Source organism: Chrysemys picta, chromosome 2 (assembly GCF_011386835.1).
Source record: "Chrysemys picta bellii isolate R12L10 chromosome 2, ASM1138683v2, whole genome shotgun sequence".
NCBI lineage: Eukaryota > Metazoa > Chordata > Testudines > Emydidae > Chrysemys > Chrysemys picta.
In genome coordinates this window covers 97395639-97467727 of record NC_088792.1, presented here as the reverse complement: position 1 = coordinate 97467727, position 72089 = coordinate 97395639, and the positions used below count along the sequence as shown (strand labels likewise).

General features: G+C 40.3%; 1 protein-coding gene across 1 annotated transcript; it reads left to right on the top strand.

Annotated features, from left to right (window-relative positions):
• The first annotated feature begins 36116 nt into the window (after nt 1-36116).
• On the top strand, nt 36117-49117 carry INHBA (inhibin subunit beta A). The gene is made up of 2 exons (XM_005287337.4): nt 36117-36808; nt 48084-49117. The coding sequence occupies exons 1-2, from the start codon at nt 36421-36423 to the stop codon at nt 48968-48970; spliced, it is 1275 nt and encodes a 424-aa protein (XP_005287394.2). The 5' UTR covers nt 36117-36420; the 3' UTR covers nt 48971-49117.
• Nucleotides 49118-72089: the final 22972 nt, after the last annotated feature.

The following is a 72089-nucleotide window of genomic DNA, read 5'->3' as shown; positions in this document are numbered from 1 at the left end:
CTGATGATTTCATTTAGATGAGGGACCTAAGGAACACAATAAAAGACACAGACAAGTTTTACCGAAAGCAGGAGAAAGATACCCAATATTAAACTTAAAGAAGTAAACATTTGGTATAACAGAAGTAATCTATATTGGATGGGAAATTGGGCAAAGACAGATTAATCACTGATTCAAACAAATGGAAAGCAGCAGTTTTGAAGAAGAAAGTAGTTAAGGACCTTGAGGACAATGCCAATTGGGACAAATTACAACATGGTTTTATGAAAGGTAGATCGTGCCAAACCAACCTGATCTCCTTTTTTGAGAAAGTAACAGATTTTTTTAGATAAAGGAAATGCGATGGATCTAATATACCTCGATTTCAGTAAAGCATTTGATACGGTACCGCATGAGGAATTATTGGTCAAATTGGAAAAGATGGGGATCGATATGAAAATCCAGAGGTGGATAAAGAACTGGTTAAAGGGGAGACTGCAGCGGGTCATACTAAAAGGTGAACTGTCAGGTTGGAGGGAGGTTACTAGTGGAGTTCCTCAAGGTTCGGTTTTGGGTCCGATTTTATTTAATCTATTCATTACTGACCTCGGAACCAAATGTAGGAGTGGGCTGATAAAGTTTGCGGATGACACAAAGTTGGGAGGTATTGCCAATTCGGAGAAGGATCGGGATATCCTGCAGGGAGATTTGGATGACCTTGTAAACTGGAGTAATAGTAATAGGATGAAATTTAATAGTGAGAAGTGTAAGGTTATGCATTTAGGGATTAATAACAAGAATTTTAGTTATAAGCTAGGGACACATCAGATGGAAGTAATGGAAGAGGAGAAGGACCTCCGAGTCCTGGTTGATCGCAAGATGACCATGAGTCGGCAATGTGACGTGGCCGTGAAAAAAGCTAATGCGGTCTTGGGATGCATTAGGCGAGGTATTTGTAGTAGGGATAAGGAGGTACTGGTTCCGTTATACAGAGCACTGGTGAGACCTCATTTGGAGTACTGTGTGCAGTTCTGGTCTCCCATGTTTAAAACGGATGAAATCAAACTGGAACGGGTACAGAGAAGGGCCACTAGGATGATCCGAGGAATGGAAAATCTGTCATATGAAAGGAGACTCGAGGAGCTCGGTTTGTTTAGCTTAACCAAAAGAATATTGGGGGGATATGATTGCTCTCTTTAAATATATCAGAGGGATAAATACCAGGGAAGGAGAGGAATTATTTCAGCTCAGTACTAATGTGCACATGAGAACAAATGGATATAAACTGGCCGTCGGGAAGTTTAGGCTTGAAATTAGACGGAGGTTTCTAACCATCAGAGGGGTGAAGTTTTGGAACAGCCTTCCGAGGGAAACAGTGGGGGTAAAAGACCTCTCTGGCTTTAAGATGAAGCTTGATACGTTTATGGAGGGGATGGTTTGATGGGATAAAGTGATTTTAGTCAATAGGTCAATAACGTGCCATCGCTGGTAATTAGCAACAATGGTCAATGATGGGATATTAAAAGTTACTACAGAGAACTTTTTCCAGAGGGTCTGGCTGGAGAATCTTGCCCGCATGCTCGGGGTTCAGCTGATCACCATATTTGGGGTCGGGAAGGAATTTTCCTTCAGGGTAGATTGGCAGAGGCCATGGAGGTTTTTTGCCTTCCTCCGCAGCATGGGGCAGGGGTCGCTTGCTGGAGGATTCTCAGCGATTTGAAGTCTTTAAATTTTGATTTGGGGACTTCAACAGCTGAGTCAAGGGAGAGAATTCTTCCGGGAGTGGGTGGGTCAGCTTTTGTGGCCTGCATCATGCGGGAGGTCAGACTAGATGATCATAATGGTCCCTTCTGACCTTAGAATCTATGAGTCTATGAGTCTATGAGTTGGACTGTTCACTCCAGAACATAGCCTAGATCTACAGCTATATGGGGATTATGTGACAAAATTCATTCCAAATCGGTCTATGTCTAATAAGGGCTTGAAAAATCCTGAGCAGTCTGGCTGAATCCAGCAAAGCACTTAAGCATGTGCCCAGCTGAATAACCATGAGTTACTCAATTGACTTTAATGGATTATTCAACTACTTAAAGTTGGATCAGGCCAAATGTTGGATTAGATCAGAGTGCTCAGTACTTTGTACAGTCAAGTCCTGTGCCCTAATGAAAGTACTGGAAAGTGTAAGTGACATTGTGTAGCATAAGGAAGACACAAATAAACAAACATTTGAGCCACTACAAATGCTGATCACCATTTTCAACTATACCTCTACCTCGATATAACGCTGTCCTCGGGAGCCAAAAAATCTTACCGCATTATAGGTGAAACCGCGTTATATCGAACTTGCTTTGCTCCACCGGAATGTGCAGCCCCGCCCCCTCGGAAGCACTGCTTTACCACGTTATATCTGAATTCGTGTTATATCGGGCCGCGTTATATCGGGGTAGAGGTATATTATGATTTAATTAAGCCAGTTGCATTGTCTGTATATCTCTTTCAAAGGCCTATGTGCATGCTTAATGCAGGAAGGGCAGTCAGTTGCTTCTATACCGAGATCTCCCTACAAGACTGAAACCACTTTCCCAATCCCTAAGCAAGAGAGAGATATTATACCCATATTTAAAAGAAGAACTGTACTTGGTTGTTTGAAGTTTCACTAATTTATATGTACACTTTTAATTTATATAAATACATCACATATCTCTTGAAAGTTTGTTTAAAAATCCTTTTATCTATAGCATCACTTAGAACGGAATGTGTGATCTCAGTGTGGAATGTAATTTGGGTTAGGAACTAGTCATACTCTTAATAGGTAATAAACAGTCCAACACCAGCTGAAAGTGGAGCACTTTCCTATTTCTATCTCAAAATCAGAAAAAAACCAAACCCCACAGATATGCCCTCCCCCTAATTTTGCATAAACTGAAACCAGCAGTCACATCCCCAAAGGTGGCCATCTGAGGAAGGAATTAGCGAAAAGACAATGTATTGCTAGAAGGAAAAAGTCTGCTTGTTTCAGCAGAACTGAGTAAAAATGTTCAACAAAACCCAGTCCTCATCTATGTACTGAAAAATGTTAGCAAAGGGCAAGAAAGATTTTTTGTTTTGGCCTGTTGTACATACTTAGCTAACAGACACAATAGCTTCCAAAGAACTCAAGTGAAAGTGCTGATCGGGCTCATGAAATCCCAGAGAGACTATGGGAAAGGCTAGAGAGAATTTGACCTAGAAATCTATTTGATGTTACTTGATTCCTACTCTAAAATCCACGAGAAGGCCAAAACTAATAAACAAGTTGTAAAATGTTGATGGTTATCAATACTGAATCACAGTGTGTGCAAGGCATAGAATACCAGGGATTCAGATTACTGACAATAGCCCCCAGTTCACCAATATATTCACAGAGTAATGGGAGGACTGAGAAAACCATTCAGAAATAAAAAAATAACCCCGCTAAATATGCTAATAAGGATATGCATCTAGTCCTGCTGGATCTTAGAACTACACCAATAAACACCCTCTTTTGTAAAGCCAATAAAGAAATTGGTTTACCTGGCACTGATGCTAATGGGCAAATGATCAAGGTCTTTACTATCCGTACAACCTCAATTATTCAAACCTAAGCAAACAGCAGACTTACCAATACATCTGTGAGAAAGGCAAAACCCCCCTAAGAATGTTAGTATGAGAAACATATGGGACCATTGCCTGCATTGATAGCCACAACCATGTTGTTATAGCAAACCATCCATCTGTGAACTGACAAAAAGCAGCCTGAAGTCAGGAAGCATTTGCAGCCCAGGGTAGACTTGTGATTGTATATTGTGGAAATGGACACTTTGTGGTAACAAAGATATACGTGGAATATCTGTGACATCCCAGATACCAGTCAGTGCAGAACTAAGTGATGAAAACTGGGCTTTTAAATGAACACGGTGGAGCATCTGTGGTTAAGGCATTGAACTGGGGTTCATGGTGCATGTCACAGACTTCTTGTGTGACATTTGGCAGGCTATGTAATCTCTCTGGGTCTCAGTTCTCCATCTGTAAAATACAGTTAATAATACTTCCTTTCTCTCAGCCCCCTCCTCGTTTTTCTTGTCTATGTAGACTGTAAGCTCCTGAGGACAGAGACTGTCTCTTGCTATATGTGTGTACAGTGCCAAGCAAAACACAGCTTTGATGTCAGTTGAGGCCTATATGCACTGTTATAAAATATGAAGTAATAGCAACAACAGATAAGGGAATGAGAGACTCTACATCAATGCCAGCAGAGTCACTCCAGACACATGCATATTCCATTCATGAGTGTCATCCAGACCAAACCTTGTCTCACACACAGAGATGCACATCTGTGGAATAGAAGATGACCACTGGCAACGATCAAGAAACCCCTATTAGTCACTAGAGGTGACTAGAAATGGAGGAAACAGTTCAGATAAATAAGATCCTTTCTCAAATCTTCATCCAAAACTTAAGCTAAGACTTGAGGTCTAGAAAGTGGAATTAACTTTCTTCATTATTTTCCAGTGTTGATTGTAATTCTGGTACTGTCTGTGGAAAAGGTAAAATGCTAGGAGGAGTATAGTTTTGTCAGTTCTGATGTGAACTTCACCAGTATAATCTGATCTCTCTGCCAAAGTCTTTCTTTGATTAAATATCAATCTCAGGTGCAGCTGCTACCTATCGCTTATATCCATGCTGGTCAAACAGAAAACAATACCTGGTGTTAAAATATTACACCAGCAACTGGAACTTTTTGACATCTGTGATCTGTTTACTGGCTTGTGTGAAATGAGGGTAGTGATTGCAGTCCTCTTGCCACTGGACAGAAATCTACATAAAACAACACCATCACAAGTGGCACCACTATCACTACTCTTATCAGAGAGATCAGGATTTAATGGACAATGAACTATTCTCACCTTTGTTTCTCTCCAAAGCATGTTTGAGAAACATTGATGGGATGACATGGGGGAGCTCGTGCTGCCAATACATGTTCGTGAATAAATAGAGCACTTCACGGTCCAGCAATGTCAATCTGGCACCTTTCATGAGCACTCACACCAACATTGCTTTTTACAAAACTGGACATACATCCTTGTTTATTTTCCACAGCATACAAAATCTTGTGAGGTGCTGAAGGTCTTAGGAGGTGCTGAGCACCCTCAGTTTTCAATGAAGCTCATGACATGAGCTGAGGACATGGGTCCTTGCAAAAGCAGACCCTCAGCTAGTTTGTTTTACACCAGGGGTAGGCAACCTATGGCAAGCATGCCAAAGGCAGCACGTGAGCTGATTTTCAGTGGCACTCACACTGCCCGGGTCCTGGCCACCGGTCCGGGGGGCTCTGCATTTTAATTTAATTTTAAATGAAGCTTCTTAAACATTTTAAAAACCTTATTTACTTTACATACAACAATAGTTTAGTTATATAGTATAGACTTATAGAAAGAGACCTTCTAAAAACGTTACAATGTATTACTGGCACGCGAAACCTTAAATTAGAGTGAATAAATGAAGACTCGGCACACCACTTCTGAAAGGTTGCCGACCCCTGTTTTATACCATCAAGAATGCAACACAATGACCCTCGGGCATTAGAGTTCCTGCTGATGCTGAGAACATTTTGCTCTTTGTATCATTTCCCAAGGAAGTTCAAAAAAGGCACCCCAATTTTTTTAAGTTATTCCATTTATTTCCGCTTTGACACACACTTTTTTCCATGGACATATTAGCCTCCAGCTTTAGATTCCAATTCCAAAAGGATGAAGGTTTTTCAGACACCCCATTTAAAGTTAGTTACTTTTTGGCCAATATTAATTCTGTTTTCAGAGATTTCATTGAAAAGGGCAAAATCAACTTTAATTTATATTTACAGTCTTTTATTGGGTGGGAGGGCAACACCCACTGTGTAGCTAAACAACATCCTAGGTACTGCATGCAGCATTGCAGCAGACCTAGCATAGCCTGGACACTGCAGGAAGGTTCCATGTGGTCCTCTTAACAGCCTTTAGATACTACAGGTATTTATAAAGCAGCTACGATAGATAGATAGATTAGATAGATAGATAGATAGATAGATAGATAGATAGATAGATAGATGCAGCAAGTGTTCTAGAAGAAGCAGCTCAGGACACAACCATACACCAGTGTAATAGCTGAGAACACAATTAGATCTATTTTCTCCAGTTCCTGCAGATAGCTGCAACACAAAACTGAAATGGAGAAGTGTTCCACAGGGCAAAGGAATGGCAGCAGGAGAAGAGCTGCAATAGACAAGCAAGCACAGAGTCAGCACACAGCTCTGGGAAGCAAAAGACAACAGTAGTTCCAGCACAGTTGTGGCTGGCCTACAACCTCAATTTGTAAGCACTGCGTGACCCGTATGCCAGAAAGGTTGCCTTCTTCCCGCTCCCTGTCATTACACAAGGCCTCTCCAGGCTTACACAACCACTGACTCTCTTTTCATGGGGAGACTCTCCTAGGCTGGTGAAAGAGTCAGGAACCAGATTCCAGAGTCTAGCAGCCAGTGTCTGAGACTTTTGAACTCAGCACCATGACAGGCTGAATCTGCCTTCACACTGAGAAACACTATTTTTTTCATGGGACCCAACATCCTTCAACCTCCTCTGCATTAGGTCCATAGCATGGCAGCAACCGTTAGCCAAGAACAGTTGACTTTAGTTGAACTGCTGCCCACTCAGGTGCTTCCGTCATAGCCAGGTAAAAACCTAACCGTTCCCTTCTTCCTTCACGGTGCTCCCAGTCTCCGCTGGTCTCGAGAGCAAATGACTGTACTCCTGCTTTTCCTATCTTCATGAGTCTCATCCCCATCGCTGCATCCTGCTGAAGCCTCTCTGACAAGAATGTCTTCTATAAAGGTTCATAAAGACCTTTTAGAAGAGCCAATTATTTTCCCTTTGGAATGAAACACTTTGCACCAAACGTAAGACATTAAACGTTTTTTTAAACAAAATCACATCTTTTCCCTGAGACCTGTCTGCAAAAACATTACTCTGGTTACTTTCTCTTTGGAAGGTGCAAAGATTCTATAGTGATGGGCACAGCATCAAAACTTAGAGATATGCCATAGGTTATTTCCCCTCTGAATAAAAAACAAAGTTTAACACCACTCCCGAAGGATTCCTACTTCCCAAACGTAATCACCGGCACAGACTGAGATTGATTGTTTGGGGCCCTTTTGAAGCGGTTCAGACTCTTAGAACCAGAGGCTTGGAAAACATGAGAATCACAGCTCAAAATAATGCCTCATTAACAGGGGAGACAGATTCAATAGGTCCAACAGGCAAACCTAGGAGAAGGCCATCTCTTTGAAAGTTACGATAATAAAACCAGTGATGGAAAAAATAGTTCATAATCCGGCCCATCCCCCTGCCAATGAATGATATAACAAACAAAAGCAAAGACTTTCAGCTACAAGGAGGATAGGAACTCATCTTTAATAGCCCTGCTTTAGGGGTTGAAAACTCTGTCATTTCATGGGTAAGATAAGACATTTATCTTTCATACAACGAACAGTGTAACACACACCTTTATTGTTTTCCAACATCAAATTATCATTATTCTATTTTATCTAAAATTTATTTTCTTATGAAAAATTCTGATTAAATTGCATTAATTCATCTAAAATATAGAACAAACACAGAATTTGATTAAAAAAAAATATCCCCCAGTTTGTGCTTGTGTTAAACTCCAGTTTGAATGTTCACCAGTAGAGGGCGCTCAAAGTCTAAATAAATACATACAGTTCTATTAATCTTCATTTCTACTTAATTAGATCTCCTATTAAAAGTCTTCACTTCATGGGAATTAGCTTGCTCTCCATCACACACACACAGAGAAATGATGTAGACTGAGCAAGATTTCACAAATTACAGAATGAGGAAGCTTCAGTCTTTTAGGAAAGCTTCTTTTTGCCATTCCTCTTTTTCTGGACAGACCAAGTTTTTTGCTAAAGGGAAGTCTCTCCCTTCCCCAAGGCAGGACTTTAAGATTATAACTCAAGGAGGAGAGCAATTAGGATATTTTATACCCTCCCATTTCATTTGGGGCAACGGTTTCCCCTTTAAATCTACTTCTGTCCTGTCTATCCATGTACAGTAGCTACAGTGTCAGGTGCCTTCATGCAGACAGAATTTCCTCTGTCAGGCTGTATGTGAGGCTAGTGGCTGCTTAAGGGAGAGAAGCAATGTGTAGTCTTCCTATCCCATAAACACTCTGTGATGGCCCAGCACTCTTCAAGAGCAACATGTGAGAGCTGGAAGCAAGAAAAGCCTAGGACCTATGTTGTGAGCAGGTTGTCAATAATACCCCCCAATATCTTGCCTCTCATTCAGCACCAGCGACTTCAAAGTGCTTCATGAAGATGGGTAAGTGTCATTATCCCCATTTTACAGCTGTGAAAATAAGACACAGAGATTAATTGACTTGCCCAAGGTCACACAGCAAGATAATGGAGGAGCTGGGTGAAAATAGAGCTTGGGTCTCCTAACTCAGCCTAGTATCCTATCCCCTGGAATGCACTGCCTTTCCTTTATGCTATGCTGTCAAGCCCTACTACCTTTAACAACTTTGTAATGGGGAAAAAAGAGACAGAAATGGACGATTTCCCTTAATCACTACTTTACTGTGCATATCCAATAGTACAATGTAACTTACACACAGATGTGTCATTAGAAAAATGTCTCCTTTAAAATGTTCAAGAGTTTTCGTAAAAGCTAACAAGGCAAAGAACTGGCATTATCTGACACTGGGCCTGCACACTGCAGTGTATTTGCCAGCTTGGCAGAATCGCCTGAAAGAACCGGTGATGCTGCTGCCAAGCTCTGTCACAGAGCGTGCCCCACTGCAGATAGTGCTGCGGAACTTTTGCAGGGTCACAGAACCCCATGCACCAAGGCTCCACCACCATCCATTGCTTGCCTTGGTTTTGCAATTGCTCAAATAACATGGTGATGATGTTATTGATGATGAAAAGTAGGATGATCTAGCGGCCAGGGCACTATACTAGGACCCAGGAGATGCAGGTTTAATTCCTGGCTCAGCCGCAGCCTTCCAGTAAGACTGTGGGCAAATCACTTAATCCATGCCTCAGTTTCCCAACTGTAAAATGTGCATAATACTTTTGTACCACACAGCGGGGTTGTGAGGATAAAATCCAGTAATGATTGTGGAGCATTCAGAGCTTATGGAAATAACGGTCATATAAGTACTCAGATAGATAGGTATCTAGATAGCCAGACAGATACAAGCTTATTGTGACTCTATCAAGTTTAAACATTTTAAGATAAAAGCTGCTATTGCAAGCCTCTTAGGGTCAAGGAAATCCAAAATAAAAACAAACCACCAGCACTGAAATAATTGGGATTATTCACATTCGGAACAAGCAAAGGAAGTGAGAGAAATCATTTGCCAAGGTCATTTTTAAGACTTTAACCATCTAGACATCTGAGAATAAAAAGTTACATCAGGCAATTGAATATGTGAAGCCACGTACCAAGAAAAGCTGCAACAATTTAATTTCTTCCCCCACAACCATTCAAATGGAAAGAAACAAATACAGTGTTTTATCCTTGACTGAAAGCTTTGCAAGTCCGAACTCTGTAAATGAAAGGAAAATGGGCTTATGCGTAACTGGCCAAATTCTGCCCTTGTGACGCTCCATTGGCTTTAACTGGAGTTACCCCACAGATTAATTTGGCCCAGTACGTTTACCATTAAGAGAAAATTCAGTTAATCTTGATAGCACAACAGCTTTGAAGCACAGTGTTAAAATGTCAGAAGGCAACTGTCTCACTATTTAACCTCTTTTTCCTCAGCTCTCAGACACTGGCCTGATTTGTAGTTGCAGCTGATAAATTACAAGGTTGACTCTAGCTCCTAATCCACTGGCTAGAGATTTTCCTTCTTCTGAGTTTGGCAGGCAGAAAAATTTGTTTTAAAATGCACCCAAGTGGCATTTGCAGAGCCTTTAAATTGAAAGGAAACTCTGATTTGGCAAAAAATACAAGACCGGCCCTGTTGTCTCCTGACTTCCCTCCTTCACATTTCTAAATACACACACAATTGCATGTATCAGCACAAATAAACACAATCATTAACACACAATCACACAAACACATAAAGAAGAGATGAGCCTGAACCACAAAATTCTGATCCAAATACTACCCACCCCCCAAGTTTATATTTAGGGGTTTGTTTCAGCCCCATCTCTAATACAAAGAGAGTCATAATCACAGAAACACAGTGACAGGAATACACACATATTAACTTCCCTAAGAGGGAGCTTCCAAACCTACATTGACTTAATTGGATCCTGATCCCCATAACCAATGACTAAAAAAAGCATGAAACTCAGTGTTATGCACTATGTGGAAAATGAGCTCTTCGGTCTTGTTAATCTGGGATACAATTTGTGTGTGTGTGTCCAACTCAGACAAGCTGACACTCAATCTAATCAATTATTGCTGTACTTGCGCATGAGTTATTTGTTGTAAAGGAGGTCTGGGATCTTTCCTCTAGTGCATCTGTTGTTCTCCTGCTTCTGCGTTTCTGGGAGTCTCTTTAGCCTGAGGATTCCCATTGCCAGTACCCAAACAAGCAGGGCTGTTTCCATTCTTGTGAATCTGTGTGTGTTTGTGTGTGTGTATGTGTGTCTTGGTAAGATGCATGTTCAGAAATGTAACTGTGTATTTATGCAAAAGAGATGTCCCACATATGTGTCTTATAAGGATGTACAGTGTTGCACAATGTGTGAATTATTCTTATATATGCAGGTTTGAAATGGGCAACTGGGCACATGTAATTTAAATGTATTAATACCAAAGACAGAAGGGCTAATGCATCATAGTGGCTGTTGTTTAATGGATGAAAAAAGTTGGTGAACTCCAACACACCAGCATAGGAAGTAAGGAAGCTAAGCACTGCAGGTTAAGGCAAGGTGCTAAAGTACAGGAGTGAGAACCCTTGAACCAAGTGACAAACTGGTTTACTTGTTTCTCATGTTATTTCCTTTAACCTTGTATTTCACCTTTTCACTCTCTGTATCTAACTTCACTGAACTAATAATGCATCCCCCCCTTCCTTCAAAAGATTGGCAGCCATGGAGACTAAAGTCCCTTGTTTATCCGTAAAAAAGATACAATACAGTCATCGGCAGTACATATCACTACAACCCTAGATGTCAGAAACCATGCTGAGGAGGGTCATGCCTAGTGGTCAGAGCCAGGGGGTCAGAGCCAGAATGGGGCGTTCAGAGTGGGGTTGCAATGAGGCCAGAATGAGAGAAAGGCTGGAGCTGAACTAGGAACAGGGTTGGAGCAAGAGGAAGGCTGGAGCAGGCTAAGGCTTGAGAAGTCTGTTGCCACTATCAGGCAGGGAAGAGTTCTAAGCTCTTGAGTGATCTTGAGCAGCCTGACCTGCTGCTCTTTCTGAGAGGCTTAAATACCTACCCTGAGAGTCACCAGACCAGTTTGTGGCTTGTGGATTGGCTGAGCCCAGCACAGGAATAACCTTACAATAGATCTCTAACAGTTCTAGATCTTAGTCTCCTTTGCCATTCAATCTTTGGCTTCTCTGCTGAGAATGCCAACAAGGGTGCCAATTAGTCCTAACTGTGCAGGTCACTTTGCCTTTGTGCATCATTTCTCCAGCTGCAAGATGGACATACTACTTCTTACCTACCTCATGAAGGTGATTCACATTTGTATAGTGTTTTGAAGTGATAAGGTGCTTTATATGTGTTAAGTATTATTATGAATAACAGTACCAATCACATTGACAACCACAGTCAAGTGATGGATGTACAAAGCAGGAAGGGTCCCTGTGTCCATATATTCTAACTTGTTTTATCATCTGTGCAATCCCTTTGGAGTCCATGAGGTTGTATGATGGTAACCAAAGACAGAATCTGGTCTCTTGACTTGGCCTCCAGATAACCAGAGATTCAAGTTGGTACCTCTTGTCTCATAACAACTGGCTTAGATTAGGGCAGTTATACTAGGTAAGAAGAAGAGTTATTGCCTGAAACTAGTCATTACAAAATTTGGATTGTACACGTCTTAGCTATGATGTCAGCCAAGCAATGAATAATTTACTCAGTAAAAATTGTCAATACTCCATTACTTGGGTACATGCAGGAGAAAATGAAGAGGAAGATATAATGGAATAACTTTTGTACTTGTGTGGGAATGGACTAGATGACCCCAAAATCTCTATCAACCCTGAGACATGTAAGTCAATGGCATGCTATCCAAGTAAGTATTGATTCATATAGGTACTTATAAGACACCCCCCCCATCACTATAGTACATTTTAGACTGTAAATTTTAAGCTCTTGGAGACAGGGATTGTCATTCACTACATGTATGTATGCACAGAGAGTCTCCAGTACTCGTTCATATCTGGCTACTGCACCACATCAGAAAAGTAAAACGATCTGAAAATTGTAGGGGCTTTCATAATAGCTAGGGTTATTAGAACTGTGTGAAACCAGACTGATTTCACAATCCTCAAATTTAACTTTCCATGAAATTCAATGAAATGGCAACATTTTAGTTTAAAATATGCACAATTTTAAAATTTAAAATTCCACTTTCAATTTGGAATTGAACCATTTTGATTCAGAAATCGTCTCATTTTTTTTTTTACAGGAAAATGGTTGCATATCCAAATGACACATTTATAAATATGGCGAATTTGGACATCCATAACACTCTCTGAAGTCTGTGATTGCTTTGGATATGCAAAGGATGCAGGATCGGGTTCCTAAAGGTTATTCTTTCCAGCAAGAGCAACAGCCAGGCACTTTGATAGCTCTGTCAAGGAAGAGAAAAAAGGGAAGGGAATAGATGAAAACTGGTTTAGCTTTAGCAAGGCCCAAGGTATACCCCTTCCTGAACAGCTGCAGATGACTTTCATGTATCAGAACAAGTGTTTTTCAGTTGTGCTGGGGCTTGGAAAGATTAGTCTATGTAGGAGGTGAGCATCCTTTCTACATAGTACAGTCCCGCTGCACAGGGACAGCATGTTGCTGCACAGTGGGAATTTAGGAGTTTGGTGGCAGCTTGTCAGTCTGCTGCTGCATGGATCCACTGACCATTCGTCACCCACATAGGGAAGGTGCAAGCAGCACAGAGGCTACCTTCAGATGTGAGGCTGGAAAAGAAGCTGCAGAGCGACTGCTGCTGCTCTGCGGCCTGGGGAGAGGGAAGGATTTCTTCCCTCCCAGCCCTAGAAGAACTCTCCAGTACATGGAGCAGCTGCCTGTTCTGTGAGCAGAGCAGAGGATTTCAGTCTAAGAGCAAAAGTAACTGTTAATAGAAAACGTATGAGATGTCTCCACTGCAGCTTTCAGTGCCGCTGCCAGACAGAAATCCTAACAATTTTAAGTTGCCATATTCACTGAATACAAACTAAAACAACTGTGTATGAGTGAACATGAAGAGGAATCTATAGCCTCTTGTTCTTTCCTGTGATCCTGACAGGCTGATAAAAAAATGTGGTTGGAGTATATGGAAGGTATTCCATAAATACACTGAATGGAACTTTCAGCATCTCCAGGGAGCTCATTCATCAATTCTGACAGGGATATACACATGAAGGCCTTCACTGAATTAAAAAAATGCTATCCACTTATCTCAACGTTCGGTTATCTCTAATTTCAACGAGCACTCAGAGAAATGTTAAGCTCTCACTAGGCCTTAAAAAATAAAAAGGGTTCCTAAAAAAAATGAAGAAGATATTGTGCTTAAGTACAGGAGACATTCTGTGATTCCTGGTGGACATATTGCCTTGCATTAAAAATGTATTTACTCACTAGTATTTAAATCTTTCATTTTCACTGATTTAGAGAAAAATATTAAAATCTTGACTGAACAATTCAGCACTCCATAGACAAGTTTTTTAAATTCCATTGGCATGTACTATTGTCCATTTTGTGTGATTTTTAGGGGAGTTTTCATTATTAAATCTGAAGCCTTTTAGGGATGAGAAAGCTAAAAATAAATAGGAACAGTCTATATCGGGGTCGGCAACCTCTGGCATGTGGCTCACCAGGGTAAGCACCTTGGTGAGCCAGGCCAGTTTGTTAACCGGCCGCGTCCGCAGGTTCAGCCGATCGTGGCTCCCACTGGCCACGGTTCGTCGCTCCAGGCCAATGGGGGTGGCGGGAAGCCGCGGCCAGCACATCCCTCGGCCCGTGCCGCTTCCCGCCACCCCCATAGGCCGCGATGGGCCGAACCTGCGGACGCAACACGTAAACAAACTGGCCTGGCCCGCCGGGGTGCTTACCCTGGCGAGCTGCGTGCCAGAGGTTGCCGACCCCTGGTCTATATTATTCAGGTAGTGCTCAATCCTGCACATTACTGACTACATCCAAGAGCAACTCAACTCCTGCTACTCTTAATGGGAGTTGACGGTGCTTAGCATCTCTGAGAGGTGCTCTGCACTTTACAGGATGGATCCCTTCAATGACAAGCACAGAGCACATTCTAATACTGGCAAGCTTCCAAAAAAGCTCCAGCAATGATCTCAACCCTGACCTGGAGGGACTATCTCTCCAGGGGCCAGAGATAATTCAGTTTCCATGTTAGCTCAGGCCTGAATCTTTCCTGACCAGAGATGGTCAATTGGTGCAAATTATGAGGAGCTGTCTTAGGTCTCAAGATACAAATTACCATCTGACAAGAAGTGAGGGCTATAAACTGATTTTATTTAGAAGCCGAACAAAGGTAAAAGACTAGTGCTGTATCTACTAACCCACCAGTCCCACGAGATAGCTAGGTTCCATTTGGAGGTTATGGGGATGGTGATTTGACATATTGCCCTGTGTAATCAATACATAATCAGTGACTTTAAGCACACTGAATACTTACTGTACTGAACTTCTGTACTATGTTAATCAACTGCTCCTTGGTACCTGCAGCAAACAGGCACATTTTGAATTTCACATGAGTTTGGTCTATACAGCTTGAAAGGTGAAACTAAACAGACAGATGCTAGAAATTTGGGCACTAAATCAGACTAAGAATCCAGAATCATCCACATTATTAAGGCAGTCTCAAACTGATCCTTCCTAGGATGCCCAGTTGTGAATGCCAATCTTACATTTGTACAGTATTTTTAATCTAAGAGCTTTACCAGACTTCACTAACTGACTGTACAAACTATATGTATAGCAGCGGTTCCCATTCTTGGTTCGCAGCTTGTTCAGGGTAAGCCCCTGGTGGGCTGTGAGACGCTTTGTTTACTTGAGTGTTCGCAGGTACGGCTGCTCGCAGGGCCCAGTAGCTGCGGTTCGCTGGGACTTACCCTGAACGAGCTGCGAACCAAGTTTGGGAACCCTGAATGTATAGTAATCACTTCCTCCACTAGTTGAGTGCAGCTAGCTCTGAGGAGGAACATGGCAACTTTTTACCGGCACACAGCAGCTCTGCACAATGATTAAGCTGAAGATACCATATCCAACTGAAGCGACAGTGATTAAGATAGGCAGAATTGAACAACTATTTGGAATTAGTCCAATACATTGGAGATAATAGCAACATCTTTGTGGAACATGCCATAGGTATTGGATCCTTTAATGGTCAGTAACTTGGTCATCCAGAACAGTGGCTTTCAACTTTTCCAGACTTCTGTAACCCTTTCAGGAATCTGATTTGTCTTTCATACCCCCAAGTTTCACTTCACTAAAAAACTACAAAATCAGACAAAAATACAAAAGCGATACAGCACACTATTGCTGAAAAATTGCTTACATTTTTACCATATGATTCTCATTTTTACTATATGATTTTAAATCAATTGGAATATAAATATTGTACTTAAATTTCAGTGTATAGTATATAGAACGGTATAGACAAGTCATTGTCTGCATTAAATTTTAGTTTGTACTGACTTTGCTAGTGCTTCTTATGTAGCCTGTTGTAAAACTAAACAATATCTAGATGAGCTGATGTACCACCTGGAAGACCACTGCATGTGGTACGCATACCCCTGGTGGAGAACCACTGATCCAGAAGACAGTACCTCTACCAAAACATGTGCCCCCTAACACCTGGGGTATTGTTCCTGTACTGACTAGGGAAGAAAAATGTAACTTGTTGAATCACTAGTCCCTAAGTCTTCCAGCAACACTGGAGTATTTTCCCCAGAACCTTCCCATCTAAAACTGACCCATTTAGCTGGTGACATAGTACATGATGAACTATCGCAGCCGGATTGTCAGAATCCAAATACTTTGAATGTATATAATCAAGGATCCCAAACATTATAATAAATATATTTTTAAATGACTTATCTGCTCTTGCCTCTTACGGCCTCATCTCTGCCCCTCCATGCCCACAAAGGTGCCACTCCAAATGCCCATTTGTTTATATCTCATACAAACGCCTCTGCATTTAATTCCATGCTGCTTCCTATTCATAGAATGCCCTCTGTGAATATATTTGGAAGGCCACAAAACTCTCCCCCAAATCCCTCCTCAAGACCCATCTTTGCTCTGGTGCCTACAAAACTTCATCCAACTAATGGTGGCTAGGCAGAGAAGCAGCTGGGGGATAGCAAATTTTATTTATTTGTTTAAATAGGCAATAATAATATTTTTAAATTACTCTAAACCATCACACTGTGCCTATAGCTAGCCCATGTTAGCGTGTGATCTTATCACCATTACCCTTACCTTCCTTCCCATTTTCTTCTCGCAGTTGGTTAAACTCACTCAGTGCATCTTCTTTTAAATATGAATGTAAGATCCTTGGGGCAGGGGACATGTTGTCCTAGACGTTTGCACAGCACCTAGAACAATGGTGCCTGATGCAGGTCTTTGGGCTTTGCCACAATTTAAATAAATAATAACCTTATAACAGCCTGGGAAGCGGGTACTAGTACTTGTAATCCCATTTTATATATGGAAAAACTGAAGCACAGAAAGCTTATATCAGTGTTCAAGTATTATGCCACATGGTACAGTATTACAATAAAAGTATAAATGACTCTATTATAAGGCATATCCACAAAGGGGACAAATTATTTCTGGCATTTCCCAACTTTTGCGTACTCAACCGCTCTACTGCCTGTCAGCTAGATCACAACCTACAGCTATCAGGTATTTTCTTTAGCTCAAGTGGCAGAGGTCTGTGCAGTGAATCTAAAGTTTTCAACCCTGCTAATGACCCATGTGGGTGTCAAGATGATGCCACAGGATGGAATTCCTGTTTTTTTTTTCCAGTTTGCTTTTCTAAAAGCCAAGGAAATTAAACACAAACATCTATGTTAAAAGAACATCATAAAGGTTGCAAAGTCAAGCATTCAAATGTTAGAAAATACCAGAATTAAGCTTGCCTGTGCAACCCTAGTTCATAGAATCATACAATCATAGAATCTCAGGATTGGAAGGGACCTCAGGAGGTCATCTAGTCCAACCCCCTGCTCAAAGCAGGACCAATCCCCAACTAAATCATCCCAGCCAGGGCTTTGTCAAGCCTGACCTTTAAAATCTCTAAGGAAGGAGATTCCACCACCTCCCTAGATAACCCATTCATGTCCCTTGTATTTAAACAGTGTGATGGAATCTTATTACATAATCACATACTACTTTTTCCACAGGACTCCTGCCTCAGTCAGTGCACAAGATGGGCCTTCCCTGAGGATGAATCAGGATTTTGTAGTAAAAGAGGCTGTTGTCTGTAGGACCCATGGCCTAATTTGTTACAGAAGCTGGAAGGTGAGCAGTGAATAAGGCAGAGGATTGCAGAAGAGAAAGGGTGGTTTTATGGCTATGAAAGTTGAATGCTGACCCGGAGAACTGGATTTTATCCTTGCCTCTGCCACAGAGTTCTTGTTATTTAAAACAATTTTTTCCCACAGATGATCAATAATTTGTGTGTTCCTCATTTTCTGGGTGCCTGACTTGATACCCTGGGGTCTGATTTGCAGAATCTCACAACAACTGAAAAAAGAAGAACAGGAGGACTTGTGGCACCTTAGAGACTAACAAATTTATTAGAGCATAAGCTTTCGTGGACTACAGCCCACTTCTTCGGATGCATCCGAAGAAGTGGGCTGTAGTCCACGAAAGCTTATGCTCTAATAAATTTGTTAGTCTCTAAGGTGCCACAAGTCCTCCTGTTCTTCTTTTTGCGGATACAGACTAACACGGCTGCTACTCTGAAACAACAACTGAAGTCAATGGGAGCTATGCTTTGAACATATTAAGCTGGTAAAAGGACATAACTCTATGAACATTGAGTGTATCAATATTAGCTTCCACAGGAGAGCTATGAGGTTTAGGAAAGAACACAGGTAGCTGTATAAATTGGTTAACAGGAAAACTGAAACCACTTTTGGTAAAAATTTCAGATGCAGTTTGAAAGTAACTCGTTCCTTATTTAATATAGTGTATGGAGGGCTAGCCACTGAGACCTGTTTGATATATAAGCTGAGGTAACAGACATCAAAAACGCTCTCTTAATGGATATGTGGTATAATGAACATGACAGAGACACTCGTATTCAAGCCTCAGATCGGAAAAAGTCTCCTTAACTGGTGGGAATACATGAAGCAAACCCTTTAGAAATCTGAATAGAGTGGGCTGGGAAAAAACTGAATGACCATCAACAGGCAGAAGATATGCAGAGATAGCAGCTAAGTGCACTCTAATTATAAAACTGATTGTTAGACTGGAGTATTTTAAAGACAGAGATAGTCCAAGATATCAGGAATAGAAGACTCCATGAGTTGAAGATAACTTTGAATGGCCCACAATGCAAATGCTTTTACTTAACTCTGTATGTCATTCCTGTAGAAGTCTTTCTGTTCTGAATCAAAATACCCCATACTGCTGCAGAAGAGCTCTTGCCAACAGAACTCAGCCAGCTAGTCTCCATGACGTAGAAATGCTGAATCTTGATGTAATGCAAGACCTTGGTTCTGAGAAATGATCTCTGGAAGGTTTGGGAGTGAAAGAGAAGAGATGGAGAATGTCCTCTGTGACCTTCTGTGGTGAGTGGTCCAAAAAAACCCAGTTGTTATAACTAACTAACGGAGATATCCTAGCTCCTAGAACTGGAAGAGACCTTGAAAGGTCATGGAGTCCAGTCCCCTGCCTTCACTAGCAGGACCAAGTACTGATTTTGCCCTAGATCCCTAGGTTGAACTCACAACCCTGGGTTTATCAGGCCAATGCTCAAACCACTGAGCTATCCCTCCCCCAGCCTTGTTGAGAAGGCTTTGTCTCTTAGGCTGAGCCACTGCCATCAAAAGACAAAAACTCTTGGAGCAGTTGGCAGGCCGAAGGGTAGGACTCTGAACTAGCAATAAATGTAGTTGACCATAAAATGCAAATACTTCCTGTGAGCTGGGTGGATCGACACACACAAGCAAGTATCCTGAAAGACAAGAGTCACAAGCCAGTTGATGGGATCTAGAGAGGGGATTACAGAAGAAAGGGTGACCAGCCAATGCTTGAAGAGACAGATGAATTCAGTGAAACATCTGAAATCTAATATAGGATACCATCCTTCTCCTTTCTAATGAGCAAGTAGTGGGAATATACCACTTGCTGCAGAAATCCCAGGCATCATCACCACTGCATCCAGCTTAAGAAGAGTGTCCATCTGTAAAAGCAACAAGCTGTCATGAGAGTGGTCCCTGAAGAGGTACAGGTTAGTGGGTTGCGAAGCTGGCAAAGACTAAAATTGAATTGCATACCCTTTATGGATAACTTATAGAACCCATCTGCAAAAACTGAAAGGCAATTAGGAGAAAGGAAGGAGAAAAGGAATAAAGATCCTCGAAAATCCATGTAGGACTCTCAACCATGGCGTCTTTGCCAGATGAAGAATACACAGATACAGTAGAAGAAGAAGGGTCTCTTCTTTCCTGGAAGTGAGGTCTTTTCTTAGAGTCTGGAGTTCTCTGATGATAGGAATAAGATGAGGGAGAGCTCTGTCTCAAGAAAGCCTGACGCCTTCCTTACTTTCTCCACTGAGTCACACTATAGAGACCCAAAGACCGAAGGGTAACCCATTTGCCTTTTAAAGAATGAAGCACCTTGTCCATTTTCAAATTTAAAAGATTGTGGCCCTCAAAAGGCAAATCCTCCATTATGGTCTGGACCTCTTCTGGAATGCCTAGTGACTGAAGCTTAGATGCTCTGTGCATAGTGACTGCAGTGGCCATGGATCTTGATGCAATGTCAGAAGCATCCAAAGAGGCCTGAAACAAAGACTTCACCATCAGCTGACCTTGCGCAGGAATAGCTCTGAATTAATCTCTGGATCCCTGGGGTAGTTTGTTAACAAACTGAAGAATCTGATACCCCTGTAACAAACAATATTTAGTCAACAAAGCCTGGTAATTGGCTATGTGGATCTGCAGGCCTGCTGAGGAGCATACTTTCCTCCCCAAAATATCAAGCTTATTGGGCTCCTTATCCCTAGGAATGGATTTAACAGCACCAGGCTGCAAAGATTTTCCATGACCTGCTGCCACAACCAAACCCCCAGCACAGAGCAGCTGAAAAAAGATCCTTTTGGGGGGCCTCCAGTCTACTTTTCTTAGGAGAGGCTGAGATGGAGGCTGGAGGCTAGGATCTACCATAGTCCTTGGTCAGCTCAAGAATACCCTCATAAATAGGCATTGCTAGGTGGTCTTGGAAGACTGGATGTAATACAGCAAATAACTTGTGGCAACCCTCCTGGACTATTTCTAATGGACTCTTCTTAAAAGAATGACTGAAGGTCCTGAAATGCTTTGAAGTCATCTGTTGTGGAAGACACAGATAGTATAACAGTTTCATATAGCCAGGGCAGCAGGATGATCATCCTCCTCCTCCCTGAGATTCCTCCTCACTGTGAAAGTCCTGACTCGGCTCCTGAAGGATCTCATGTTGTGATGGCTGAATCACTTTAGATAGATCTACAAAAGACAACAACTTGTCCCTAGATCTGGGCCCTGTAGAATAAGGAACAGAATAAGAATGATAAGGATCTGATGGCAGTATGGCAGTCCATAATGTCACAGAGGTGGAATCCATGAAATTTGTGATCTTTCAGAAACATTTTCTATGATGAGAAAAACTTCTCCTAATGTCCCTTTCATGAACAGATCTTGGAGAATGAGAAGACACTGTAGGAAAAGGACTTCTAGAAGAAGATGTTGACAACAAAAATTCCTCTAGATCTCTGAGGAGTTGAGACAGGCTGAGGAAATCCAGACATAACGCTCTTAGAGGTGGAGACTGGTGAAGAAGAAAATGGGTGCCATGGTATTTTTATAATTGGTACTCTGGGTTCCATGATAGGGGGAGACTTGGACATCATAGACAATGGAAAAATATCCAAGAGTGGAAATTCTGGTTCCAGAGTAATCATCAGACCAGCAGGTTTTGTAAATGAAGCCAGAGTTGAGGAACTGTGCACCAAGGAAGATGGTACCGCTGAAGTCAGCACCGTCAATACTGGTATGGAAGTAGACACTCCAGCAAGTGGAAGATTTCTATCACAATATGGTACTAAAGATGTCAAGGTGGTACCGATGACATTGGTACCAACATGGAGGCAACTGATTGCCAAAGACTGATGGTGCTGTACCGAAGCCAAGGGACATGAGTCAGTGGGTACCGGAGATTCACAGTGCTGGTCAGGCTTAGAAAGAGCAGGCTGGGAAAAGTCAGAAGAGTTGCTCTTAGATCTGTTTTAGGAAGAGCAACAGACTGTTTTTAAGGTGGGACTTCAGAGTCAAATGCACTCCTCATGGATTTCTCCACCAAAAATAACTTGAGATGAGCATCACAGGCTTTGTGTGAGTGCTTAGAGAAAGAGCTAGAACTTGTCAGGGATATGAATTTCCCCTAGATAGAAGAGTCATTTCATTTGCCCATCATTAAAAGTCATAGCTGCCTCATAGACAGGGCAGGTTTTAAAACCTGGAGACCAGTCTCTGTCATCAGACCAGACTAGGTACTGAGGAGAGAGATAAAAAAACCTGTCTTTTTGGTTTTGGGGATGGTGGTTGTTCTTGATTTACACCGGGTGGCCAAATGAAACTTAATAATGAAACTACAACCAACCAACCAACACTAAATCTCTAAGCTGCAGTAGAAAGCTGAGGGGAAAGAGTAGAACACGTTGTGGCTCCATCGTCATGTCATGGGCAGAAAGAGAGAACAGAGTCATAGCGGGGCTGTTCTGCCCTTTATATTCTTGCAGTGCAGGATGGAGACAAGGATATTCAGGGCACAGGCGCAGCTTCCACGTACTGGTCAAAGAGTCCAAGCTTGTGTGCACAGGGCTTATTTGTCTACAGTGGGATCCATGTGGAGAAACACACGAAGAACCTTAATTCTGGCATTTCTTCACTTGTAAGTGCTTGACATTGCAACCTTGATAATGCATTTTTAATGTAGTTTGTGTGTGTGTAATATTATATATATATATGTGTGTGTGTGTGTGTGAGCATGTATGTGTACATCCCCACACATGTATGTATGTATATCTATACAGTGTCTACACAAATAAACATCTGATATGTACATAAAATACTGAAGTCATGCTAATCCTTGTGATGCTTTGTAATGGAATATTGTTTCATAATCCAGCCATGTGATCTTGCCTGCTGGTGAATTATATTTTATGAGTACAATTTCATTGTATGTATTATCATGTGAGTACATATAATACAGCAAGTATTCCTTCTGTGAACATATTGGGCTGATTTAAGAGTAAAGAACCTCAATCTATTTAGTCTATTACACAGAAGGTTAAGAGGTGACTCAATCATGGTCTCTAAGGCCTGGTCCACACTAACCCCCCACTTCGAACTAAAGTACGCAAATTCAGCTACATTAATAACATAGCTGAATTCGAAGTACCTTAGTTCGAACTTACCGTGGGTCCAGACGCGGCAGGCAGGCTCGCCCGTCGATGCCGCGTACTCCTCTCGCCGAGCTGGAGTACCAGCGTAGACGGCGAGCACTTCCGGGATCGATCCCAGAAGATCGATTGCTTACCGCCGGACCCGGAGGTAAGTGTAGACCTACCCTTAGGGTATCTACATGGGGGGAAGTTATGTGATACTAAAGGACTCTTTAACTAGCATACAAAGGTATAACAAGATCCAGTAGTTAGAAGTTGAAGCTAGATATGTTCAAACTGGAAATAAGGTGTACATTGCTAAGAATAAGGGCAATCAACCACTGGAATATTTTACCAAGGGATATGGTGGATTTTCCATCACTTAAAGCCTTTAAATCAAGACTGGATGTTCTTCAAAAAGATATCCTCTAATAGAAATAAAAGGGATGGGCTTGATGCAGGAATTAGTGAAATTCTACTGCTTGTGTTACATAAGAGATCAGTCTAGATTATCATAATGACTCCTTTCTGGTCTGAAAATCTATGGATCTATAACTACAGCCTATTGTGGTGTTTTATTCAACTGAGACCACCAAACTCATTTCACATACATGCAGACAACAGATGGAAACAACTTTTAGTCATTACCAGCGTAGGCTGTATTTGATGATTTAGGGCTTGAGTCTGTCCAAATCAGACTCTTTGATGAAAGGTTTCCTAAGACAGTATTTCATATCCAATCCCCAAGCCATTCCCTCTCCCTGAAGTGAAAAATAATATTCCTCCAATGGGGGAAACACCGTCAAGTACAATATATATGTGTGTGTGTGTGTGTGTGTGTGTGTGTGTCACGTCTACTCCTGGCCACTAATTCAGTCACAGACATTTTTGCTGTCTCCTTCCCATGACTCTTCATAATCAAGGTGCTGTCTCACTTCTGATGCCAGTCCGTCTGGAAGAGTCGCCCCCTCTTCCTATCTCAATATAGATGAATCATTTGCTCTTTTTGTATCTCATCTTAAAGCCTTCCCTTTCTTTCTATCTTATCCCTCCTAACTACTCCCTTCCTGCCTCCCTCACATTAAGGGGATCTCTTTTGGGTCCCAAACCACTGAAAAATTGAGTTATATGTGCAGGGGGTGACTATATCCAGTGATATAGGTTTGCAATACTAGAAAAATACTGGCTACCTAGTAAATCAATAACAAATATCTGTTTAAAAACGTAAGTTAAAAAAGAATTATTGAAATCTCTAGAAATTTGGCATCCTTTCTATTATAGATAGATAGATAGATAGATAGAGTTTAAGTGACCCAAAATAGAGACTTAGCAGAAAATACACTTAGGATACAATAATTAAGTAATTAGTATGTGTACAGTAGAATCCACCTATAGGGAAATCACATGTTGGATATAGCGATAATCCATTATGTATTATTGAAATATATTAAATATAGAAGCTGCAATTTTCATTACAGTGAAAATTACTGATGTTTTACGAAGAAAGTGTCTTTCTCCTATGAGGATGTCACTGCATTTCATTAGTGTTGATTAAAGGTCATCTTTCTGAAAATATCAGACTTCAGCAGGAGTTTGAAACAGGGGAAGGACTGTCCGACAGGGGAGAAAAGGATGATTGGTGAGACATGAAAGAGAGCTGGTAACTATTTTCGTATGACACATGAGACACGTTATAATAAAGTTGACTAAAGCTAAGCATGAGTTAGCCAGTCTTCTTGAATAATGATGTCACCCACTTTCTGCTTTCTCCAAACTTATGAGTAATAAAAGCGGGGGAGGGGAATTATTACAGTAACTTACTCTTAGTGGGCAAGAGTGACATCAGCAGCAGCTGAGCAAACTGACTGAACTTAGTTGTGTGTTGTTTTTTCTTCTTTAGCAATGACTAACAAGGGGCTAACAGCATCTGACGAAACAAAGGGCCCTTGAAGGATGCTTCCAGTGGAACGTTTGAATAGGAACCACCATTTTTATTCTGCTTAATTTTATAGTCGAATGATGTTTTGGTTGGCCCCCAGCATGCTCTTGTCTTTTTTCTATTCATAAAATAGGTCAAACATTACCCCACAACCAGTTCTGACACAAGATTGTTTGGGCCTCATTTTCTGTCTCATCTGCTGATATTATAATGACTTTTTTCTTCATTGCTAATTCCAGGCTGTCTTTACAAGAGGAACTAAATGCATCTTTAGAGCATGGATTATAACAACAACAACCCTAAAAAGTTAAACGTGGTGTGTAGAATGCAGAGCCTCCAGTTAATCTCTGGAAGAATGTTGTGTTTAATTACATTTTCCTTTTCCAAACTGATAGAGACTTATAGAAATCCTGCCTGCTATTTAACCTTTGCAAACTTGACCTCCCTAAATTAGATCTGGCCACCTGGAAATATTTACCAACTGAACTGAAATGCACTTGTGAAAGCACTGCCAGTGTAAATTGAATTCTTACCCCTGTCGAGTAACAGCACGTGCATTGTGCAGCCCTAAACGGAACTCTGAGGTGCCCGGACAGAAGGTCAGATACTTTGGACTCTTTCTATCAGGTTAAGTCTTGCACATGAGGCAGGGAACCTTTGTACTGGTAAAAGGGGCACTACCTCCAACTCCTCCCCTCTCCCATTCCCCTGTGAGGCAGTGATAGAATAACTAACTGGAAGCTGTGGAGATATGACAATACATAACTAAAGGTTCCCCAAGCCTGGCATTATTAAACAACAAGGAGTCTGGTGGCACCTTAAAGACTAACAGATTTATTTGGGCATAAGCTTTCGTGGGTAAAAACCTCACTTCTTCAGATGCAAGAAGTGAGGTTTTTACCCACGAAAGCTTATGCCCAAATAAATCTGTTAGTCTTTAAGGTGCCACTAGACTCCTTATTGTTTTTGTAGATACAGACTAACACCGCTACCCCCTGATACTTGATTATTAAACAATTATTCTTTCTGACTACAACAAACAAACATGGAGTTTACATTCTAATCATTTACATTTCCAAACATTATGAGGCTTCTCATTGTCACTCAGACATCAGATGTATCTTGTGGGGAAAATACATAGGGGCTACTAAAATGAACTAGTTGATAATCCCAATGGTAACATTTGGAAACTCCTCCACAAGTTGAGTGAGGAATACTACTGATAATTAAATACTTAATCATATATCAGCTGAGTGTGTCCTAAAGATGTTCTTGTCTGGAGATCAGTCCTGCTTTGAGCAGGGGGTTGGACTAGATGACCTCCTGAGGTCTCTTCCAACCCTAATCTTCTATGGTATTGCTGGCATTTCACCATTCATGACTAGGTGGCAACATAGTCTTCTGAGAATGGGGTGGGGGGCCTAGGGACTATTGCTGTGTTCTTATCTCCATTCTGCCAGAGATTTGCTTTGTGGTCTTGGACAAGTTACTTGACCTCTGTGTGTCTAAACTTCCCCCACAGATAAACGGGAATAATAATAATCACATACTTCACACAGGATCTTTGAAGATTAATTAGTTAATTTTTGTGCAGCACTTTAAATATTCAAAGCACTATATAAATGCCAAGTATTATTACCCGACACTAGTTATTTTATCTTTTATGCTTAACTTATCGGTGTTGCTGAATCCAATAAGGTAATATAAGCTCTTTGCTAGTCTTAGTGTATTCTCACCTAATCTTGGACCTCAAATGTCCTTGTGAACAATGTACTTTTCTTATAAGGGCCACATTTGGAGCAGATCTCTAAAAATGCCCCACAATATTTGTAAATGCATCGATTTGTGCCCACCAAACTCTGTATTTGCAAGTGTAAATAGCGTGTTGCATGGCAGATGAGGTAACTGCACATGTAAGTGCCCATTTAGTCATACAATAATTTTGTCTTCAAAAACTGGAATGGAAATCAGGTAATTGCATATGCAAATGGGAAGACAGATGAATAACAACCTATTTATATGTGCAAATGCAGGGGTTTTGATGCACAAGCACATGTGTTCAGAACTAGTTCAGATTTATATTTAGCGATCTGCTGATACTGTATCCCTAGATATCAACTCAGTAAAGAACTGATTGTCTGGAAGAAAGCAATGCATTTGGTCCCACTTTGGGGTGTTAACAAGATGGACTTTTTGCTGCCAACAAGATTTCTATCATGTGATATGTGCTGCCATTTTTTTGGCATCATTCTCATAGGTATGTCCAATAAATAATACTTCTGAGGAAAATATCTCCTGATTTGGTCCAGCAAGGTATCTATTAGGGAGCCAGTCACAGTTCCCTGATTCTTGGCCCCTGTGTAGGTTAGAACAGCCCAAGAGCTGCATTGACTTGTGCCAGTTGGCTTTGGCTCTACACCAGCTTGGAGCTCCTCAGTGTTGGTGGTATCCCCAGCAGAAAATTTTGTGGGTAGTTTCTGCTCCCTTTGCATTACCTGTATAGCACAAAGGTAGAGAATTAGGGTAGAGAATCTGTCCTTTATATTACTCATCCACCTATGAAGCACAGTCATCTCTAGAAGAGTATAGGGCGGCTATTCTGCACCAGTAACACTACAGAAGATAAATGGTATCATTAGGTCAGAAATGTTGATTGGCCTAAGTACTCTGTCTGAAATCAAAACTCATCCTGTAACTTTCTCACATCTTCCAAATTCAATTGTCATTTGGAAATTCTGACCTTGCGGTCCATTTCTGTTTCCAGAATGAGATATGCAATGTGCTTCCCATAAATATTTAAATCTTGAGCCCACACCCGCAGTTCAGACGGTTAGCTCTGCAGCTTCATAGGAAAGACAGCACTGCATGATGATTCAGCTCTCAAAGACTATGAAAAAAAGCAGTCTAAAACAAAAGAAAAGCATTTGCCTAATTTTTCAACTTAACTATATGTACTTTTTGTATTTGATGTACTTTTTTGTTAAAATTGTACTGGTGGAGGAAACATTTCCAATTGTCTGTGATCAAAGCTAACGAATCATAATACTAAACACTTATAAAGTGCTTTTCATCTTCAAAGTCCTACCCAGGAATGACTGGATGGCTCAGGGGATTAGCCATAAAATATTTGGCTATGGCACTTTCCACTGCTATAGCACCAGTTCAAATCCAACCCACATCAGTGGTCGTTAAATATCATTTCCAGGATGGCTATTTGGTGGCTTATGTGAAATGAGTCAGTCGTCTCAGTTCTGCTCTCAATGAACAGGTGTCCAAATCATGAAACCACAACTGGCAGCTTTTTTTTTTTTTTTTTTTTTTTTTTTTTTTTTTGAGTCCCAAGAACTGAACAGGCAGAGAGAATGAACTAACCTCTTCATCACACAAGAAAAAGGGTGTGCAAGCTCGTATTGCTTCTGCCTATGCTATACCTCTCCTGTGAATAAGCAGAGAATAATAGTATTCAAAGCTGCCAATTTGGCACTGAGCAGAGGAGCTAAATTCAGTTTAAGAAAAAACAAAATGTTAGAACTAACCAAGAAAAATCTGCTTGATAAGAAACCTCTCGGTACAGTACTTCGTTGATTTTATCGCATGCAAGAGATACTGTACTTCTAGATTCTTGGTTACTGTCCCTGTATGGGCAATTTCAAAGGAGCAATTAAAAGATGTGTGCATGCAAACACTGATGAGCCCAGCTTGCACACAAAAACTTTATTCTGAGCTACCTTATGTCACCCCTTTTAGCGGGCCACCCTCAGGAGTCATCATGAGGGCATGATACCAATAAGCAGACAATGAATAAAGAAAATAGCTGTTTCTAAGTTCATAGTTGGAGCGCAAAAGTTATTGAAGAGGAACCGATATACTAAGCAATTGGCTATGGTTTGCAGACCTGTTTCCCTAACCATTAAAAGGAACTTTAAAGGCCTGATTTTGAATGGGCCTCTAGTAGGCCTCCCATTTGGCAGGTGTAATTTTGCACATAGTTTCCACCACCGGGACCCCATGGAAGGGCCTGCTGGGCTGAATTCAGTTGAAGGTCTGTGAAAGTGACAGCGCTTATGAGCTCCATTCCTATCCCTCTGACATGTCAAGAGATTTAGTAGTGTCCAAAACGTAGGCAAAATTCACTCCAGCCATCAGTGGAGTTAAACCAGGGATGAATTTAGACCATGTTTAAAATCAGATGAAAACTGGGACCTAGTTTTTTTAAAAATATCAGATTGTTAATAATAGGCAGTAATGCTTTAGAAATAAAAGAAAGATTCAGGTCAGCTTCTTATCTGATGTAAATTGGCATATGAAGTCAATGGAGCTATCCTCACATCTACATCAGCTATGGATCTGGCCCTTCATTTGTGAGCAGACAAACACTCGTTGGACTTTCTAAAATCACGAAGCATTATTATACTGGAAGAGGCATCAGTTAAAGGTGAACCACAAAGCCCTTTACCTAACACCTGAGTTCTGGGTGCTCTTTTTATCCTGTAATGTCTGGCCTCATCCCTACAGGTTAAATCTGGGTCCAGTTGAAGTCTGGTCCCACACGAGTCATTGACTTCAACGGGACTGAGATTTGGTTCTAAAAGCTAAAACAGAACAAGTGGTGGAATTGACACTGCTATAGATACTATGATGCCATTAATTGCAGTTAGAGGAACTCAGAACATGGATCCCTGGATCTATCAGGCAAGAAAGGAAGGAACTGATTACCAAATATTTTGTTTTAAAATTTGCCCTTGGGCCAAATTTATCCCTGATGGTACTCCATTGATTTCATTGGAATTACACAAGGAATGATTCTGGCACCTCAGACCAATGCATGTTTCCTGGAATAGGCCTTGAGTCTTAAATGATATGTTAATTAATAACCTTTAAAACACCTTTAAATGTTAAATGCTGCTCAGTCTCTAGCCATAAACTTTTCATGGAACTTGCAACCAAATAGGATCTACAGGCTCAGACTCTCTCCAGGAAACTGGCAAAGTTTGCCAGTCTCCATGTTTAATTTAAGCCATTTGATGTGATCCTTAATCATGGTCTCTCAAAATATATTTGAAGCAAATATCACTCTCAACATTCTCCACATAACAGAGCTGTTTCTCAAAGAAAATAGCTAGCCTAGCACTGTACTGGAGATCTGCTGCTATAAGACCTAGATGGCATGTTAGCTAATGCAAACACCTCGATTACGCTACACAGTCGTGATTAAACTATACACTTCATAAATCACAAATAATTTCCTTTTGTAAATAGATTTTTTTCCCACCCCTTGAGATGTTTTAAACAGACACTGACTGTACACCACATTTGTGTCATTTCATTTCAATCTGATAACATTTTCTGTGTCACCTGCTTTATGCATTTGTATCTTCTGGCTTTTAGTTTAGAGAGGAAAACAGCAACGTACGTGCTCCATGAACGTAAACATAAAAATATTCTTTTTAAAGGCATAGCTCATTGTTCAATGAGCTGTAAGGAAAAAGATCAATTAATAGCATGAGTGGAAAGCGTAAGATATAGTTCAAGATACAAAATGAACATACTTGCTTTTCTTGTTCTACTGACTTCATACAAGGACAGACCCTGATCAAATAGCACATAGTTAACTTGGTCCCTGAGATGTATGTCAACAACCATTATGAAACAAAGGGGAGAACATGAAAGCTATTTTTTACTTCACCCTCTGAACTTGAGCCTTTATCCTGAGATGAACTTTATTTTTTGACCAGCTCACTAATTATGATTGAAAATACTGGCCCCTCTAAAGCAGCACATAAGCCTTAGAATTAGCAGCAGCAAAACTGGCCCTAATTGGTCAATTTACATAAAAGTGGAAACATAAAATGTCTAAATATAAGTTTCTGGCACATCTTTTTTCACAATTACAGTAAAATAAGGTACAACAGAGTGACATTCCAGCTGATTCGCATAGCAATCTGTGCCAATGTGTTTTCTAGTGACTGCTCTTCAAAGCAAGAGTGGAGACATGCAAATACTCTTGTGTGCAATTCAGGGTTCTAAAATAGCCACTAAATCATGCAACCTCCACTAGGTGAATAACAAAATGGCAGTGGGCCATTTTGCTAGTGGCTGGTAGGATTAAAATAGACAATTAGGAAAGGCGGGTTATTGGTATATTAACATTTCTCTCTCTCTCGCTCATTTTGATTCACCACGAAAATGGAACATGCCTGTAAGTCAACTTGTAGGTCCAGCCTCATTCAGATTGTATGTGGTTTCAACCGCTGACACCAGAGCCCGAGTAAGAAATCCCAACTGCACTAAATGAACAATCATTTTCTGGATTCTTGATCTGACAAAACAAAAGGAAAAGAAAAAAAATAAGAAAAAAAAAAAAATCAAGAGTCGCTCTGAGGAGCAGTTTCCCTTCCTGGGGGGAAGGGGTAAAAATAGAAGCAGCTCATTAATATGACTTGACACTGCTTAATGGCAGCCAGTGTGAAGGGTCAGATCAGCGGGTTTTTCCAGCAGTGCTCCTGGAACACTACCAGCAGGTGTTGCTGTAGGTACAGTAAAAGACAACAATGAAATGAACAGAGCAGGATGGAGTGGAGAAAAAAAACAGAGAAAGGAATAAGCATGCAAAAAAGTAGTGATCAAATAGAGCATTCATAAAGCTTTTGGTAAAGCTGTATACCAATTCCCTAAGGAAACGAAGAACATGCACTGAAACGAATAATGTGGCCCTTAATCTCTCTCTAGAAATCCTTGTCATATATCATATGGATGTTAGCATGATTTACTTGGTAGCAGTCTTGCTCATTGTATACCTCAGCAACATAGCATCTTACCTTGTGTGGCTGTTCACTATAGTGCAGTAGTTCGGAGGAAAGTCGCTGCATTGGTACAGGTAAACCGACTATGCTCCTGGCCAACTTTTTCTCTATCCATAAAGTCAATGCTGTGTGAGCTCTTACTGAGTGCATGATAGCTGCCTCGTTCACAGACATTCACTGCACTACTGATATCAGACTTGTTATTACAAAGAACTTTTGTTTGTTTGTTTTTTAGAGCTTTTAGAACCAAATCTCAGTCCCCTTGAAGTTTGTGTGGATACTTTAGGGTGTGAGAGGTGCTAGTTAAAACCAAATCAGTTCTAAGAAAACAGAATTCCATGCTCAAAAAGTTCTTTTCCCTGGCTTTATTTTAGTGTTCCAGAGTTTAAGATCTTGTCCTGAGAGTAAATATGTGTGTGCTCATCTGTAATGAAATTATATGCTCCTTCAAGTATCTCTCTCACTATCTCTAAAGAGGAAAATGCTCTCCCTAACAACTATGATTCTGAATGCCTACTGAAACCGGTTTCAAGAGACAAGAGCCTACACTCAGCAGCTTGTGGCACTCTGAACGGCTTATTTTAAGCATATTCCTGCAAACAACACAACCTATTTGGTCATATGGTTCCCATTAAGTCCTAATTTTGCTCATTTTACCAAACTTACCATGTGAACATGGCTCATTCTTCGACCATTCTCCATTCAGACGGGAGTCTATGCTGCATGAGCATTCCCTTGTACCAATGCAAGTTTAATATTTCTACTTGTTTTCCTGATCAACTTAGTCATATTCCAAAAAATGTTCATACCCATGTTACAAACGAAAATATATAAATACAATTAGAAAATATATTCTGAAGGATGGGGAGTCAATGGGTGTTTTGATGAGTAAGAACTGCAGAATCCGGCCCCAGGATCATAATCTGAATGACAAAAGAACCAGCAACAATGTGTGAGTACAAAAAAAGAAAGATTTTGGGCCCACTTTTGACCCTTGCACCGATTTTACTTTGGTGTTACTCAATCGACCTCAATGCAGTTACTCTTGATTTTCACTAATGTGAGATCAAATTCTGGCCATTTTTTTTACATGTGCCAAGTCAAACATTATTTACAAGACAGACAGTATGTGTTGTTAATTATAAAATTTTTTAGATGTCCTATTTTTTAAATATGTGATGCAATCTGCATGCAGAGAAACAAGAAGAATCGGATGTGAGCAACATGATCAAAACAAACAAACAAACAAACAAACAAAGTTATAAACAGCTTTAGAAGCCATCCCTAAATTAATAAAGAAGTAAAACTTAGCTAGTAAAGAATTATACCCACCACAAACTGATTCTGAATAAAATCATTCATTTTCCTGACTTTTCTTAAAACCAGAACTTGCAAGTAGAATCTTCAATGTTTTCTTACCATCAAAGCAGACTAAGACAATTATCTAATTAGTAATTAAATGGCTGACAGATCCTGTGATTGAACTAACAAACGCTTATCTGTATATATTTATCTAATAAAAAGTTGAAATTAGCCTCTTTGACTCAGCATGTTTACTTTCCGTCTGATCTTTTTAAGCTGTATACTTTAAATTGGAAGAGGGTTTAATACCAATACTTGAATCCATGACACTTGAATCCATGACACTCATACTAGACATCAGCTAATTACCAAGAAGTATGTCTCACACAGGAAAACAGTCAGTCAATTGATGATGTCACTTGGATAAACCAATCAAAAACAATATTCCAACCCACCTAATTTTGATTTAATAGTTCACAGTATTCCAATCCATTTAAATATGTGTGAGTGAGTATACACATGAGAACTACAGTATACAGCTTCACGTTGTTCCACAAAGAGGAATTTGAGCAGTTCTTGACACATAATACACAGTCTCCTAGAGAGAGTGAAGACAGAGAGGTAAAAACTTTAAAGTCTGAGTTTTTTTCTTTTCTTTTTTAAATTTAGACATTTTATCTGCATGTTGTCGTGGATATATTTAGTGAATGTATGCACAAAAAATTACAGCTGATTTAACTTTAGATACTAATATGAATTATATTGTCTGTAGTTATCGGAGTAATATGGACTTTAAAACTTAAACATATTTAAGTGTGCACAGTACAGAATATATGTATATATGTACACCCAGTCTACATATTTGATTCAAAACTTTGTTAATGTAGAGTTCTTTAAATCAATAAACACCAAGATATGTTCATACATATAACATATATATAATAGTACATATATATAACACGTGGCTAAACAACCACACTGGATGAGAAACTAATTATATATACCTATACCTCTATAGCAATGTACATCCATACTGTACTTATATGTCAGATATTACTGTGATGGGTGCTACATAAGAATTTATATGGATATGTTAATACCTCATATTTATATACATACTTATCTACTTTACCTGTCAGTACCTGTAACTCTAAATGTATATTGTCATCTCAAATTATATTTTCAGTCAATTAAACTTTTAGTCCTATTTCAGACTCACTTTCAAACTTACTGTAATTACAACAGACTTTGGGCTGTTCATGAGACCCTAGATATTTATATATAGCAGGGGTTATGTTACAAAGATGTGTTTATAAGAATGGCTGCAGGGTTTATAAAGGAAATGCTGACAGACCCTTAAGTATAACAGTATAGTAACTGAGGTCAGTAGTGCTCAGATTAGGGAGTACTGTAGATGCTTTTTAATAGAGAAAAACTCTTATAAAAGAGCCCCATTGAAAAAAGAATTGCACTATGTAACATTTGCAAAAGTCTTGTTGATTGCACAAATACTTCTGTATATTTAATTTATTTTCACTATATTATTCCCTGCCCTTCCTCTCAGATCTCGTGCCTGTAATTGCTTTATGGGAATTGCAGATCTCACAACGCTTACATTTATAACTTCTTCCCACTACAAATACTTTTGATGATAATATACGGAACTGTACTAGTTGTAAGATAAAAGATGAGCATATATAAAAACACAAATTGTGTGTGTATGCGCGTGAGAATAAAAGAAAGAACGCACCTAAGAAAAAAAGAAGAAAAGTGATCTTAAAGATCTCTCTAAAAGGCAGTTAGAAAGAATCTTGAAAGTTTGAGGTGATAAATCCAGTTTTCCAGTTTTTCATTATAACGTCAAAACATAAGGAAGTTTTCTCACTTAAGTGTTTCTTCTTAGCTTGCTAAGGTGAGTAGAGTAGAAGATTATAAAGCATGTCAGGACAACGTGAGGTGCTGTAACGGACAAAGATAATGATTTTTTAATATGGGCCCAGATCTACAGCTGATGTTAAATGGCGTATGATTACTAGCAAAGGATCTGGCTTTTACTAGTATTTTAGATTTACTCATCCTATGTAATCACCTCTTCTGATGTCATGATTATACTATGTGGTTTAAATGAATGAAACAAAAGAAAAGTGCTTTCTAAAAACAATGGGCCAAATCTAGAAGACTTTACTCAGACAAATTTTGTATTTGCATCAATGAGGGTTTTGCCTGATTAGGGATTGAGTAAAAACTGAATCAGGGCTTTAAGATTTGGTCAGGTTACATATAGCATGTTTCACCATCAAGCACTTTTCAGTCATTACTTGATTAACCCCAAATAGGGTGACCAGATGTCCCGATTTTATAGGGACAGTCCCGATAGTTGGGGCTTTTTCTTATATAGGCACCTATTACCCCCCACCCCTGTCCCGTTTTTTTACATTTGCAATCTGGTCACCCTAACCCCAAACTTAAATGTATCTGTTTGAGAAGTTCTGGGCGAACACTAGGGTAGAATGAGGCATATATTTGGATAGGAAGGCAGTATCTTCATATGACACAGATATGTGCTGTACTGTCTCCTGCTTGTGTCTTTCTATGCTTGGCTGCACTGTGCAGCTGGAAAAAGTGTAATGTACTGTATAGCTCCCCTCGACACCCCCATCCCCCCAACAAAAAAGTTTTATTTTGCTCCCTTCAGATTTCTTGCCAGTGTTGATAACTTTGACCATTAAAAAGTAAATGGAAAAGTAGCATCTTTTCTCTTTTTTCATTCAGGACAGAACAATGTTAAGCTCCAAACATTCAGATTCCTTGTCTTCATACTCCCCCCCCCCCACACACACACACACTATTTAACATCTAATATTGTACAGGAGCAAAAACAAGGTGCTTATCAACAGGGTGTACTCTTTTCTTTCATTCAGTTTTCTCCTGTTCCGTTAAGCTTGTAATGTTGTTGAAAAAATAGAAAAAGATGGGGAATTATAGCAAGGAAACTCAAACAGAAAAATTAAGAGAGAGAAAGAGTAAAGTCAAAAGAAGTGAAAGAGATTTAAAAAAAAAAGCAAAGGGGGGTGGGGGAGGGCAGAAAACATGAGTGGTGATATTTGAAGAGAGGTGTGGGTTAGGGAGCAATGAGCATAAGGAAGGCAGCTTGGCTGTTCCTCCCCCTTTCCTAATCATAGCCCTTACTCACAGACAAAACTCCCTCCCTCTCTCATTCACTCACTCACTTTAGGCCAATCCGTCCTCTTTCTCTCTGTGTGTGTCTCTCTCCTACTCTGAGACAGAGTCAGAACTCTTCTCCCTGACAGCCACAAACATCTACAGCACTTACTGCATTCAGAGGGGGAACCTGCAAACAAAACTTCACAGAAAACTTTCTATTCTTGTTCCAGAGAATTTGCTGAAGAGGCGAGGGGAAAAAACAAACATACAAACAAACAACAAAAAACCTGTGTGTGAAGAGAGAGGAAAAGCAGGGCCTTTTAAAAAGGGAATCACAACAACTTTTGCTGCCAGGATGCCTTTGCTTTTGAAGAGAGGATTTTTGTTGGTGCTTTGCTGGATTATAGCGAGGAGTTCTCCAACCCCAGGGAATGAGGGGCACAGTTCAGTTACTGACTGCCCATCGTGTGCCCTTGCCACTCTCTCAAAGGATGTGCCAAGCTCACAGCCTGAGATGGTGGAAGCAGTAAAGAAGCACATACTGAACATGTTGCACTTGAGGGACAGACCTAACATCACCCAGCCGGTGCCCAAGGCAGCACTTTTAAACGCCATAAAAAAACTCCACGTAGGAAAGGTGGGAGAGGATGGCTATGTGGAAATAGAGGATGACATTGGAAGAAGAGCAGAAATGAATGAACTTGTAGAGCAAACTTCAGAAATCATCACATTTGCAGAATCAGGTGAGTGCTAGAAAAAATTACTGTAAAATATATCTTTCTATGCCAGAACTGCAATTAACTTGTTTCTTCTCCCCAACAATAATATTTCCTGTAAGATTATAGGGTGAAAGGGGGAGAGGGGGCAAAGAGAAAAGGACTGTAAAAGAATGTGATTCTACCTGATTAAGTTTTGGATACAGCTTACTTGCTTACACTTGCTAAACTCACACAGCCAAACAGTAAGGAAGCTATCTAACCAATCTTGAGCAGAAAGTCAGGCTGCAAAGGAATCTTCCAAACTGCTTGTGAAACCAGAGCAGTTGCATTGAAGTACTGGATCCTGGGTCTGATGGTGAAAGGGAAAGAGCTGCAACCTCTCAGAAAGTTTCTGATGAAAGAAAGGGATCTAAATACTATTTTTTAAAATAAACCTTCCTTGTTTAAAAAAAATATTATACCACATGGAGAATATTTAACTTAAGACAAGCGAGAGGGCATTTTTGTTGTTTAATTAGCACAGCATCCTAGGCAATACATTGTTTCAGCGACTGTCAGATAAACTTCAATAGAACCAGGACAAATACTTGTAGATGATCCAATTTGTAATGCTAACTTTTGCATGCTGGAAAAAAAAAAAAAAAAAAAAAAAAAAAAAAGGAGGAAAGATTCTGTTCCTAAGTGCTCCCTGCCAAAGAATGCAACCTTGACAGTGTTCACTTTGAACTACTCTGCTCTCTTTAATTGGTAAGAATAAAATGTTCAGTGTATAGAATTTACTAACTAGTTGCTCAAAACCTCATCATGCGCCTATAGAAAGCCGCTGTAACGTTCTCTCCTAAATGAGTAGAACCAGAACTCAGTACAATAGAATATATGTATATGCATATACATAAGATCGTCTACAACTTGCTATAGCTGTATCACCAATCTGAAAAGGTATGAACTTGCTAATAGCAACTGTTTTTATGATGCTGTCTAGCCAAAGAATTTTTCTTGTTGCCAAGACAGTTTTAAAAGAATGTCACTGTTTTGTTTGGTACAGCATATGGTAGGCAAAGTATGCACAGGAACTCCAAGCATTTTTGTTTAAAAGTTTGCTGCGGCAGTATAAACAATTAAGACAACACTCAGAATTTCCAGTCCTGAAAACCTGTTGACTCAGATGTTCTGTTTGCAGGCAAGCCATGCACAGAAGTGTGCATGCTTTTAAGAGCAGACATTCCTGCCGGCTGTATGGCTTCCAACTGTACAAGAAGCCCTTGCCTTAGGCGTTCTTGTCAATGCAGCCGTTATCAGTTCTTTCCCTGGGAAGAGTCGTGCTTTTCTTCCCTTGTGTGCTCGCCATTTCAAACATTGGATAGAAGATCTCAGTGCAAGTGAGCACTTGAAGCAGCTGTGATTTTCTACCTGTTTAAGAAATGGACTTATGGAAGCAAAGAAATTGCTAGGCTAATGAACAGGCTCCGCACCTGGTTTTCAGCACCCCTCTCAAAGCAGAGTGGAACACATATGGAATGAATAGTGGTTTCTGTTCATCCTGTGAGTCCCAATTATTTGTAAACTCATTATTGTCTTTCCTGAGCCCTGATGCAAAGGAATTCTGAGTTTGATATATGCCTATTAAACACGACAGCCTTAAATTGCAACTCCTAATCCAATTGGCTCAGAGTCACATGACCAAAAATAATTGTGCCATTGCCCACAGACTGGCCAATAGTCCAGCTGCCAATCTCTCTGTTAATAACTACTGAACGCTCACACAACACCAATTTGATTTACGTCCATATAACGATCAATATTAATAACAAAATTAATTTAACAAGATTTGTGGTATCTAGTTCTTTAGCAGAATGCAGGGTGCAGAATTTTATTCTCTTGTCTTTTTGGTTGCATTGATGCACTCCACCTTCTTAGAGCCATGGCAGGTATGTTCTAAGAGATGTTTGGGGCCTTTTTTCCATATCAACTGGACATTTAGTTGGAAGGAGAGTAAGGGAATTTTTTTTTAAAGTGTTGAATTAAGTAGATATGTACAAGAGTCTAGGTTTATAATGGAAAAAAATGACTTCCAGTAGCGTCATTACTGCTAGTCAGTTCTTTAACCTGCTGAACAAATAATTTTCCTCTATAAATTCAAGATCTATTAATAATACTTTACAGTTAAATAACACTTTCCATCCATGGAGCTCACAGTGCTATACAAACACTAATGATTTAATTCAGCTTGACATCAGCTCGCTGACACATACTCACTTGTAAAGATGGAGGTTAAATCCTAAAGCAGTATTATTTGCCCTATTGTGCACATGTGGAAACTGAGGCAAAGAGAATTCAAGCAACTTCTCTTGGGTTATAAAAGAAGTGTGTGGAAGAGCCAGGAACAGAACACAGATCCATGGGCAATCCTCAATGCCTATAACAATTAATAAGAAAACAGTTGATAAAGAGTCTACAACATTGAGGTATGAGACTAAATATACTCTTCTTTCAGTTTGGATAATATTCTTGCTACTCTTACTAGAAACCTCCATCATCTAAAAAGGAAGCAGTAGAGAATCAATGAAAATGAATGGAAGCTTGACACGAGTTAAATCAGCTAAATGCTAGTGAAAATAGGAGTAAGAATTCAGATTTTTGTTTGTGTGGGTGTGACCACACATAATCCTATCATACTTCACCCTCTCAGGAATTGTGGTTATTCTATACTCACAGGCATAAAAAGAGATATTTCACTTTTCATTGTGAAATCGTCTCCAGCTATTGCACACAACTATACAATGAAAATGAAGTGTGCCCACATTACTCTGTGCGTCTATTCTGTTCTTCAAAATCTATATTCAGGCTGATGTTTTATAAAACACTGAGACTAAAATGAAAAATAGGAGAGGATATAGATAAATGGGTGGGAGTGAGGTGGGGGGAGGGACTAGAGTAAATGTATTGAACTCTTCTAAAGCACAGGTGTCCTCATATCCTTGAGATCAGCAGAAGTCTTGGCAGGTATTTTTCACTGCTACAATTCCAGGCACATCTTTGTAAAACTAATGACAAAGAGTATTGGGCAAAAGTTTACAAAAGAACCCTTCTGTACCCTGGCATTCTAACAAATAAAACATGAAAATGATTTTCTACTTACATATCCAGCTAAGATTACTAACTGAGATTAGTTCTACTGTGAGCATCTTTTTGCCAAAACGCTGTGGTTTACTTCAAGGTCTTAGCAGTTGTGTTAGAGAAAAGGGGGGAGGGGCAGACATATATGTTCTTGACAAGCATAGCCACAAGTTTCCATTGCTTAGATAGCCAATGCTTATAAAATCTGGTTGGCTACTAACCCCTTTATTTTTTTTTAAATAGATAGCTTATTAGCCAATCAACTACTAAGCCCTGGGATAGTGCCAAGTGCATATACTGATCCTGGCAACTAAATCAGCACTGAACAGGGTTGCTAACATCAGTCACTGGGTAAGAGAGGGGAGTTATAAGCATTGAAATCCTAAAGCTTGTCATTAGAGATATTGAGAATAAATGAGAATTGTGATAGCTATTCACATCAGCTTTATCTTTTTGCGTCATTTCCTTTCAAATTTAGACGTGAATTGACTTGACAGTAAAGACTCAGACATCTCTTTTCCTAGACAGATAGCCAGCCCTGGCATTAACAGCAAGGTGTTTGGTGGGGATGAGGGGGGAAAAAAGGAGGATGGGTCATTTATCCCTCTTAAATTGTTTAATCAATGGCTTTTTTAAAAGATGCTTATTTAAGTGCACATCCTTCTGTGCTCAGTAAAGCACTCAATGGCCACAAGAGGGCACACTCTTCCAAAGCCTTTTCAGTTCATGCAAGTTAACCTTCCTTCAAGCTGCTATTTTACCTAATTGGATCCTGAATCCCAAAGATCTTTGTGCTTATCTGTAGCCTCTGAGTGGAGATCTTGTTTCTTCCATCTAGTTTAAAAGGCAGAAATTAACTGGAGTGGAAGACTACCGGAAAAATAATGCAATGTAAGGAAACAGGCAAAGGAAGGGAAAAGATAAATCTGATCAATTGCTGGATGCTTACATTCTGGAAATCTAGAGATCAGAAATGATTTTTTTTTTTAAACAGACACTGAGAAATGTGACCGTGAATCATCAGCTGAGCTGATTTTATCACATTTTTTCTAATGCAGTCTCCTTGGCTTTTAGAAAACAAATCTCTTTCCCCTTGTTGTTGTTGTTTTTTTTCCACTTTAGCATACGTTATCAAAGATTCCAAGTCTAACAAATGAAAGCAAATTACTTCCAAGAGAGGAAACCCCCTCTTAATTAAATGCATTTTACTGAAACAAAATGAGAAGCTTCTCTAGGGGTTGGTTTGGTTGTGAACAGTTTAAGAAAGTGCAGGTGAATCAGAGAGGGAGAGAACTAGTCTAGAAAAGGTATCTGCGAGAACATCACTGTGCGTGCAAACATGTGTGCACTTGTGTCTGCAAATACAGCTGTGTACATGTGGGCACACATTTGCTTGTATATATGCATAAGTGTGCCTATGTATTTTTATGTACATGCATGTGCCAGGGCATGCAAGCCTGGACATGGGTATGCATGTAGTGTTTCTGTGTAAATGGGTTTGGGTGCCTGGATAAATGTATGTGCATGCACGTCCACATGCATGCCTATGTATAAATGGATGCATATCAGTGTCCATATGTATATAAACTGGCCTGTCTGCGTAAACGTGTGCATAGATCTGTGATCGGGTGTCCTTAAATGTGGACATGTGTATTTGTAAGTGTGAAGTCAATATTGTTTGTGGCAACAGAGCTTTAACAATTTCATTTAAGGTCAAATGCTAGTTCATTTGAAGTCAGTGGAAATTTTGCTATTCATCTCAATAAGTAAAGGATTTGGCCCTTGTTGCACAAAAGTGCAATATTTTTATGGAAGGAGTGACAGCTTAGAATTCAAATCTGCAGTATTATTAACATGACACAAATTGTTCTTTTGTCTTCTGCAATACAATGAACCATTTTAACTTAACATTGCAAAAACCTTACTGGTGAAAGCACCCCTACAACGCCCTTGAAAACACACACACACACACACACACACAAACTCATGAGGGAAGATTTTTAGCTCTAGTGAAGGAACTCTATGTTGTAAGTGCAGAATGTCTCCTTTTTGGATAATAAGTAACACGTTAATTTCTGATAGAATAAAATATGAGTCAATAGTTAGTAGAGCTGAATTTACTCAAATTTCAGAGGAGACGACCTTGCCTGTCCCTTTTCTGTTGGCCATTTCATGAACGTTTATGGGAATGGGTTTTTGTTCGCATGAACATTTGGGGAATGGCTGTTCTTCCTGCAAATACCTGTATTCACCTGTAGACAAGAGTATGTGAACATGAATACAAGGTTTTTGCTATTTGCATCAGAATCGCTCTTCCCTTGTTTAAAGAGTTACAGTTATCCAGTCCGGGAGCAGAAACACACTCCTGCGACTTAGGTGACCAATCACACGTGAAGAATAATGAATAATTGGAGAGAATCATTGTGAGTGATCCATAGACTGAAATACATCCACATAAATTGCCACTGAATAATCATGAATAATGAAAAAATTGTAATAATCAGTCTGCTTAGGGATAATTGCCAGACAGTTAACAGGGCTAAATTCACTGGATAAACTGTGAACAATTCCTCTAGCTCTAGTGGTCATTAGTAAACCTTTCAAGCAATTATCTCTCAACCACACTCTTCTCTTCATTCCCTCCGAAAGAACCTTTCTACTAACCTATTTCTTTTTCTCTGTCTCCTGGGGAACGAAAATGAGGAGTAAAGAGAAGGATGCTTTTGAATGTAATTACAGATTGGCACACTGTACAAATCTCTCCCCCCGCCCCACCAAATCTAATCATAGGCAGTAGTAAAGTTAGCAACTTTAAAAAAAAAAAAGCTTGCTTTGTAGGGAAAAATAGTTCACTTACAGTATAACATAAAAATGACTCAAAATGAAACAGCAATGAAGAATGGAAATTTAAAGTCACAGAGCTCTCTTACACAGTGAACATTTTTCCATGGCCAATTTAAATGTCATGTATTAAGAGTAAGCTCCACTGTAATGGTAGGAAGTATAATTGCTTCCATGGGTGGTAGTTGGGTCTGGGAGGAGGGGAAACAAAGACTTAATCATTTAATAACATTTGGTTAAGGAAAAACCTGCTTTAAATGTATTATCATTTTATTCAAAAAGATCTTCTAAGTTGTATAATTTAGGCCCTACCTGTGTAGGTGCACATAGCTCAAACTCACAGGGCCCTATCCTGATGCACAGTCTAAATCCAAAGTCAGTAGGCTGGAACTGCATACTAAGGGACTCAACTTGGCAGAAGTGAGGAAAGGAATCATGAGCCTCAGAGTGCACTTTAACACCAGCGATCCTGTGGCTTCTATTGAGAGACCTAAGAGGGAGTAGTAAATGCAGCCTCATGCAGAGATTGGCTCTGTGGAGCCACAAAGTGCCTGGGCCCACTGGCAAAGCCCCTGTTTATCTGTGACATGCCTGCTTTCCTTCTGCATTCTCCTGGGGGACACCAAGCACACAAAAGCCAATTCTGAAGAATGAAGAGGTTTCAAAGTCCCTCACCTCCCAGCTCTGGCATGGGTTTTCTAGTGATTTGCCACCTTCCCTGTCCCCTTGCCCCCATTCCACGCAGTCAAAAAAAATTAATTCTTCCATATTAGGTCATTATACACAGACATAAGCAGCCTTATGATTGCCCTTACAGTTTTTGCAGCTTGGTACATGGAGGATTTAAATGCATCCTTCCTTCCCATCACATGTTCAGGCTCCTGTCCTTAAAGGTATGCAATCAGGGCCGGCTCCAGCATTTCTGCCGCCCCAAGCAGAAAAAAAAAAAAAAAAAAGCCATGATCGCGACCGGCGGTGGCAATTGGGAAAAAAAAAAAAAAAAAAGCCGCGATCGGCAGCGGCAGTTCAGTGGCAGGTCCTTCGCTCCTAGAGGGAGTGAGGGACCTGCCGCCCCCAAATTGCCGCAGGTGCCGTCCCGCTCCCTTGGCCGCCCCAAGCACCTGCTTGTTAAGCTGGTGCCTGGAGCCGGCCCTGTGTGCAAGCAATATTGAAGGGCAAAAGATTATAGCTAACTCTCATTAAAATATCAAATAGTGTTGTTCTATTTTCCTCCCACTGAATAATTCCTTCCTTATAAAAGCTTTTACCACATAACAAATTATTTTTTATTTTTCACTTTTCTCCACAACTTTTGCCAACATATTTAACTTTGCTAGACGATTCCTGTTTGCTCTTTAGAATCAGGACCTTCTTTGTGGCAGAGACCGGCCACAGCTGGGAAGTAGAGATGTGGAATCAGATACAAACATCCCCTATGTTTTGTTAAGTAAGGGGTGAGAGGCACTCAGATCTGGGGTTCTGGAATAAGCACATGTCTCCCTTCTCTAGCACTTTCTCCTGTGATAACACAATCCAATATTTTGTCAGTATCACACAGAAGGGATGAAGTGGTCAGCAGTGTTGGATTGTGGGACTTTCCACATGAATCAGGCAGGAGGAGCAGGATGATTAGAAATGGAAAAAGTCCATTGAAAATCAGCCACAGCAGACAAGGAAATACAAAAAGAGGACAACGAAAGTATTGCTGTGAGCTTGTGATGAAATGATACCACCCAAAACATTTAGTGAGATCTCTTTTGCACCTTCAGTTATCAGACAGACTACAGCATGCTTTTTCATTAGACAATTATATATAAAGGCAGTGTACATTTCCAAAGCATTACGCATTACGCAAGGTTTAACTGAAGCTAAATCCCTGAGCAACGCTTGGGGAAAAAGGGACTGCAGAATCTCTAACATAAAACATTTGAGATGCGATTCCTCTTAGGATATTTATGTGGCTTTTTTTAAATAAAGACTCTAATATGGTGAACATTCATTCATATTGGGCCAATTCTTGAGGTCTAACTCAGCTTTTACTCAGGCAAAACTCTCACTGACTACAATGAGAGTTTACCTGAAAGAGGGACTTTGTACAAACCAAGTTAGGACTTCAGTATTTGTACTGTTAGTTCTTTCTCAGAAGCTGATTACAAAAGAGCATAGTTAGTTGATTTGGGATTTGGGGTGAATTTAAGAGAGTTTTGATTTTTCCTCACCACTATTTTAATTTTCCCTCCAGCTTTGTTCCATACTGGCCTCCTGAAAACAGACCTAAAAAAGGTGGTTTTTTTTTTTAACATTATAGAATTTTCTGCTAAATAATGTGGGCTTGAGGACTGCATAGAATTTTTTTTTTCATACAGAAGCATTAGGACAGTTTGATTTTTTTGCATCTCCCTCTTTCCTTGGAATTTAAATCCATAGTTCTTTATGAAAACATGTCGAATAATGTTGGTGATGCTGTTATGGCATTAGACTCATCTTATGTTACTTTGCAGCAGCCGTTCAGAAGTGAGGTAAGGCAAAAGCATTGAAAGTCTATTCAAATACTTCATGCTGTATTAGTCCAATTTTTTTATTACTTCATTAAGTAATTAATTCAACTTTCAGAAATATGGGGACTTATGAAAAACTAATTTTAAAAGATCCAGAGATTTTGTGTCTTTCTTGCAACATCTGTCCAAACTGAATAACTAAATTGTTACACATACTACTCATCAGCCTACATATAAGGTAACTGTGGCTATTTACAGATGGAAGTATGTCACTTTATAATTATTATCAGCTCCCGTTATAATGCTAAGAACAGAAATGTTAAATATTGCACCTGGACACCTAACAGTATTAAGTAACCCTTTAATAAGTACTCTCTTTATAAAGCCCCTTTCTCATTATACATTAGAACCAATAGCCTAGATTTGAATTCCCTTGAATTTAGACGTGTTTCATATCTAGATCCAGATCCAAATCCAAACCTGCAGCACAGTTACACTATTCTAAATGCTTTGCTCAGAAGTTCAGGCGCGTAACAAAGGGGGTACGTGTATCATACTTCTTGAGAAATAGACCATAATAAGCCACAAAAATTCAATTCCTGATCCAGAACTCTTGCATGTTTTGGGGTGCTCTGATTTAGGTTTTGGTTTGGCCCAATACAGAGACCTGGGCAAGCTATAAAGTTGGGGGTCCAGATCTGAACTTTTTCAAATTTCTGGCATATATGGAGTTTTGGTTAATGCCCATCTGTATCAAAAACCTTCTGCACTTATAAAGCAGACAGCTTTGCCATAGTTTGTTTACTGCCAGAATGGAAACATGAGCACCAGCCATGCAATAGCAAAAAGGGTTAACTCATTTCCTTTTAATTACTATCAAGTGATGGTCATTCTCAGAAAACCTCACATCTCAAAGCTTTTGTCAGCTTGGATTGGCACGCTAGAACTCTCTGGTCTCTTTTCCCAAAACTTCTTACTAATTTTAAGTGAGAAAAGATACACCTCTGAAAGCAATACATTTACCCCACAATCCTGTTTAATTCCATGAGAACCTATTTAACCCCCTTTGGAGACAGGTATCAGCAAAGTCGATGGGAAACAATCCATGTGTTTTTCTGTCCCAAGGACAGTTCAAGTCCACAATTTCATACTCTCACTGGGAAGTAAAATAAAAATAAAACAGTGTGCCCTCTGGCTACTCTCATTTAGAAATTACTGTCTCTTTGACCTGGGAATTCCACCTGGAGTAGCTGAATATATCTGTATCAGGACTTCACAGAAAAAAGAAAGCAACAGGTAGCTTAGAAGGCAGTGTGGACAGGGTTTTAGGAGCCAGGAAATCTTGAGTTCTCACACAGAGTTTCCTCTGTGGCCTTAGGTAAATCACTTAAACACTGTGTCTCAGATTCCCAATCTGTGAAATGGGGATATGTCTGAGGGGCGTTGTGATAACTAATTAATAATTGTTTGTGGAATTCTTTGATGAAGAAGAACCAGGATCAACAGCCTTGCTGATGCAATAGCACTTTTCAAGTGACCTTTTTGATGCTTTGGTCCTACCATTTCAGTCTTGATCATTGGTTGCCCTTGATACCCTGACTCGCATTAAAGAGTACCTCACTCAACACCTTGCTCCACAAGTGTGATGCAGTTTGAATAAGGATTTCAGAATCTGTCCCTATCCATTTTAAAGTTTTACATCTATAAATTCCAAACATCTGCTGCTTGCCCATCCTACCCCAGAAAGAAAACATGTAGCCCTTTACCCCCAGGGTGCTGGTCTTCTCTTTCTCTAAAAAAAAAAATCCAGCTTTCCTACAAATCATAATGCCGTAGTCTTAGACACAAACCATCTCTGTTTCTTTTTTTAAAAAAACCAGCCAATTCATTCTCTCTTAACTTCTTCATGCTTAGTGATCAAACCATAAAACAGCCCTCATCGTTCACTTTAACTTCTGCCAGGGATATGAGATCTGTATCAAAGAAACTCCCTCTCCCCAGCATAATCATCATCACTGGCATCCCAGCAAGTTTATATAGTTATGCCAGAGAACCTTCTTCAGAAGGTTCTTTAACTCATTTATTGGTGGATTTGCCATTACTATAATCACAATGGGCACACTATGTTAAATTAAGAACAGAATCTATAACTAGTAGTTCACAGGATTAAGTGTCTGGCTGCAAAACACTAAGCCATTCCTGAAATAGATCTGTGAATCTCTGAATGCTAAGAGTGATATTTAAGTATTGCTAGGTTTCTGAAACTATTGGCATATACTTCCTTGGTGTAAGAACTTAATGAAGAATGATGATGATTTATATGGGCCAGATCCTGCTTCCTTTGCCAAATCCCCCATTGACTTCTGTGGACATGGATCTAGCCCCCCCAGTTTTTATCGCTAGACACAGATTTGTATGCGTATTATATATTTTCATGGGCTTTTTTTTTAAACAGCGATTACTTTCCCTGTCAGTTAATAGCAATCACAAGAGAAAGCCGAGCAAAATTAACCCCTACACACCAAGTAATGCCCACTTGCCATTAAATGCACTGCATGAATTCACATGTATGATTAATGCTCCCATAACAAAATTTTATATGAGAAAAAAATAGGAAAACAAATACTTCAGTAAATAGAGAATTTCCACTGCAGGAAAAGGTAACATCAAAGAGATGTGGGAGACAGAGGGGGTTAGCAAGGCACAGTAGGGAACACTCAGAATATTAAATAGAAACATAACTTAGGGAATTTTATTCTTCTGGTGACAATACAGTCTTATCAAAGGAATGAAAAATACATACTAACCGATTCTTCCCATCTGTTTTTATTTATCAACTTCAGGCTCGGCTAAAAAAATGCTGCACTTTGAGATTTCCAAGGAAGGCAGTGACCTCTCGGTAGTGCAGCGTGCTGAAGTGTGGCTCTTCTTGAAAGTCTCCAAGGCCAACCGAAGCAGAACAAAAGTGACCATCCGACTGTACCAACAGCAGAGACAGCCCAAAGGCAACTCTGAAGGGGCAGAAGAAATGGAGGACGGAGTGCTGAAGGGTGATAAAAGTGAGACTCTCATCTCTGAAAAGGCGGTGGACACCCGTAAAAGTACCTGGCACATCTTTCCTGTCTCCAGTAGTGTGCAATACCTGTTGGACCAAGGCAAGAGCTCCCTTGATGTGCGGATTGCCTGTGACCAATGCCAGGAGACTGGAGCCAGCCTGGTGCTGCTGGGCAAGAAGAAGAAAAAAGAAGATGATGGGGAAGCGAAAGAGAAGGAAGTTGGAGAATCCACAGTAGAAGAGGAGAAAGAGCAGTCACACAGACCTTTCCTAGTGATGCTTGCCCGGCATTCAGATGACCGCCTGCACAGACGACGAAGACGGGGCCTGGAGTGTGACGGCAAGGTCAACATCTGCTGCAAGAAGCAGTTCTTCGTCAGCTTCAAGGACATTGGATGGAGTGACTGGATCATTGCTCCCACAGGTTACCATGCCAACTACTGTGAAGGTGAGTGCCCCAGCCACATAGCAGGCACATCTGGTTCATCATTATCCTTCCACTCCACGGTCATCAACCATTACCGCATGAGGGGCCACAGCCCCTTCTCCAACCTCAAGTCATGTTGTGTGCCCACCAAGCTACGACCAATGTCCATGCTATACTATGACGATGGACAGAACATCATCAAGAAGGACATTCAGAATATGATTGTGGAGGAGTGTGGCTGCTCATAGACACACACTCACACCAAGGGCCTGCTGTCTGTGTGGAAAATTGAAAAGAAGCTGCAGTAGAGGAAAGACCCGACTATGGTTTAATCTTTCCAAATGAAACAATTAAAAAAAAAAAAAAGACAACACATGGAGTTCAAAAAGACTAAAGACAGACAAAGGAAGAAAAAGAGCGCATAAACAAACAGGGCTTGAATGAGAAATTTTTTGAATAGCAGTGTGGGGAGGGGGATTCCCCTTCCTTTCAATATGTTCCATATTTTATTATATAGTATGTTAAACATTATTCGTTACAAGGAGAATTGTGTTTCCTCTCCTAGTTACCCATCAGTTCAAGCCCTGGTAGCAGCTTGCCTAACCTGCAGCAGTTTGGACTCTGAGTCCAAAATGGCATTGAAATTCTTAGAAAAGCCATGTGTATGAACACTACATTCACTGGCACTTTCCCCTCTCCCCTCCCCCCAATTTACCAAGGACATAATGAGAGTGTATGTACCATATGTGTGTGTGTGTGTATGTGTGTGTACATATATATATATATATATATATATATATATATATATATATATATATATATATGCCTGTGTGTGCACGTGTGTTACACGAGCACACACACAAATACACACATACATACGCGCACACACACACAAATATACACATACGTACACTTACTTATGTTGGTAAAGGGACAATATTGCGCAGGTGTTCACACCTTCATCTTCTGCACTACATTTGCAAAAAAAAAACCCACAAAAAAAAACAACAACAAAAAAGAAGAAAAAAATGAAAAAGAATGAAAGAAAGAATACAAAGTTACATTTCGTTAAGGTGCTTACAACATTAGAACTATGCAACCTGGTTGGTTTGAAACTGTTTACCTGAGAGAGAAAGGAAAAAAAAAAAAAAAAAACAGAAAGACTTTATTTAATGGAAGTAACTTTTTTTTTGTTTCAATGAGAGATACTTGAAAGGAACATGTTTGTCCAGTTACTGGAGCCGAACATTTCTATATTTTGTAAAAAAAAATTTTTTAATCGTTTACTATTTGCACTACAATGGTGTTTGACCTGTCTAATCTTTATTTAACAAGTATATTCGAGGGAGGTTGATTGGGAGTAGGAGGGGTTGAGAGCTGCACTTATTGTGGGCTATACAAGAACTGCTACAGCACACAAAATAGTTATTTATATTATAATAATTATTATTATTTTGTACCTTAAAAAGAATAGACACATACACCAAAGACATTTATGTGAGCCTCTAAACAGTCTGTTTGTGGTTGGTACCGGTCATAAGTAACAAGTCAGGGTTTAGATTAAGGGGACAATTAGGTTGATTACATTCAGGCTGAAATATTGCCCAAAACATAACATTGCGATCTGGATTTAGCAGTGGATTTCAAACCCCTAGAAAGTCCTGGGGTGCTTGGGTCCAAGATTCTATTTCAGGCCCATCTGTGATAGAATTGTTACTTCTTTCACATTCATGACACTAAGACTTTTTCCTGATGTACAGCAGCTGTACATTGTAGGAAAACAACTTCATACAAGGGGGATATATATATATACGTATATATACACATGGTATAAGCACTTCAGGCTTCACCCTAATGTTCTTAAAGCAATGAATTGTTGTGTGCAAAGCACAGTGTATTAAAAGATTATTTTTTATTGCGTGGAAAGGAACACATTTAAAACAGTCCCTCGTAACAAGAAATCTAAAGCTCCAGTGTACCACTTAGCAAGATCTGATGTCATATTGCATGCAGCTTTGGGCCCTCCCCACCATCACCCTGGTAGAACACAGAGCAAAATGAAAGCTATGGTATTATTTCTATTTTAAATACAGTCTTTAACTGGCTGTCTCAACCACCGCTCTCCAGTCTGGCGACTCTTGATGAGTTTGCGCACTATAAGACCTAATTTTCAGTGTCAACACCTAACCTGAAGGGTCCAACCCGTAGGGCATAGGTAGATAGGTTTTTAAAATTCTATCACTGTCATATTTAAAAGAATGCTGAAGTAAAAACATTTGTTGTTGGGTAGGGAAAAAGGTTAGAGGGAATGGGAGAAACCTTAAGGCCTTGTCTACACTGAGTTTGGAAACCATGAGGCCTGATGCTGCAATTTCTTACCCGTGTGAGTAAAGGTTTGCAGGACCAAGCCCCCATGTTAGCAACATCCTAGTGAGCTGTGCTTAAAAAAACACTTCTTGCTAGAAAAGCATGAATATGGTTCCCCATCTTGGCGATAGCACGGTTTGTAAAAAAACAGTTTTATAGCACAATTAAGCCCTGTCGACATTGGCCAGGGATACAGTGTGTTAGCACCTTTATGGCAAGAACCGTGTTTAAGCAGTGTAATCAGGGCCTTCATTTTTGTCAGCCAAAACTCCGTGTGTGTGTGTGTGTGTGTGTGTGTGTGTGTGTGTGCCCACGTTTGTATGAATCAATTGAGATTTAAAAAAAAAGGAAAAAAATTCCTCTGTTGAATAAATATCAACGTATGTGCTTATAGCTAAGTTTTCTATCTAATTTATTCCATAGTATTTAGATTGCATAGTACAGCTAATGGGTTATACATGTATGTACTTTTTATACAATGCATTTTTTACAGACTTGTTTGCAGTTTGCAAAAAAAAAAAAAAACTTTGTAAAAATTGTAACAATTAGGTAAACACTAAATTTGTCACTAAAGTATTCTATAAGATATCAAGGCTTTCTGATTTAAATTTTTCACAGGAGTTTTTTTTTTAAGGGGTTACTAATTGCCAATGCTAAAAATAATACATAAATAATTTCTCTTTGCAAATTAAACAAACCAAGTGCCTGATCTTGCATCCATTGAAGTGAGTGGCAAAATTACTATTGATTTCAATAGGAGGCAACTCGGATTCTGGAACACTGGAGGCCTGATCCAAAGTTTATTGAAGTTAGTGAAAAGCTTCCCATTGACTTCAATGGGCTTCAGTTCAGACTCTACAATTGTGTATGTAGACCTCCTGGAAACCTTGCTCATGTCAGTAGTCCCATTGACTTCTCAGACTGCGGCTTAGCTTCTGTTTATTGCAAACAGTGTAGGGGAGAGAAACTATTTGCATGAATGATGCCACATCCAACATCAACTAGCTCCCACTTACATGAGACTATAGAATGGTTTTTTGAACCAGTTTACAGCATGGTTAATCTCTATGTACACTGGTAAAGGGAGCCATGTTAGCAACTTCATGCTAGCAAGAGCTATTTTTAAGTTTGGTTAGATAGCAGCTGCTGGCATCAATTCCAATCCTTCTGCCATTAAAGACAATGTCAAAACTCCCATAGACTTCAATTGGAGTAGGATTGGGCTCATGATTTTCCTGGCCAGAGCAGACAGAGTCTAATTTAAAAAAAATGCTAATGTAGTATAGCTCAAAAAGCCAACTCCCTCCACAAGTTTATATGTGGTGAAAGGGGACTGGTTCTGGAAAACATGAAACTAGCATGGGAAAATTCTCAAGTGAGGAAAGAAAAGAGGATTTTAGATGTGGTGGGTGGGTTACATGATATACATATTGGAAAGAGTGGGAGGTTTTCAAGTCAATAAGTAACTATTCCCAAGCCCTGCTCAGTAGCTTGAATTCATATGTACACCCTGTTTCCAAATTTTAAAAGGTTCTCTCCCTTCAATCTCTAGACTCAGTCATGGGGTTTTGATTTGTGGTCAGAGTTATTTAAAGAAGAGGGAAATGAAAACCTATATGATAAAATCAGAAATTGGGATGTTAATCAAGACTGACTGATCAACCCTCTCTCCCCGTAATAATTTGATTTAATTAAATCTACATGTCCTCAAAATAGCATTATAAATTGCTACCACATTTGACAAGTTCTTTGAGGGGATGTGATCTTGAAAACAACCTCTCTTTTTAGGTAGCAGCATAGTAAAAGAAAAGCAAAAGGAAAAGCTTTTAAATGCTAATGTATTCCACTCCATATAAGCCACTCCTTGTGAAATTGAAAATTAAAAATATATTTCTTCAGTATCTCTCCAGCCCTCGTGCTGTAAAATTTGTCAGACCTTCCAAAATGCTGTCTCCTCCCATGTTAAAAAAAATCTACAAATGTCAGATATTAACAGTACATACAACTTGGAGAGCCTGTTTTAAGTACAACATTGAGATATGTATTAGTGAGGACGAATGTATTTATCTGTGATTGTATTCTGGGCCTTTAGTAAAAGGAAATGCTTGCAGATAGTTATGATTCCTTTTGGGATTTTTCTGCACTTACATTTCACAGCAGAATGCTGATCTAGGGCCCCAACTTGTGCCCATTGAAGGGAATAGGAGTTTTGCCATTGACTTCAATAGGAGCAGTCCCTTAACAATCACTGGAAACTAGTACTGAATCATAAATACCCCATTATTTGTGTTCAGATCATCAAGTTAATTTGGGGGTAACACTACAAACTCGAGGTGAGATTGGCAGCATCCTCTGAGTTGGAGAAGCTTAATCACCCATAGAAGTCTATATATTAAATTAAAAAAATGAAGGGCTACTCTTACTCATGCTGAAGAGTGCCTTACTCTGCAAATAGTCCTATTGAGCTCAATGGGGGTACACATATAGTAATTACTACTCGACATGAGTAGTGGCAGAATCTGTTCCTAAAATGTAGATAAAAAGGCATCTGTTAGCGTTATTAACACCTTTAAGTTAAACCTCACGTTAATCATAATCAATAATATGGGTCATTGTAAGAACCAGTTTCTGATCCATTTGCTAATACTTAATAGAGCCTTATTCCACAACTGGTGTCTTTGCCTTTAAAGGGACTATTTGTGGAGTAATGTGCTATGCAGTCTGAGTAAGAGAAATTGGATTTTGGTCTTACATGAACAATTACAATTCATATTTCCATGGGCAGAAACAAACAACTTCTGGGTTATATAGCTTTTTTTTTTTTTTTTTTTTGAGGTACAATGAATTTGTGTTAATTCTTAATGGGGTTTTGTATTTAAACACTTTGAAAACCATAAATTAATGATGGGTTGAAGATATATATGTATATGTATATATGTGTATTATATATATCTACTATATATATACACACACACACACATACACACACACACACACACACACACACACCAGTATAGATATACATATATATAAATTATGAAAGCCAAGATATTATGAAGCCTATTTTGTTTTTATCATTTTGTGTTTTGTTGTTGATGTTATTATTATTATTATTTTGCATATTACATGCAGTGCTTTAACCAATGTCTGTTTGGCTAATGTAATTAAAGTTGTTAATTTATATGAGTACATTTCAACTATGTCAATGGTTTCTTAATATTTATTGTGTAGAAGGACTGTTTTTTAAATTTACAATATGTTTAAAGAGGTAACAGTTTGTTATGTTCTCATTTGTTTATATTAGAAGTTATTTATTTTCATGGCATTCCATCTGATATTTTGATATTTGAAGGCATGCTACCTATACTTTGTACAGTTAGTGGGCAGTATTCATCAGCTCCCAGTAGATTCTTACGCCTTACATTAAATAAAAGACCTGTTCGGGGATTTTTATTTTAAATCTTTCTTATTGGTTTGCCAGGAATAACTCAGCGCACTAATTGTCAGATACTTTGCCTGCGTGACCAATTTATTCCTACTGTAATTGCCTGAGACAGAGGACCAAAGTTGTCCCTGGTGTAAGTCCAATGAATTCAGTGAAGTTACATCACAGATGAATTTGGCTTACAGAGAGAAAATGCCTGTGCTGCAGGAGAATGCAAGGAAAAGGCAGAACGAGAGAAGAGGAAGAGTCTTTGCATTGGGAAGGGATTTTCATGTGTTAAAATGTTTGGGTCCGGTACAATTTTATTTTACATTGTTCCTTTTGTTATCTTGCTCTTTCCCTACACAACAACAGCAACAACACAAGTGAAATAAATAAAGGGAGTTTCACTGAGCTTTGTGTACTCGTCCCTTAATATGGATTCCTAGTTGGGAAAGTGGGGAGATGGGAAAATAACAGAAAAAGGGAGACAGAAGAGTGATACAGGCAGATGTCTCCTCGTGTAAAACAGATCTTAAAGTTGGGAATTCTACCGTCACTATCTATTAATTCAAGTACATGATCCCCGGGGTGATGGGATATTTTCATTCATTCATTTTTTTAGCTAGTGGAAGATACCCACGTCTGAAAAAGAAAGCAAAGGACATCTGCTCATTTTGAGACTGGTCATTCTTCCATGACATATTTCTCTGCAACTACAAAAGGATTGAAGACATACAAAAACAAAGAGAATTAGGAGTTACCATAGCAAGATAAAACTACAAGGGCTACTAGTCTATATGAATTAAAGTATAAACTGATCAACAGTTTCATGATTTGCTCAAATAGGCATAAACAATCAACTAACCAGCTGGGCTAAAGAAGAAATTCCCCTGGTGGTATAGTAACTTCACTATTCAGTACTATAAACTCTGGGGTTTTATCTTATTTATTTAGCAGTCCTTATTGCCTATGAATACAGCTAGTCCAGGCTAGATGGACCATTGGAATGTTCCAATATAGCAAGCTGCAGGGAGCAGGAATATTGAGGTTCATCTTTATGATAGATTGCCTGCCTGGTGTTCAAGTGCACTCCATGGCGGCTTTCAGTTGGCCTTTCAATCATCAGAACTTTTTCTGCAGAGCCAGGAGAACTGACTTCCTTTCTTCTAGGTTATTAACTTGAATGCCACTTTTCAGCAAATCAACAGTAACTGCCAGAGAAAATCATTGGCACTAACAATGCCACAGGACTTCAATAAGGGACTGAATACTTTTATTAATAGGTATGTATAATTTGCAGCTGTGCCAGCAAAAGAAATCTAAATGGTACCAGCAGTTGCACTAGCAAAACAAGGCTACGAGGGCTATCAGTCTTTATGCTCCAAGGTGCAAAGTGACTAAGGCTAGGTCTACACTACCCGCCTGAATCGGCGGGTAGAAATCGACCTCTCGGGGATCGATTTATCGCGTCCCGTCAGGACGCGACAATCGATCCCCGAATCGACGCTCTTACTCCACCAGCAGAGGTGGGAGTAAGCACCGTCGACAGGAAGCCGCAGAGGTCGATTTTGCCGCCGTCCTCACAGCGGGGTAAGTCGGCTGCGATACGTCGAATTCAGCTACGCTATTCACGTAGCTGAATTTGCGTATCTTAAATCGACTCCCCCCTGTAGTGTAGATGTAGCCTAACAGTGATAAAAGTGAAATATAACTCGCATTGTTCACTCAAGGGGGTCAGGAAGAAATGTACCCCCACACCTTTCCCCTAGTATTGAATAACTGAGCTGGTGTATTATGGCATGTTCTCCTCTCTCTGAGGCATCAGGCCATTACCCCTGGTGGAAGCATATAATAGATAGGAGCACGGTGTCATCCAGAATTCTTACATTACTATTGAGGGTCATGTACATCACTTTATCTTTTACACTGGTATTAAGTATGGTTGCTATTGTTTTAACTGTTGCTGAAATGCTTCATCTAATGAACAATGGAGACCAGGGAGGTGCATTCCACACTGATGGAGCAATCCCTGGCAAAATTAAGTATGCTCAGTACACTATCATAAGAACAAATTGGCAAATATTGATGAGAGATTAAACAATTAATAAATAGACATGACTAGATTAACGGAGTGGTGCTGAAGAATGGTTCCACAGATCCTGGCAGCCAATAGAAAGGGGCGGCACGTCCGGGTCTGCGGCGGCAATTCGGCGGCCGGTCCTTTAGTGCCTCTCTTCCTCTTCGGCAGCACTTCGGCGGCAAATCAATTGCTCCGCTTCAGTCTTCGGCGGCAATTCGGTGGCGAGTCCTTCACTCCCTCTCTTACTCTTTGGCGGCAGCTCAATCGGGTTTTTCTTTCTTTTTTTTTTCGCCGTTTGGGGCGGCAAAACAGCTGGAGCCGGCCCTGAGGTTTAGTTGTCTTGTGGGAGTTGTTTCATGTACCATATAGTCGGTAATAATATGAGAAGATTTAATGTTGCTAAAACTAAACCAGCTCTTTATCATGAGAACTATTTACAGAGTTTCTGCTACTGCAGTTATCACTCAAGCCATGTGCACACAGACTAACTTGCTGGTGCCTCCTACAAACTCTTTCCTCCTACAACCTGTACTCCACCCTCCAAGTTCCACACAGATCGCTACAGGAGTGACCTAAATCAGTGGCTCATGTGCTGCCTGCATCTCTTCTTGGTCCCACACGTGGCATTGAAAGATTCCATGGGCCTCATCACGATCCTGCTCTTTCTGCTGGAGATTCAAGGTAGAGCAAATGGAGCATGGAATACTATAGCATTATAGCTGTACTTTAGCTCTGTATACAAAACAGAATAAGGAGTGACAAAGAAGGTAGCATGCAAGACGCCAGCAGCTAGACTCTGTGGAGAGAGAGAGGAATCTAAATTAACTGTAAGGTTCCACTCATCCTTCCCACATCCAGAGAAAAAGAGAATGAACACCCCTCATCTCCCTCTCAGTAATCAAGGTGCCAAGAAGGGCACCTTGGCTTACAGCATCTATAATGGGGAATTGAAAAAGAGGAGATGCCTCCAAGCCTCCCCCCAGAAATTGAGGGGCTCAACAGTTACTTTATCATTGAATACAGCTATCACAATTTATTGATGCAATGTCAAAAATTCAAATCAAACATGGCAACTCAATGCCAGGGAGCTATGGCACAATTTTTTGGTGTGTCTTAGCCATTTTGCGTCCATTTGATGAGGAAGTTGTTCTATCTCTTACAAGACAAATATCTGTCACCTGCTGTGCTTTCACAAGACAAGAGACCAAAACACGTTCTCAAACGCTGTAACAGCTTTATTCAGAACAATATTGAGAGGAACTTTGGCCTCAGGAACCAACACAGCTCCCTAAGAAAGGCTCATGCGCAGGTTGCTTCTCCACAACATACAGAAAAGCAAAAATGTCTTTCCTTTACTTCATTAAGCTACAGATTATGGCCCAGTCCTGTTGCAATTGGTGTATTCCAGATTTACACTGGTTATCTGAAAGCAGAATTTGGTCCCATATTTCAATAAGATAACTGAATACAAAGAAACCCCAATCTGCTGAGAATCTAACAGAAGACAACATACATAGGAGTATAAACCAAGCAAGTGGCTATTCAAAGTTGAGTGCCATTTGCCTAAGCCTTTGAAAAGCATGAAGATCACCAAGAGTTAAGTTATTTGTGGAAAGAGCTTCCATTTTATCTCCATTGTAAAATACACTCTCCAATCTCCCTTCTACTGTTTGCCTCTAACCTTTACTCCTGGGGGAATTCTGCACTAAAAAGTTAAAAGTTCTGCAAAATTCTGCATATTTTATTTGTCAAAATAATGCAATATAATCAAACCAGTTTCAATTATTTTGGTAATTTATTTAAACTACAATATAGAAAAAAGTCACTATAACTATTCAGCATTTCCTAAACACATGAGAGTTAAGTTACAAATACTTGGTAACCAATACCCTGCATTCCAGTTATAATCCTGGCTGGATACTTTGGAAAGTGCTTGGTTCTGATTGCCCTGACATTTTATTGACAGTTTGATAAACATTTTATTTGCCCTCTAAGTCTTTTTTCTTTAAATGGGTAAGTAAAATAGATCCCGAGCTGTAATCTAACCCCATTGTGCCTCTCTGGCACAGGAATAAAAAAAGCCAGAAAGCACACAGATCTTCCTAGCTGAGGATTCCTTTACTGTCATTTACAATAAGGCTCCTTTAGACCACTCTGGGAATGTAAAAGAGCCTTACAACTTTTACAATGTGTTTTATGCTCCTGGGGAATTGACCATGAATGGGAACAATTAACTAACAATAGGAACCTATTAACTAACAAACAACTACGCAGGCTGGCTGCTACATTTCTGCTCTGCCTCAGGGGACAGAGCCTGCCTCACGCCTTCCTCCAAACAACCTGAAGCCCTACCCCTTCACGCTGGGTGCTCTGCAATAGAGAGCGAGAGAGTCTTTCTTGCTCCTTTGCACACACTCCCACCCAGCCCTGCCCCTTCGTGGTGATTAACGTCTCCCCAGACATGCACACCCAGCCCCTCCACCCCTGTGGTGATTTACATCTCTGCCAGCTGTTCCAGGCACGTGAACAGAAGCAGCCAGGCTACCGGGGAAGAGGCATGTGTCCCCTACAAATGTTTTTGCTTCCTCATTTTTCTGCAGGGAAGCAAAGAAATCTGCAGGCGATATGAATTCTGCGCGTGTGTAGTGGCACAGATTTCTCCTAGGAGTAAAACTTATTGAGGACTGTCTATTCCCTCTCCAATTGGTGGTCTAGAGGCTCTGGCCATCTGGTTGGGGTTGAGCCACATAGTCTATAGGCCTGGACCTCTGAGTGGGACAGAGCAAGGCACAGTCTTTAGCTCAGAGCCTCCTGTCTAGGGCAGACAGCAACCCTAAGCTCTTGCCCTCTAGATGGGATAGAGCAGCAAGCAATCCTTAGCTTCATCCTTTGGGCTGGAACACACAGCAATCACAGTCTAGGGGCCCACAGCCTCCTGGCTGGGGCAGGTCACAAATAAGGCACAGGACTTCCGGCCTAGGGTGAGTAGGTTGGGGGAATGGGTCCACCCGAGGGGTTGGGGAACCTGGGTCCCCCCTACTCCACCAGGTCCCCACCCAGTACCCTAATAGTGGCCGGTGGTCCTGCCATTGGGTCAGCGGGGATCCTACCAAAACACGCTGGCTCGCTTCCTGGCAACACAACTGGACTAATATCTGGTTCCCCTGGCTACTTCCTGCCTCTGAGGTTATGATACTATAAATAAAATAAAATAAGTTAATGGAGATATCCTATCTCCTAGAACTGGAAGGGACCTTGAAAGGTCATTGAGTCCAGCTCCCTGCCTTCACTAGCAGAACCAAGTACTGATTTCTGCCCCAGATCCCTAAATGGCCTGCTCAGGGATTGAGCCCACAACCCTGGGTTTAACAGGCCAATGCTCAAACCACTGAGCTATCCCTCCCCCCTATGGTGCAGCAAAATCAGCCAGCTTTGTTACCCATCTAATTATATCCAAATATTATTCATTTTATTGACATTTTTATAAATTCCTTTTCTTTTGAATCACAAAATGACACAATCCCCCCAGGCCAGTCAGCTTCAGTCTCTGATGATGATCTTTTGAGTATCTCTCACTCAAAGGCTAGTCAGTGTTTCCTCCAGCAAGTTCAAATTCAAATCCTGCTAGTTGTTCTAGTCAAACAGGCTGTAGGCATCCGTTGGAAGCCAGCTCTGTGAGTAAGTCAACTTGTGAATGACCAGATCTGGCCTGCTGCATTCATACAACAGCAGCAGAGATTATGCTGTTTAGTTTATTATTCCTGGCCTACACTGTCTAAGAAGTAAGAAGGGGGGAACAAAAACAACCCAAAACAAAACAAAGATGAGTGATGTGGGAAGATGTAGATAAAAGAAAAAAATTAAGAACGGCCTTTAAGGCATTCTTGTATAAACATAAGTGTTAGTGTTATACAAGGGTGTTTTTTTTTTTTTTTTTTCCATAGGGAAAAGGAGGGAGTGTAGACTGAAAAGGAGACATGGGTGTAACTTCAAAGATATGAACACACCAGTGGGCAATAAATATTTATAAAACAAGACATGGGCAACAGACCATTAGCCTGCCACACAGTCCTTCCACAAAATGATATATGAAAGACTAAGCCACGATAAAGAAATGCAGACTAAAGTCACAGTGGGCCTAAATTTAGATTCATGTAGGTTTCCAAACACAGCATTTTCAAGTATATTAAATGAGAAGGAGGGGAGAGGGGAAAGATGAAGGATTTTTCAAACTAAACACAACTGTTTCACATCTTCATTTTTTCTTTGTTTCTTTCCTTTTTTAAAAAAATTTCCCTCAACTTCCAGCCTTTGTTCCTTTGTCTCCTAACACATTATTATTCTCAATATGACAAAAGCTGTACTTTTTATGCCACATTTTTGATACATTTCTAAAGGAAAATCAAAGACAGACCTTTGACTGCAAGGAGATGTGCAAGTTTGCTTCATACTATAATATACTCCATCCCCCATTTCCACTTAATGCCTTCACAGACAGACTGCCACCTAGGCATATCCCTGATTGACAGGGTAGTTGGGCAGAGTACCGCTTCCCCAAACCAGGTACTTCTGCTTTAAATTCATAGACATTCTATTGACAGCAATGGAGAATGAAGACCTGCCTGGTACATTTAGCAGCACAGAAGAAATGAAGTAGTCAGATTTGCATGTTAAAGACCTTGAGGGACTGGGACTTGGACATCCTTCATGGTAATTTAGACTGCTAATCATTAATATGCAGAACTAGCATCTCACATAGGCCTCAGATGGCAGTGAAAAGTGAAGGTACATCCCTAAGGAGCGATTTGTTCTCAACAGAACTATTTCTTCTGTGTATTCACAGTTATATCTGATAACAAAAATGTTTTTTTTTAACCGTTTTTTACTTCCATTAGCCCTGCCACCCTTGAGTGAGAACCATAAATGAGTTGTATTCTGTTTCATCTTCGGCACAGTCCCTAGAAAGGTTTACTGAGCTCCAATCAGTTACACCTATGCAAATTCACTGAAGACAATGGGGTTGACAGGTATCCACGAAAGCATCATTTGAAGAAATTGGTGGTCAATGGAATTACAATTTCGGAAGTCCTAAACTAGCCTGCAGTATATGATGACGATGTGCCAGAAAAAAGAACCTAGCTTCACCCTCAAACCCTAGTGCGTTTGCAGAGCTAGTATTTAGAAAAGACTGCTTTTTACTTATAAAATGATCACTTTTGATGCAGAAACTATTTACAGACTATGCCATTTTTAGTGTCACTTTTTTCAGAGTAAAGCCATACCTTAATGCACAGTTGAACATTATGGCATTCTTAAGCTAAACAGAAAAGGAAGATTTTAAAGGCTAGGCTTAAGAGAAATGAATCTGAGGCCTAGATTCTGATCTCAGTTACACAGGAGTAAATCCAGAGTAATTTCATTAGATTTATTCCTGATTTTCACAAGTATCAGTGAGATCAGAATGTAGCCAGGAGAGAAAAGGGGGGAGAGTTTCTATAAAAGAGTAAGCAAAAGCACAGCAACCTTACATTATGAAGAACTGCAGGAGGAAGACACAGGGCAGCCAGATAGGGGCCCCTCTGTGGTACTCAAGGACCAGAAAATTGTCCAAGGTGGGCAGTTGAGGATTCCCTCTGAACACTGGGGCTTTAGACACACACACACACACACACACACATATATGGGAGTGTGTTTTTCTAGGAGGGGGAGGGACTCAAGTATGCTGCGCTCTGGCAATCTCCAGCTAGTGTAAGGTACCTAGGGACTTCTGTACAAGCCTGCCTAATTTAGAACAGCGAGGATCCTCAAGGTTATGCTGAGGGACAAACCAGTCCTCAGAAAGTTGTGGGATTTGTGGAGTGCTGAAAGCTACCCTTCTCGGATGTGCCAAGTAGAGCTTGGCAACAGTAGAGTTATATTCAGCAAGCAAAAAGGTAGGTAAGTATGGGGCCAGAGAGGTAATGGAGAGCAAGTCCCTGAGGAGTTTTGAAAACCAGCAAACCAATTTTGAATTGGAATTGGAGCTGGACAGGAAGCCCAGGCACTTCTATCTATCTATTTATCTAGATTTAAAATCATAAAGATTACTATCCAAGGCTGTAGGAAGCCCAACAGAATTACGTATACAGTAAATACAATTAAATTAAATCTCAGCAGCATTCAGATCAGTTCCACAGGAACTCAGCCAGCATACCCTCAGCCCTCTCCAGAGCCCCTATCAAACAGATGTATTTGGGGCAATTTTGGACCAGTGGAGGAAGAAGTTCCAGAGTCTTGAAGCTCTCACAGAGAATACCCTACCAGCAAGAAGCACCACTCAATAAGCAAGGCACTGTGTCCTGCACCAGCTTCAGTGAGGTGACAAAAGTATGGATAATAGTGGCAAGGTCCTTTTCCAAAAGGAAAGGTTGCAGCCTACTAGCCAGAAGCAGATGATAAAAAACTGACTGGATAATTGCTGTAATATGGTTGTCAACAGCAGCTGGGGATTTAAAACCACGTCTAAGTTGTGAACTTTAGTAACTAATGGCAGATGTACTCCTTCAATCAAAGGCACTCATATTACCTCTGTTTTCCCCTCTGGATGCTTCCTCCAAACCACCATCATCACCTCACTCTTGCATGGGTTGAGTTTCAGTCAGCTCGCTCTCATCCATGCTCCAATCTTGACTAGACAGTGTCTGAGGCACTGATGTGCAGCATCCGAATCAGACAAGATAGAGACATACAGTTGGGTGTTGTCAGCATACAGAAAACACTGGACTCCATGCCTCCTTACTCATCCTCCTAATGGCTTCATATACATATAGAGCAGGAGGAGTCACAGAAAGGCCCCTGCAGCACTTCACATTTAAGAGCTCTTCGGGAAGAGAAGCAGTTGTCCACAACTACCCATTGAAATCTCTCAGAGAGAAAAAAATGAAGCCATTGAAGAGCAATCCTGTACACTCTCACAGGTGAGTCAGAAGCATCTTGTGATCAGCTAGGTATAAGGTAGTGGAGAGATCGAATAATCCTACCATGGACACCTGGACTTCATCCATTGCCAGGAGGAGATCATTGGCCAATGCAGTCCCTGTGCCATAGCTAAGTCTGTGCCCCAATTGACAAGGGTGAAGAAAATCAAAGGCATCTAGATACTGTGAGAGCTGTCTCACCACAACCTTCTCCACAGTCTTACCCAAAAAAGGGAAGATATCATCCTGGCAAACAAATAGCAAGGTTGTCAGTGTCTAGCAATGACCTCCTTCAAAGCAATAAGTAGCCTGCCTTCTCTAAGAGAGACCTTGACAAATAAGGGATGTAGTACTTCCCCACGGGACTTCACCAACCAGAAAGGACATGGATTCTTAAATCACAGGTAGTCAACATAAGATAGTGAATGGATCAATACGTCCCCTCTTCTGGAAGCAGTCTTGGTCATTACATTATCTTATGCAATTACTGAATAGAGATGAAGGGACAGAAAGTCTGTACTATTGAACAGAAAACTGATTGCATCTCTTCACAATACAAAGAGTACCTTCCATTTGGCCCAGTCTTTTGGTTTACGAAACCTTTCCTGTAACTTGGCATAACAGGAAAAACATGGGGACTGGAACACACAGCCATCTAGTTTGATCTATACACTTTTCACAGCCATTCAAAATAAAAAGCAATAACAAAAAAGAAATGTTTCCTGCTTCAATCTGCATGAAGAACCGCTAATCTGATACCACACAGTCCTTTCTAATGAGCCTAAGTGTCATTTCTGTAGTGGGCAAGTATAATTATTTTTGTTGCAGGAATTACTGGGAGAAATTCTGTTGGCCTGTGTTATGCAGGAGGTCAGACTAAGATAATCAGAACAGTTACTTCCGGCCTAAAATCTATGAATATATATTCCTACATCAAAAAGACCACATCACAGTAACCAAGATGAAGAAGAGAGAAATGAAAGTTCCTTTAGTTTTTCAATATATATATAATCAGTGCACACCTCACCCCCAAATATATTCAAAATTACAACACAGTATGTTCTTCATTCGTCAGCGTTTTCTCTCAACAGTCTTTGGTTTTGGCAGCACAACTAACATTTTGCTTTAATTCAGATGCAACACACTGTCAGGTTTAAAAGGTCTCTGGAATGATGACAGCTATACTGTGAGCTCATTGTATTTTACACATTGTTTGGGTATCTTTCCTTTTGTTCTAACCTCAGGCAATAGAGAATATTCTGCTGATACATTAGTAGTATATGGGAAATGCAGTTGCAAACAATTACAGTACAATACATTTAGAATTCTCATACATAGGATTTTAGCTATATACTGTGGTTCTACTTGTAGCCACATGGCATCAGCTCTTACAATCTAGGAAGGGCGGGTCAGTTCTTGGATGAGAGATCTCCAAGTAACCCATAAACATTTCAGGGAGTGGTATTGACTACTTTTGCTTCTGAGTCAACATTGAACTGATGCCCTAGTATGGTGGAAAGTGGCACTATGCTGCTGGAGGTACTGACTTTGGCATGATGCATAAAAATTAAGTCTCAGCCATCTGTGGTCATTTAAAAGCTCTTGGCTCTTTTTGTCCAAGTAGGGGTGTAAACACTTGTGGTAATTAAAAATCACATAGCACTTGCCTACATTTGCAACACGCTGCCTATCTAAAGTGTCGATTGCATGGAGTATTCTTACTTTCTGACAAATTATTGTGTAATGTCATTCTGTGCTATTAAATAGTTGCTGCATTTTACTCTAAGGACTGCTGCACTTCAGTATCCTGCGTATGATTTGTATTTCAGTTTCTAAAGCCTTTTCAGATGACCGACACTATGTAAATATAAGATCTTATTATACTGGTAAGTATTTATGTCGCTGGACATGATGTATATAGTTAGGACGTGAACTGAACACTCTTTTCAAGAGAAGATAATTGTGATTGGACACAGTGAAAACAAATGTAGCAATACTATTTTGCCATCATCTCAAGGAATGTGATTAGCTAAAACCTAAAGGGTTTTTGGGGATCCTGACTCTTATGTAGGATTTCTGGTACAAGTATATACAAACTGATGAAATGTTTTACATACAGTAATACAATACCCTAATTACAGTATGTAATCCATCCATACATCTATGAAAAAGTAGGAATGGTAGGAACAGTGTTTTGGGGCATTTGAATTCCACTTAAGCATGGTGGGACAAATCCTGAGGTCCTTAATCTTTATTCAAGTAACCTCACATTGAGGTGAAATAAAGACCCCAGCATTTGTCCCAGTGTGTTAGATATTCCCCACATTCTTGTACAGTATTTATTTACTATGGTGCTAGGCATAGAGAGACCCAGGATAGACAGACAGAGGAACTGGATGGCTCAGGGGATTACGTGAGACTCAGACAGGTGTTTTCAGGGGTGATGTAAGCGATAGTAACTTTCAAGTTGGTATCAAGTATCAGAGGGGTAGCCGTGTTAGTCTGGATCTGTAAAAAGCAACAGAGAGTCCTGTGGCACCTTTAAGACTAACAGATGTATTGGAGCATAAGCTTTCGTGGGTGAATGCCCATTTCATCGGATGCATGTAATGGAAATTTCCAGGGGCAGGTATAAATATGCTGGCAAGAATCAGTCTGTAGATAACGAGGTTAGTTCAATCAGGGAGGATGAGGCCCTCTTCTAGCAGTTGAAGTGTGAACACCAAGGGAGGAGAAACTGCTTCTGTAGTTGGATAGCCATTCACAGTCTTTGTTTAATCCTGATCTGATGGTGTCAAATTTGCAAATGAACTGAACCTCAGCAGTTTCTCTTTGGAGTCTGGTCCTGAAGTTTTTTTGCAGTAAGATGGCTACCTTTACATCTGCTATTGTGTGGCCAGGGATGTTGAAGTGTTCTCCTACAGGTTTTTGTATATTGCCATTCCTGATATCTGACTTGTGTCCATTTATCCTTTTACGTAGTGACTGTCCAGTTTGGCCAATGTACATAGCAGAGGGGCATTGCTGGCACATGATGGCATATATAACATTGGTGGACGTGCAGGTGAATGAACCGGTGATGTTGTAGCTGATCTGGTTAGGTCCTGTGATGGTGCTGTTGGTGTAGATATGTGGGCAGAGTTGGCATCGAGGTTTGTTGCATGGATTGGTTCCTGAGTTAGAGTTGTTAAGGTGCGGTGTGTGGTTGCTGGTGAGAATATGCTTAAGGTTGGCAGGTTGTCTGTGGGCGAGGACTGGCCTGCCTCCCAAGGTCTGTGAAAGAGAGCGATCATTGTCCCAGATGGGTTGTAGATCACTGATGATGCATTGGAGAAGTTTAAGATGAGGACTGTAGGTGATGGCCAGTGGAGTTCTGTTGGTTTCTTTCTTGGGCTTATCTTGTAGCAGGAGGCTTCTGGGTACACCTCTGGCTCTGTTGATTTGTTTCCTTATTTCCTTGTGCGGGTATCGTAGTTTTGAGAATGCTTGGTGAAGATCTTTTAGGTGTTGGTCTCTGTCTGAGGGGTTGGAGCAGATGCGGTTGTACCTCAGTGCTTGGCTGTAGATGATGGATCGTGTGGTGTGTCCGGGGTGGAAGCCGGAGGCATGAAGGTAGGCATAGCGGTCGGTGGGTTTTCGGTATAGGGTGGTGTTAACGTGGCCATCACTTATTTGTACTGTGGTGTTTAGGAAGTGGACCTCCCGTGTAGATCCCACTGAGGAATATACTAAGAAACTGCACCATCTACTCAGGACACTCCCTACACCTACACAGGAACAATTCAACATACCATTGGAGCCTCAACCGGGATTATTCTATCTACTACCCAAGATCCACAAACCTGGAAATCCTGGACGCCCCATCATCTCTGGAATTGGCACTCTCACTGAAGGACTATCCGGATATGTAGACTCTCTGCTCAGATCCTATGCTACCAGCACTCCCAGCTATCTCCGTGACACCACTGATTTCCTGAGAAAACTACAATGCATTGGTGATCTCCCAGAAAACACCATCCTAGCCACCATGGATGTGGAGGCTCTCTACACAAACATCCCACACACAGATGGAATACAAGCTGTCAGGAACAGTATCCCTGATGATGACACAACACAACTTGTTGCTGAGCTCTGTGACTTTATCCTCACGCACAGCTATTTCAAATTTGGTGCCAATATATACCTCTAGACCAGTGGCACCACCATGAGCACCCGCATGGCCCCACAATATGCCAACATTTTTATGGCTGACCTGGAACAACGCTTCCTCAGCTCTCGTCCACTAATGCCCCTCCTCTACCTATGCTACATTGACGACATCTTCATTATCTGGACCCATGGGAAGGAGACTCTGGAAGAATTCCACCACGATTTCAACAGCTTCCATCCCACCATCAACCTCAGCCTGGACCAATCTACACGGGAGGTCCACTTCCTAGACACCACAGTCTACAGACTGATTCTTGCCAGCATATTTATACCTGCCCCTGGAAATTTCCATTACATGCATCCGACGAAGTGGGCATTCACCCACGAAAGCTTATGCTCCAATACATCTGTTAGTCTTAAAGTGCCACAGGACTCTCTGTTGCTTTCAAGTTGGTAAGCCAGCGTAAGCTATGGTAAAATGATATAAAGCCAACAAGAAGGAAAGAAAGAGTTGTGGCACGAAAACAACAGGAAAGTAAGTGGAAGATTAAGTCATTGTTCTCCTCTACCCTGTGACTGTGTGCACAAATTAGGTAATTGCATGCATAAATGGTTTATTACACCTCTCTCTAGCCATTTATTTGTACATGCAAGTACTGTACCTGACTGTTCATGCAATCGTAATAATCTATGGCCAGTCACAGGTGTGTCTTTGCATGTGGCCCAGAACTTCTACCTTCTGTAACTGGCTCTATGTCTCCTCAGCTGTCATTTGGGTTTCTTTGTACAGCAGAAATTTAGGCAGGCTACAGCAGTTATCATTTAAAATTTTCTAATATGACCTTTGAAAATAGATAAAGTTAAGCATGGTATTATTTATTCTTAGTAAATATTACAAGGAATATTGTGATAAACTTTTAAAGGCAACTGCTGTATGCAAAATTAATACAATCCAATCTTGATGAGAATGTGGCATGAGATGCATTTGTGCGCATATGTCTATCAGACGGCAGTTCCTTGAACATAGTTATTCAAATCAAAAAGTAAAATAGATGCTTTGGTTCCTCTCTAGCTATACCCCCCCATACTATTATTTCATCAATGTCCATCAACTGAGGCTCACTGAGTCTAATAAGTATATGGAAGGGAGACTCGGGGCTTGTCTAGATTAACGCCCAGTGAGTGGCAAAATGGGATGTAAATATACAGCTCACTAGCCTGCTACATTCTGTCTGTTTGGACCCTGTTACCATTCACCAAAAGATCCATAATGTGCTTTGATCTATTCTGCTTTGAAACAGGATTATGCCAATGTGCACTAGGGAACTTTTTGTGCCCGCTAGCAGCGTCCATGTCGGCAGTTAATGTGTTGCATATGAGCACACTGTAGATTTTACATCCTAGTTTACTGTGCACTAACTGTTTGTCTAGAAAAGCTTTAATACCTGGCACATTTCCCCCTATCTCAGTACTATACCTATACCTAAAGTTCATGATTCTAGGGAGTCAGTGTGCTTTTATACAGATGAGTTGAAACCTGAGGTCCTGACCACTTATGACGAAAGATCCCGTGACACTTTTCACAAGAGTAGGGCTATTAACCTCCTTGACCTGACCAAATTCCATTACCCATTAGGCACCATGGGGTGGAGTATTGGTTTAGTACTGACTCAGCGGAAAGAACATCAAAAACGTCACATTTAGTCGATGCCTGAGTATGTGTGTATATATTTGTGTGTGTGTTTATAGTGTATGTACACAGTATATGTTGAACAGAAACCAAGGAATGATCTGACCACGGAGGCGCTAAACCTACTTCTGTGTCCCAGATTGATGTTTTATATCATTTATTTGCAAGAATGCCAAAGATGTTACTAGACCATGTTGATTTGCAGAAGATATATTGTAAACCAAAGCTCATAGACTTCCCCAGCGCTCACAGTTTCAACATCCAAGGAGGAGTTACAGCACCCTAATGTTAGTGCAATTCAGTGGAGTTACATCAGCATTAAATGGGGTGATGAAGTAGAGAATCTGGCCCATTGTATTTAGCTCATCTTTTCTATGCTGTGGTTGCTATTCAGCCTCTGAGTAGCGGAAGGTTAACATTAACTTTCCTGCTTGGTGCATTTTTCTCTTTCTGCAGGCCTCCTCCCTGAATTAGGGTTTTGCTTTGTTTTTTATATAGTTTGATGGGAAGGATCTTTGCATTCATATTAGGAGATTAATTTAATACCCTTCTGATATTCCAGTGAAAGCAGCTGTGGCATTTAGGAAATTCTGAACACCCACAACTATCACCGCCAATTACTCCCTTTGTTAGTCCAACCTTGCGGTGGAGACCCAGGGAGAATTTCACTGTCAGTTTGAGCATTTCACAGCTTCCCGTGTTTCATGAATATATATATGGTATACTTCACATTTCACTTGTTTGCTGCCCCCACCCTGTTAAATGTAGCTGCTTTGGTAATACAGTGTAAATCACTTTTTATGGCCACTGCAACATTTTTCTAACAGCTGTCGTGGTGTAATAAGCTATATCATACACTAAGAAGAAAGAGGGAGGGGTGGAGCATGACATACACAGTCCAACAGATTTATTATGCTGCTTGGTTGATAGGCCTATTCATCTTTCGACACTGGGCATACAATAAGTCGTTCTAACCCAAACTAACAGCACTAGGAAAATGCTAAGAATGTCGATAATATGCATATCAGGAAACACTGATACTGTGTATTCAGTGGGGACAACCTACTCCTTTGATAACGGAGCTGATGTATTTTAGGCATCCATTACCTTCAGAATATTTTTTTTAAAGGCATTTAAATTTAGGTTGCAAGCATAGTGCAAATCTGTATTGAATACTGGATTGTATCTGTTTTAAGTTTGTGGGGGGTGTTTATAGATCTCAAACATGCTTAGAAGTCTAATCCTAAAATTTCAAAAGGGGCTATACTTCGAGTGCCTCAATTTCTAGATGCAGATCTTGAATAATCTTGGAGAGCTCTATTTTTTCATAAAATGCTGAGCCCCCGTGTCTTAAAAATTAAGCCTCTTTAAGATATCTTAAGTTGGGCACCCAAATCACTAGTCATTTTTGAAAATGTAGCTCTTCTGCTACATTAATGACGTACAGGGACAGATTAGACAGTCATTTTTAACAAACTGAGTGATCAGCTGGGACAGGTTGCCGCTTGCAGGGAGCCGCCCAAGGTGAGCGGTGCCTGGATCCGGCACCCCACACCCCCTTCCGTGCCCCAAGCCCCCTCAAGCAACAAGATTCCCTTCCAGAGCCCATACTCTGCACCCCCTCCCATTCCCCAAACCCCTGCCGCCCCCACGCCAACCGGACTATAAACCGGACTTCCTATGAAGATCAGAAATGCTGGTTTATAGAGCTTTCCCGTTGGTGAAGTGATGGATAAAACAGCTTTTACTGTATATAAATTAGAATGTGAGGGGGAAGCTTTATCCAAACAAATTTGAATAAATTCACAAGTGAAACCAGCCTGAAAAATCAAATGAACAAGTAATTTTTTACATGTGTAATTGTCTCAGCGTTTTGTCATTCCTATTCCACGTTTAAAACAATAAGACACAAATGTGGATAAAATCATGTTACCCTTCCCACTCAAAATGAGCTATTTTTTCCAAGCTTTTATGCCTAAAAAATGTGGTGTCTAGGAATTAATGATTTAAACTATGTATAATAAGCATTTTAGTGTTCTGGTTAAAGAAAATAAACAACAGTATTAGCTAATCTTTGTTGAAATAAACAGATGCATAAAATGGGCTATCGTAAAGCAATGCAGAATGGAACAAAGACCATTAGTATTCAGCATACTACATAAGGTTCAGCAGTGGTTAACCATTTCAGACCAGAATGGGTGCACAGGATGGAGGGGTATACAAGTAGCTTGCCTTCCCTGATGTCCCCTGCACAGAGATCAGGTATAATTACAGCTCTTCAGAGCACAAGGGCTGCTCTGAGGTAGAGCTACCTTGAGTACTCGCTTATGGGTAAGAGGTGGGAAGGGGAGAACTGTAGCCCCGCCTCTTCCTTACTACAGCCAGCAGAACTGACCAGATGTAGAGAATAGTGCTCACTGCATCCTGCTAAGAGATGTACCTCAGGGCTGTGATTTAATGGCCCAAATTAAACCCAAATGTTACACAAGTATCAAGATTATTTGCAGAGATTGATAATAAAGATGGAGGAACCCGGAACCCATGGTTTAGACTAGGGTTTAGGGTTTTGGACTGGAGAGTACAAACCATCTGAGATTTGTTTCAAGGACAATTTGTGAATGTATAGTGCCCAAATCAGTTCTGATGGGTTCTTGGGCCCTGAAGCATTAGAAAGTTTCAAACATTTTTATATGATCAC

Bases quoted from the DNA above. Each gene is read 5' to 3' on its own strand.
- INHBA (XM_005287337.4), top strand. From the start codon at position 36,421: ATGCCTTTGCTTTTGAAGAGAGGATTTTTGTTGGTGCTTTGCTGGATT. The intron at 36,809-48,083 runs GTGAGTGCTAGA...TATCAACTTCAG, and splicing joins CATCACATTTGCAGAATCAG to GCTCGGCTAAAAAAATGCTG.